General features: G+C 38.7%; 2 protein-coding genes and 1 pseudogene across 8 annotated transcripts; 2 read left to right on the top strand and 1 right to left on the bottom strand.

Moving 5' to 3' along the window:
- Positions 1-1,956: 1,956 nt before the first annotated feature.
- Positions 1,957-32,965, top strand: CHEK1 (checkpoint kinase 1). Of its 4 annotated transcripts, none has more exons than XM_010352990.2 (13): positions 2,624-3,504; positions 4,244-4,328; positions 5,098-5,321; positions 6,692-6,756; positions 6,851-6,920; positions 10,570-10,758; positions 12,935-13,039; positions 14,987-15,082; positions 20,950-21,058; positions 21,248-21,425; positions 21,668-21,799; positions 30,970-31,071; positions 32,446-32,965. In XM_010352990.2, exons 2-13 carry the CDS (start codon positions 4,264-4,266, stop codon positions 32,539-32,541), a joined length of 1,431 nt encoding a protein of 476 aa, XP_010351292.1. In that variant the 5' UTR covers positions 2,624-3,504; positions 4,244-4,263; the 3' UTR covers positions 32,542-32,965. The 4 variants fall into 4 exon arrangements, with proteins under 4 accessions (XP_010351291.1, XP_030774804.1, XP_010351292.1 ...); XM_030918943.1 differs by lacking the exon at positions 2,624-3,504 and adding an exon at positions 3,891-4,025; XM_010352989.2 differs by lacking the exon at positions 5,098-5,321 and having other exon boundaries at positions 1,957-3,504.
- On the top strand, positions 26,947-27,089 carry LOC115893811 (annotated as a pseudogene).
- Positions 32,966-53,388: 20,423 nt separating the features above from the next.
- On the bottom strand, positions 53,389-62,454 carry ACRV1 (acrosomal vesicle protein 1). Of its 4 annotated transcripts, none has more exons than XM_010352987.2 (6): positions 62,336-62,454; positions 59,818-59,886; positions 59,413-59,652; positions 59,328-59,369; positions 57,772-57,891; positions 53,389-53,771 (listed from the first exon to the last, which is right to left on the bottom strand). In XM_010352987.2, exons 1-6 carry the CDS (start codon positions 62,385-62,387, stop codon positions 53,647-53,649), a joined length of 648 nt encoding a protein of 215 aa, XP_010351289.1. In that variant the 5' UTR covers positions 62,388-62,454; the 3' UTR covers positions 53,389-53,646. The 4 variants fall into 4 exon arrangements, with proteins under 4 accessions (XP_010351289.1, XP_010351290.1, XP_010351287.1 ...); XM_010352988.2 differs by having other exon boundaries at positions 59,413-59,607; XM_010352985.2 differs by having other exon boundaries at positions 59,413-59,886.
- Positions 62,455-62,657: the final 203 nt, after the last annotated feature.

Raw genomic sequence — 62,657 nt, 5'->3', positions numbered from 1 at the left:
TCCCAGCACTTTGGGAGGCCGAGGCAGGCAGATCACTTAAGACCAGGAGTTCAGGACCAGTCTGGCAATGTGGCAAAACCCTGTCTATACTAAAACTACAAAAATTAACTGGGTATGGGGTACACACCTGTAATCCCAGCTACTGGGCATGAGAATTGCTTGAACCCAGGAGGCGGAGGTTGCAGTGAGCAGACATCATGCCACTGCACTCCAACCTGGGAGACAGCAAGACTCTGTCTCAAAAACAAAACAAAACAAAACAAAACAAAAAAAGTGGGACCCAAAAAGCTGACTGAAAAGTCTGTTTGTAGGGGTTGATGGGGATTAATAATGTGGGTTTCAGTCTACTGTGATCTGGCTGGGCTGTTACATTGGGAAATCCATGATACTGATATTTTAGATGTTTATCTTTTACACAGGTAAGATTCCCTTGAGAAGGCTTGCACATTCTCTTACTCAAGGATGTAAGCCAGGCAGTCAGCTTTCTGGGAGTAGAGTAGGGAAAGAAGTTTTAACAGGCTCAACCTTCAGTGGATAAAACTTAAACCCTCCGTTTTCAGTAAGGTGCCCAAGCTTTTAACTGTGCCCTAATGGTCTTCAGTTCACATACTATGCATTTACCCGCTTAAATCTCTTTTTTTTTTTTTTTTTTTTGAGACGGAGTCTGGCTCTGTTACCCAGGCTGGAGTGCAGTGGCCGGATCTCAGCTCACTGCAAGCTCTGCCTCTCGGGTTTACGCCATTCTCCTGCCTCAGCCTCCCGAGTAGCTGGGACTACAGGCGCCCACCACCTCGCCTGGCTAGTTTTTTGTATTTTTTAGTAGAGACGGGGTTTCACTGTATTAGCCAGGATGGTCTCGATCTCCTGACCTCGTGATCCGCCCGTCTCAGCCTCCCAAAGTGCTGGGATTACAGGCTTAAGCCACCGTGCCCAGCCTCCCGCTTAAATCTTATACGAGCTTTGGGGAGGGACAGTTCCTTGGTTACACAGAAAGGGAAGGGATACAGGGATCTATTTGCTTTTTATGTAGTCTTTAAACCTACCCCTTTTAGTCCCATTTTTACCTCCATTTTCAGTTACCTGGTGTCACCAGTTCAACTTGAGCTTTTTGAGAGTTCTGTGATGTTAATTCTGCTTTCCATTGCTAGCTTTGAGATTCATCTTCATTACCTTTCATCTAAAGGCTTTCTACTTTCCAAAATGTGACTCATACCCTGTTCTTATGGGTTCTTTTAAATATTGGTATCCTTTACTATTAAAATATTTTAGTAAGCTTTCAGAAGAGAATAGAGGCTATTTCCATGTATTCTGTCTTTCACTGGTATTCTGCTGGAGTCTGTGTATCCTATTTTTTTTCAGGCTAAAGACTCCATCAGCCACACAGAAAATTTGCAGGTCTTCCTCTTCTTCATACTCTTTGTTTTCAGCACACAGTGAGGAAACAAGAGAAAATGGGATAAATGATCTAAAAACTTGCTTTTATTTTTATACCAGGCCCTGTGGCTCACTTCTGTAATCCCAGCGACTTGGGATGCTGAGGTCGGAGGATCACTTGAGCCCAGGAGTTCCAGGCTGCAGTGAGCTAAGACTGCCCAGTTGCACTCCAGCCTGGGTGACAGAGCAACACACCCTGTCTCCAAAAACAACAAACTGTAAAAAGATTACATAAAGTCTAATCTGTGATGTCATGATTCAAAACTATACACATAAGCATTTTGAGAGCTTTTTCCTTGATTTTTGTTCCTGACTTTGCTTCTTTAAAAAAAATGTGTGTTTTTGTTGTTTGTTGAGAAGGAGTCTTGCTCTGTCACCCAGGCTGGAGTGCAGTGGTGCAATCTCGGCTCACTGCAGCCTCAGCCTCCTGGGTAGCTGGGATTACAGGCACTCACCATCACGCCCAGCTAATTTTTATATTTTTAGTAGAGACAGGGGTTTCACCATGTTGGTCAGACTGGTTTTGAACTACTGACCTCAGGTGATCCACCCGCCTCAGCTTCCCAAAGTGTTGGGATTACAGGCTTGAGCCACCGGGCCGGCCTTGAGTTACATTTTATACTTGTTTTACTTTGTTACTATTATCATAATAGCTAGTTATGCTTAGTATTTGTATGCGGCCGTCTTAAGGACTAAGAAAAAAATACATAAAATATATATTAAAATATATATATATATATATTTTTTTTTTTTCCTACGGAATCATGCTGTTGCCCAGGCTGGAGTGCAGTAGTGCTATCATAGCTCACTAATCTCTAACTCCTGGACTCAAATGATTGCTCTGCTCCTAGACAGAGGCCTACCTCCCAAGTAGCTAGGGCTACAGGGACACACCACCAAGCCCAACTAATTCCTAAAATTTATTTGTAGAGATGGGGTCTCCCTATGTTCCCCAGGCTGGTCCTGAACTCCTGGCTTCAAGCCATTCTGCCTTGCCTTCCCAAAGTGCTGGAATTACAGGCAGGAGCCACTGCGCCCGGCCAGTGCTGGAGAATGTAATGGAGATGATCCTGCCTATCCTTGAGTTCCAGTCTAGTTTACTGTCAGAGAATACTTATTTCAATTTTTCCTATTTTGTTCTCGAGTCTCTTTCCTCAGATTTACTTTTCTATTTAAATGACGTTCGCGGCTTTTAAATTTGCATTGTAAAATTTATTTTGGCTCTCCTCGCCTGTTTTTTGCACATTAAAAATGAAAACGTTTGTAGAACTAAGCTAAGCAGATGGTCTTCCTGCAAAAAGATTGGGCTGAACTAAAGCATTGCTTTGGAGGTGGTTCACAGAAAAAATGCAAAACTGGTTATCCCGACTTCAAGCTCCAAAATAAACTGCTTTCTTTCTCCGGGAAGTTTCCCCCGCCACACACACTTGACTGCGTGGCCAGTCCTTTCGATGCCTCTCGCTCCCAAAACGGAGTTCCTCTCATTTCTTCAGTCAGCTCTCAGCTGCTGCTGCTGCTGCTAGTTTCTCGGCTCCAGCACCACGGGCACAGCACTCTGAAGTTTACAAAGCACTCTGCAGCACTGACTGTGATCCTCACAGTGCTGTCCGGTGGCCTCACGCAGGTGGTAGTGCAGCTTTTCAGGCCCAGAGCGGCCAGGAGCTAAGCCCGCTGACCCGCCTGGAAGCGCAGCGCGGACGGTCGCGCGACCCTGCGGCATGGAGGCCTGGGCTTCACCCAGAGGCGCTCGAGCACCGCCCAGCCGAGCCTCACACCGCGTGCCACTTCATATTTGGGCCCAGAGCTCAATTCGCACCGATGCAGTCCGCCGTCCTTAAACCTATTCAGCCAGAATCTCTCCCCGACTGTAAAGCAACTCTGGGCGGGAGCAGCAACCTCTCGGCGTCAGTCTTCTGGAGCCGCCGACATTCAGAGAGGCAGGACCCGGGAACGCGCGCTGCCTTGCTTTACGGCACGGGTGCGCGAGTTTGCGGCAGCGTGACGCCAGCAAGTTTTGGCGGGAAAAGCGCTGCATTTGGATTCCTGCAGTGGTGGGCAAAGGACAGTCCGGTGAGTAGGGGCGGCCGGTAGAGTAGGAAAGGCTTCTAAAGAAGGAGTTCGGGGTCTAGATTAGTGAGGGAGGGCACGGTGGGAGAAAGTTAGCATTGACTAGCGCAGGGGATTGGAGAGACTCCCGCGGAGGGGCGCTTTTGGAGGGTGGAGGAATGGTACCAGGAGATTCCCGTTGTAGATGGGGGGCAGGAGGGACTAACACGCTGCTAGCTAAGAACCCCAAGGAAGGGTCCCAGCCCTTTCTTCCGCCTCTCGGGGCAGTTTGGCCCCGCCCCGGCCTCTGGGACGGGTGGGGGTGTGGATGGGGATGGGAACTGGAACTGAGCAATTGGGAGGAGGCGCTGCCGCAGGCGTCTTCTGCCCGGTTCCGCTCCCTCTATATCCTTCCTTTCTTCCCCAGAGCCCCACCTCTCCCCCCTCCTTCCCCAGTCGTTCATCGGAAAGCATTTGTCTCCCACCTCTTCACCACAACGATTAATTTCCTCTGAGGCCTGAGGAGGGCAGAACTTCAACTTTCGGTGTGCGTGGGAATGGCGATTGTGATTTACACGACAAAATGGCCAAGTGTAGAATAGTTGTTCGTGGTTGAAAGACTTGGATAAATGTGGATGAGATATAAGGGGAAGGCAAGAGCTGTTATTTTTCGTGGGGAATCCTGGGGAGAGGCGAGGCGCAGTGGTTTCACAGGTGATCTTACACTCGCTCTCGATCTTTTCTGGATACCTGCCTTTTACAGCCGAGGTGCCCGGCGGAGTCATGGCAGTGCCCTTTGTGGAAGACTGGGACTTGGTGCAGACCCTGGGAGAAGGTGCCTATGGAGAGTGAGTTCTTTTAACCTTGCCTTCGTTTTCTGAGTGCATATTCATTGTTTTGGAGTCTCATACTCTGGTGATTTAGAGAGTAGATGTTTGAGATCCAAGATTTTTGGCAACTGAAGTTACACAGTCTTTTGCTAGGATTAATATTTTTTTCCTTCCCTTTAAAAAAAAAAGTTTTCTTTGTAAAGAGCTGGAAAGGACACGAAGTGACTGTTTTCGTGCCCACACATTGCTTCTCAGGGTTTAAGCATCGTGATTAATGAGCAAATGAGCAGACTCTGGAGATTTCCTGGTTTCAGATCCTTGCTCTGTCACATACTGGTCATTGTTTAGTGATCTTAGGCAAGCTTCCTAATGTCATTGTGTACCTCTCCTTCACCACCGTTAGGGTGGCAATAATAGTATCTACCCCATAGGAGCTTAGGACAGTCAGTTACACAAGCACATATAATATGGGATTAATGCTCTTAAAAGTATGTGAGTAGAACATGTATATATGTGATGTGGCTTAGAATTACCTCAGTCTGTTTTATGAAGCGTTTATTAAATGACTTGTGTGACAGCATAATGACGTGTTTGGAGGGTTAGCTATTGTATTTCACATTTTAGAAAGGAGTAGTGTCTGTTGAGAACATAGCAGAAACTAATTCCTTGGTTTCTCCTTTGTGGAAAAAGTAATAAAGGTAAAATAGTTTTGGATGCGTCATGTTTAATCTTTGGAAGTTTTAGAAGAAATGGAATTCTGTAATGTTAAAACTTTTTTCCTTTTTAGAGTTCAACTTGCTGTGAATAGAGTAACTGAAGAAGCAGTCGCAGTGAAGATTGTAGATATGAAGCGTGCCGTAGACTGTCCAGAAAATATTAAGAAAGAGATCTGTATCAATAAAATGCTAAATCATGAAAATGTAGTAAAATTCTATGGTCACAGGAGAGAAGGCAATATCCAATATTTATTTCTGGAGTACTGTAGTGGAGGAGAGCTTTTTGACAGAATAGGTATGGAAGAAATTTAAGATAATTATTTTAAACAAGTTTTTAAATTTGTTTTTTAAATCTTGGGCATGCTATTTGGTCGTTGTCCTTTCAAAATTGCTCATGCAACAGTGAAATTGGAATAAATTATCTTTAAAAAATTTTTCCTACTGGTATTAATACATAAAAGCATATATAAAGTCAATGAAAGAAAACTTCTTTCCCAAGTTATATAAGTGATTTTGATTTAAGATTGGTGTCTAACAGACTTTAAGAGTGACAAAATGTAGTTTTATGGTACATCATAAATGCAGTGTATCCTAAATGCAATGTATTACCTACACAATTTTTTCTTTGTAGACATTCTAGTTATATGAAATCATTGTATACATTTACAGATCTAAAATAGCATGCTGTTTCCTCTTGGTTTACATGAAATAATTGAGAATTTTCTAGGATTGCTTTTTGTATATTAAGTAAATTCTATGTTTGCTGTTAATACTTAAACATTCTATGTAGACTCAAAGGACCGATATTTCAGAACACTGAGAAGTACATAAAATAAATCTTGATGTAAATTTATAATGTAAAGCTATTGTATTAACAGTTAAAAACTGATAAAGAGGTACTAGGATCTCCAGTGTGACTCAGGAGAGAGTTGAGGGTAAAAGAAATGGAGTTAATGAGAGAGATCAAAATGTAAAAAGATAACTGATAAAAGAATTTTCATAATGAAACTGTGTTTCATGAAGGACCTCACAGGCATTCGTGGTTTTGTACTGTAAGACTATATGAAGTTTAAATCTGAGCCAGGTGTGGTGGTACATGCCTGTAATCCTAGCTACTCAGGAGGCAGGAGAATTGCTTGAGCTCAAGAGTTCCAGGTTACAGTGAGTTATGATCTCACGCCAGGGCACTCCAGCCTGGGTGAAAGAGCAAGACCCTATCTCTAAAAAAAGTTAAATAATGAAAGAAGTATAATCTCTAAAATATTTAGTGAAATTGGCTTAGATTTGCCCAGACTTCCCCTTTGGCATTATATTTCAGGAATGAGAAAAATAATTAGCATAGCATTTAGAATAAATAGGGGAGAATTTGAAGGTTACTGAATCAGGGTTAGTATAAGAGGAACCAGGGGCTTTCAAAGCATGGCTTACATTCTTGAGGATATTGGTTTTTCTCTTTATAATTTTTCTGTAATACTACTTTTGCCATCTAACAGAGGTAAATGTGAGTTAAGCCCTTTTTGTGTTAGTGGACTCCTGAATCTTTTGTTGGGATTTGCTTCTGTTTGCCTAAGTACATTTGTAAATGTCTAAGCTTCAAATTAAGAAGCTATGTGGTTGCTACCTGATTATATTTAGTCAATAAACTTACTTTCATATTTGTTTTAGAGCCAGATATAGGCATGCCTGAACAAGATGCTCAGAGGTTCTTCTATCAACTCATGGCAGGAGTGGTAGGTATAGTTGTCCATGTCCCTTTTGCTTAAAATTAGTATGAATACATTACATTACCAAATTCTAGTGTGTTTCCCTCTGCATCCCTCTTAGGTTTATCTGCATGGTATTGGAATAACTCACAGGGATATTAAACCAGAAAATCTTCTGTTGGATGAAAGGGGTAAGTTTAGCATTTTATCACTGGTACCTAAGTTATTTTAATATAGCCATAGAAGGCAAAATCAAGTCTTTTGCATTACTGGAATTTCAAGACAAAATCTGAAAAATCAAGGAAATTTTGGAGACTTAGTATATTTGGAAATCACAAGTCTCATTATGTAATACAATTGCGGATCAGGTAGAGAAACCTGACCTAGGTGCAAGCCTAGCTCACTATATGTATAAGAATAATTTTTTTTTTTTTTTTTGGATACAGGATCTCACTCTGTCGCCCAGTCTGGAGTACACTGTATTATCAGGGCTTCCTGCAGCCTTGACCTCCTAGGCTCAAGTGATCCTACCACCTCAGCTTCCTGAGTAGCTAGGACCAGCTACAGGCAGGTGCCACCATGCCTGACTAATGTTTAATTTTTTGTAGAGATGGAGTTTTCTTTTGTTGCTCAGGCTAGTCTTGAACTCCTGGACTCAAGCAGTTTACTGGCCTTAACCTCCCAAAGTGTTGGGATTATAGACATGAGCCACCATGCCTGGCCAAGAATAGTTTAAAATAATTCTTTAATGCATTAATAAAGAGAAGTTCCTGTGGAATACCCTGGACCTTAGTCTTGTCCTGTTCACTCTTTTTTTATGTATGATTTGGATATAGATAAGAAATTTAGTTGTATTTTCTGGATGTCATCACATTGAGAAGGCTGGGTAGTGAAAGCTTTAGCTTATAGGGTCAGAATCAAAAAAGAAATGTCAGCTGTATGAGGCAGTTTTTGTCTGGTTTGATGTTTTATTCTTAGTATTAGAATAGTGCTTAACAAATGGTTGGCTTTCTTTTTTTTGAAACAGAGTCTTGCTCTGTTGCCCAGGCTGGAGTGCAGAGACATGATCTCGGCTCACTGTAACTGCTGCCTCCCCGGTTCAGGTGATTCTCATGACTTAGGCCCCTGAGTAGCTGGGATTACAAGCCTGAGCCACCACACCTGGCTAATTTTTATATTTTTAGTAGAGACGGGGTTTTGTCATGTTGGCCGGACTGGTCTCGAGCTCCTGGCCTCAAGTGATCCGCCTCCCTTGGCCTCCCAGAGTTCTGGGATTATAGGTGTGAGCCACCGCACCCAACCTATACATGCTATTTTCTTATGTGCATATGGATTTTACTTTTTATCCCTTTACATTGAGTTTCTATAACATAAAAATCTTTATTTAAAACTTTAAAAATTCAGATACACAAAAATTCTTATGTATAATATTATAATGAAATGTAAATAGATATGTATCAACCCACCTGGTTTAAAAAGACAACATTATTTGTATGTAAGGATGCTCACAGTGGCGATGTTTTTAATATAGCAGAAAACTAAATAACCCAAATGCCTATCAACAATAAATTATGAAATGGATGCCTTATATCTACAAGCAGTGACATGGATGAATTTCAGGTATATAATGATGTAGAGCAAAAAGAGGCAGTTGCAAAAGAATTCATATAGTCTGATTCTATTTATACACAGTTCAAAATATGTAAAACCTAGTATATTGTTTGAGGATGTAAACATGGAGAAAAAAACACGTAGAAAAGCAAGGATGTTGTAATAAAACCAAATTCAGAATGGTGGTTACCTCTAAGAAGGTAAGGGAGGGCATGTATTTAAGGAAGTATTTACAGATTTCGAAGGAAATAGAACATTGTTTTTCTAAAGTAAGTGGGTGTTTATTACACTATTATTCTTTATATCTTGTATTAATATACAAGATATAATTCTTTGTTTCTGTTTAATATTTAGGAGTCTTTTTAAAAAGGAAATAAAATGTTACCAGTATTTAATGCCCTCCTGTTTATTTCATCACAAATATATTGTTCCTTTCTTTTTCTAAGAGCTAAACATATTCCTAAATTTAAATTTTATTATGTGCAGTTCTCTAACATAGCTCAGTATTACGTTGCAGACATAACAAAACGAAGTCCAAAAAATATTTTAGTCATCCATTAGTATTTTAAGTGATTACTACTCATAAGTAATTTGGAACTCAATCTTGGTGGTTTGTCCAGATAGTGTCATATTTAACTATTAAAAAGATAACTGGGTGCAGTTGCTCATGCTGGTAATCCCAACACTTTGGGAGGCTGGCGTGGGAAGATTACTTGATCCTAGAAGTTTGAGACCAACCTGGACAACGTAGACCCTGTCTTTATGAAAAATTTCTTTAAAAATTAGGCATGGTGGTGTACACCTGGAGTCCTAGCTACTTGGGAGGCTGCAGCAGGAGGATTGATCACTTCAACCTAGGAGGGCAAGGCTGCAGTAAGCCATGATCACACCGCTACACACTGCTGTTCTAGCCTGAACAGCAGTGAGACCCTTTCTCAAAAAAAAAAAAGGATAGTCACAGTAGCTACCTCCTCAGTCAGATAGAGGTAAACATTTCATTGGTTTACATATTGTGTGAATGTACTTGATTTTTAAAGAATCAGTCCCCTATTTTGAGACATTTAGGTTGCTTCTGACTTAAAAAATAAAGTAGGACAGTGATGACTTTTATCAATTTGTGTAAAGGGCCAATATAAAAATTGGGTCATGCTATAATATTTTTTATGCCGTTAGCTTTTTTGTCCCACTTACACACTATTTTGTGTCAGTATGTATAGATATACCTTGTTGATTTTTTTCAAAACCTACCTCCACATTTCCCATTGTGCAAACGTATTGTAAGATTTAATCATTTATTGATGGACATTTATTTACAAATAATATTGCTATGGATATTATGTTTGTGAATTTGCGGGATTATTTCTATGGATATAGAAGTGGGAATTGCTAGTTCAAAGAGTGAATATTTCACATTTTAGTATGTTTTGCCAGATTGCCCTCTGATAATAGAAGGCCTTTTCTAACTCTTAAGACTGGGTTAGATTCCTTTGCTCTAAGATCTTGTAGTGCTCTATATTTTTATAACCTTCGTAACAGTCTTCTATTGTCAGTCTTCACTGATTTATCTGCTACCTGCATTGGCTGGCATAGTGTCTGTCACTAAGTTATAGTAGATATTCACTAAATATAAGTTAAGTCCTGCCTGCAGTTTTTGTGTGTTGAAGATGGGAAGTTAGGGTGTATGTTTGGTCTTCTGAATTTTTTTTTGTACAGAATTTTTCCTCTTTTTCTCAGACTCCGTACTTTGAAAAAGAAAATAATTATTGTGGTTTGTTAAATTTTGGTTTGTCTTCACATATTTTCTTCTGCCAGCTGGGTTTGTTTGCTGCTGAGAAAGTTGTGCCTAGCATATTACTGATGTTTCCTTCCTGCCTTCCACCCTGCCTGATGAAGGGCCTTGCTTTGCTTTCAGCTCAGGTTTAGAGTGCTCTTTTCCTGAAGGGCAGCACCTTCTGACTCCAACCTCTTGCTTTAATCTGGTCCAGACTGCTTTGCATGTTGGTTATACTTCTTTTAAGTTAATAGAAGAGATGAGGCCTCTTTCTACTTTTAGCATAGATGATGATATATATATATTTTTCATTTGGTCTATTTTGCTTATTTTAAGAGAAGTTCTACAAAACTTAAGTAACACCAGTGATTTTTTTTTTCAATAAAACTTAATTCTTGTAAGTATATCTGTTTGCAAAACATTTTTATTCAGTGCCGTCTTTTTTTCTTTTGGTATAGATAACCTCAAAATCTCAGACTTTGGCTTGGCAACAGTATTTCGGTATAATAATCGTGAGCGTTTGTTGAACAAGATGTGTGGTACTTTACCATACGTTGCTCCAGAACTTCTGAAGAGAAGAGAATTTCATGCAGAACCGGTTGATGTTTGGTCTTGTGGAATAGTACTTACTGCAATGCTCGCTGGAGGTAAGAGCTCTTTAATCATGGTAAAATTCCTATAAAAAGTCAGATTAGTTATACTGAAATTAATGAAATAAACCAAGGAATTCATATTTATATAATAGTTTTTGTTTTCTTTTTTAAGAGACAGGGTCTCATTCTGCTGTCCAAACCGGAGTACAGTGAGCTATTATAGCTCACTGCAGCCTCAGACTTCTAGGCTCAAGCAGTCCTCTGGCCTCACTCTTCCAAGTAGCTAGGACCAGTGGTGCTTGCCACAAGACATCTGGCTAAGTTTTAAAAATGTATTGTAGAGATGAGGTCTTGCTGTGTTGTCCAGGCTGGTGTTAAACACCTGGTCTCAAGCAAACCTTCTGTCTTGGCCTCCAAACTGTTAGGATTAAAGGCATGAGCCATGGCACCCAGCTTCTATAGTAGTATTTTAATAGTCTCTTGATCAGTTTAGGTTGCTGTAACAAAGTATCATAGACTGCATAGCTTATAAACAACAAATTTATTTCTCACAGTTCTGGAGGCTGAAAGTATGATATTAGGAGTGCCAACCTGGTCATGTTTCAGTGAGGGCCCTCTTCCTGATTTGCAGATGGCTGTATTCCTGTGCTCTCTCATGGTGGACAGCCAAGAGAGCAGAAGCAGGTCCTATTGCGTTTTTTTTGTTTTTGTTTTTGTTTTTTTTAAGACCAGAGTCTTGCTCTGTCACCCAGGCTGGAGTGCAGTGGTACGATCTCAGCTCACTGCAACCTCTACCTCCTAGGTTCTAGCAGTTCTCCTATCCCAGCCTCCTGAGTCACTGGGATTACCGGCACGCATCATCAACCCCAGCTGATTTTTGTATTTTGACTAGAGACAGGGTTTCACCGTGTTGGCCAGGCTGGTCTCAAACTCCTGATCTCAAGTGATCCACCCACCTCAGCCTCCCAAAGTGCTGTTTTTTGTTTTTTTGTTTTTTTAAAATGACCAGATGTTGTGAGACATTGTGTCTGTTTTTTGTTTTGTTTTGTTTTTTGTGTTTTTTGTTTTGAGACAGGGTCTCACTCTATTGCCCAGGCTGGAGTGCAGTGGCACAATTCAAGGCTCCCTGCAGCCTTGACCTCCCAGGCTCAAGCGATCCTCCCACCTCAGTTCCCCTCAGTATCTGGGACTACAGGCGTGCACCACCATGCCTGGCTTATTTTTTGTGTTTTTTTGTTTTAGACGGTCTTGCCATGGTACCCAGGCTGGTCTTGAACTCCTGGGCTCAAGTAATCTGCCTACCTTGGCCTTCCAAAGTGCTGGGATTACGTAATTAGTGCCCTATGAAGGCACAATATTGGCCGGGCACACGAGCCCTTATTAGACACTAATAAAGTCTTAATAAGAGCACTAATACCATTTTTTGAGGGGTCCCATCTACAGGACCTAATTACCTCTCAAAGGCCCCACCTCCAAATGCCATTGCATTGTGAGTTAGGATTTCAGCATGACTTTTGAGGGGGACACAAATATTTATTACATTGCAAATAGTAACTTACTTATAATCTCAAAGATTTTTTAAGATGAGACATGCATAGTTACGAAATTTCACAACACTTATCTCTCCTATGAATCACGTAACCATTTTTGAAAACAAGTCTAGGGCAAGAAGTGATTCATCTGTTTTTTTTTACTATTTTATTTTTTGAGACAAAGCCTTGCTCTGTCGCCCAGGCTGCAGTGCAGTGGTGTGATCTTGGCTCACTGCAGCCTTGATCTCTCAGGTTCAAGTGATCCTCTCACTTTAGCCTCCTCAGGAGCCAAGACTACAGATGCACACCACCACGACCAGCTAATTTTATTTATTTTTTGTAGAGATAGGGTGTCACTATGTTTCCCAGGCTGGTCTCAAACTCCTGGGCTCAAGCAATCCTTCTGCCTCAGCCTCCCAAAGTGCTGTGATTACAGGCCTGAGCTACCATGCCTGCTCTGATTCATCTATCTTTGAAGGGCCTCTAAAGTTTCTAAGTTGGGATTCTTTTTTTTTTTTTTTTTTTTTTTGAGACAGAGTGTTGCTCTGTCGCCCAGGCTGGAGTGCAGTGGCCAAGTTGGGATTCTTAGTTTGAAAACCACATTGAATTAATTCAAAGGAAACGTTTCGTGGATTTATATTACTATTTTTCCTTGAAATCTGAACATTAAAAAAAACTGAGACTTGCTTTGTTTTTAGAATTGCCATGGGACCAACCCAGTGACAGCTGTCAGGAATATTCTGACTGGAAAGAAAAAAAAACATACCTCAACCCTTGGAAAAAAATCGATTCTGCTCCTCTAGGTAACTGGATTATCTTGAGTGAAAGAGGACTCATTTCTTAAAGTCTTGTGCTATTTGAATTTTTTCTTATTTTTTTGTTTTAAACTTATAAATAATTCATGAATCTTGTAGATAAATTAGTAACTGTAAGTAAAAATTAAGGAAAAAATAACTCTTTAGTTCCAGAACTCTGCCATAGGTTTTTAAAAATATTTTGGGGAGAGTATATTCAGAGCAACTTGAATCTGTGCTCTTAGGTGGCTTTTTACTTAAAAAAAAAAAAAAAAAGTTTTCACATGTGCTATACTTTGTTACAAATACACTCATTTGTTGCTTAATTATAGGGATGCACTCTAACAATTGTTTCATTAGGTGAGTTCATCATTGTGTGAACATCGTAGAGTATGCTTACATAAATCTAGATAGTACAGCTTACTATAAATCTAGCTATATGGTATAGCCTATCGGTCCCAGGCTGCAAACCTCTATAGCAGTGTTACTCTATTGAGTGCTGTAAGGAATTGTAACATAATGGTATTTGTGTATCTAAATATAGGAAAAATATAGTAAAAATACAGTGTTATAATCTAATGGGACTGTCTGTTATACATGTGGTCCATTCTTGACTGAAACATCATTAATGTGGTCCATGAGTATGTAAAATGAATGTATGTATATTATTTATATGTGTTTTTATACAAAATGAGATCACACTATTATTTTGTAACTGTTTTTGGTTTTAATGTGCAGTGAACATTCTTCCATGACTATAATTGTAGGTCTACATCATTGTTTTAAAGGCTGTGATGATATTCTGCCATGTGCATATGCCTTATGATACTCTTTTAATCACTGTTGGAGATTTTTCTAAATTTTCACAGATACAAAAGAGATATAAGTATCTGTGTAACTTAATCATGACACATACCCTTAAATTGTTCATTGAAATCCCCAGAAGCAAAATTGCAGCATCAAAGATGTAGTTTTTATTATTATGGCTTATTTTGTCAAATTGCTTCCTGAAAGTTCGAACCATTTCATCACAGTCTCATCAATTTACATTAAAAAAAGAAAAACTAACAGGCCTTTAAATGATAGTCTTTTATTTTTATTTTAAATTTAATACTAATGAAGTTACACTTTACGTGTTAGTTTTGTATACACTTTACGTGTTAGTTTTTTGTCTATTTTGCTCATTTTTGTCAAGCATATTGTTTTTCTTACCAGTTCGAAGTTTTTTGTTTTTTTTTTTTTGTAACATATTGACCTTTGCACTTGTTACAAATACTTTTCACAATTTATCATTTATTTTCATTTTGTTTTGCTATATTGACATTCAAATCTATTATCTTGTCCTTTGTGGTCCCTGACTGTAATGTCTTTGGAAAGGTCTTTTACCTCTACTATTTAAAAGTTCCCTATTTTTTCATTTAATGGTTTTATGGCTTCATTTTTACATTTAAATCTTTGGTCCATTAGGAAATAATTTTGATGTAGGGAGATATATGAATTTTTTCTCAAGAAAATCAAGATACCTTAGGATGGTTAGATTACTGTCTCTTTAAAAGTTACTGGTAAGTAAATGTTCATTATAAAACTGAATAAGGAGGTCACGTGAGAACATGACATTGAAGTAATGAAATTCAGTATTGAAAATGGATAAGGGGGTTTCTGTATCTTTTTGTTAATCTTGTCACATGAGGAGAAACATTTCCACCTGGCTCTTGTTCTCAGTTGCAAACAATTGAGAATCAGATCAAGGGAAGTCTATTCCAAGATATAGACAGCAGCAGAGAAAAAACTGCATGAAATTAAAGCAATAATTTAGTAGCTTTAATTCTTTCTCTTCCCCAGAAATAATATTTAGACATAAGTAGGCCAAGAGAAAATGTGTTTCTTACCGCAAGCCATAGGCTTCTCGAATCTCCATGACTCTTCCATGAATGTTGTCTTAATGTTTGTTTTTAGCTCTGCTGCATAAAATCCTAGTTGAGAATCCATCAGCAAGAATTACCATTCCAGACATCAAAAAAGATAGATGGTACAACAAACCCCTCAAGAAAGGTAATATCCTTAAACTACATGTTTGTTTTTCTGTGGAAGAAAAGGTAGTTGCAAAGTCATTATCACAAGTCAACAACACATGATGGCTATGATCTCTGTCCTCATGGAGATTATAATGTCTAGTAGGAAAAAAATATAAAAATAATTTTGTTTATTAATAATTGTAAAAGGGAAAGTCAGGGTACTATAGCTAAGTGTTTGACCAAGTCTAAGGGACAGGGAAGACTTTTGTTCCTGAAGAAATTACATTAAATCTAAGATTTGAAGATTAAAGGGAAGCTAGCCAGGCAAAGTAAGTGGCAGATTTGATTCTGAACAGGGGAAGCAGTATTTGAAAACTCTTAGAGTTTTGAAAGTCTGATGCATTTGAGAAACTTGAAAGATCAGTGTGGCACGAGCCATGTCTGCTGTGTTCATCATTGTATTGTCAGTGCTTAGCACAGCATATGGTGCACCACAGGCACTCATTAAATATTTGTTGAGTGAATGAGTGAACAGGGAAGTGGGAGAGGAAGAGAGGTTTGAGATGAGGACAGAGAGGTCGCTAGTGGCCCGTTTGTGGAAGAAGACCTTGTAAGCCATGTTAAGGATTTGGGGCTTTAACTTAAGACCACTGGGGAGACCTTTGGGAGATTTTAAGCAAGAATATGACATAGTCATATCTTTGGTTTAAAAATATCTGTCTGACGACCTTCCCCCCCGCCCCCATTGTTTTTTATGAATAGGGAAAGATTCAGGGTACTGTAGGTTTTTCTGCTAGTTGTCTAGTTGTGGTAAGATGGTGGCTTGGAGTAGGTTAGGGCAGTGGTATTGGAGAAATGAGATGATCCCAAAGAAATTTAAGAACTAGTATTGATAGGACTGTTAGGCTGTGAATGGGAGGAGAGAGGACAATGACTAGAGATTATGAATGAGAAACATTCAGAGAGTTATTAAAGAAGAATTAATGTTTAACTCTGTCCTCATGGACAGAAAAGAGTTAATGTTTAAAAATTCACTCTTCTTTAATACCTCTCTGCATGTTTCTTTCTCGTTGTTCTAACTTAAAGTCCAATTCTCCCCTGAGGACACTGCTTCCTCTGAAGTGGTAGGTATTTTCTTTCCCATACCCTCATGTCCTTTGATCTGGATATGGCACAGGTGTCCTCCTTATTTTTCGTTGTCACTTTCTCCTATCTTCCTGTATGTCTCTCCCCTCTAACTTTTGAGCCCCCAATTAAAATTTCTGCCATACTATCATATTCTCCATTGATGTATATACCCTTGATGTAACTTTCATCATGATTCTTGGTGATTTAAATATTTATTTGGATCATCCTCCTAATATCCTGACTTCACTGTTACTTGACCTTCTCTCCTGTGGTGATGTTGTCTTTGAACGCTCTGCACTGATCACCAGTATAATTTTTCTGACTTCCTCCCTTAATATTCTGACTTAAACAGTCCTTTGACTCTATCTGGACTTGCAATTAATTAATTCTATCTCTTTAGTCTCTTACCTGCTCCCTCTCTAGGTCCTTGATTTCATCTTTACCTATCTTAAATCTTTAGGTTAGTCATTATAAATGACTGCTTTGCATTCATCATCTTCAATTTCCTTATCCCTTTCTCTCTTCATCATATTTAGTGGGTAAAACCCAGTAAGTAGTTTCTGGTTTAATCTAGTAGTTTTCTACGTACTCCACACTTGTACCTGCACAATGGATTGCAGCGGGAGAAAAATACCCAAAAATCTTTACTTTAAATTCAGGATTACTAATTTCAAGTGGGCCTTTAATGCTGCCTGGCATTTTTGGGGCTTCATTTCCCCACATCTTTCACTATCCTGTTCTAAATCATGTTTTTATAATACGTTTCTCCTTTTTTTTTTTTTTGAGACAGGGTCTTGCACTCACCCAAGCTAGAGTGCAGTGGCGCCATCTCGGCTCACTTCAACCTCTGCCTCTCAGGTTCAAGTGATTCTCATGCCTGAGCCACCCGGGTAGCTGGGATTACAGGCGCGAACCACCACACCTGGCTAATTTTTATAATTTTAGTAAGGGTTTTGCCATGCTGGCCAGGCTGGTCTCAAACTCAGCCTCAAGTGATCCCCCTGCTTTGGCCTCCCAAAGTGCTGGGTTTATAGGTGTGAGCCACTGAACCTGGTCCTTTAACTTTTATTATCTTCTTCCCCATCCTCATTCTCAGTTGTTCACTTTGCTTCCTGTGTTACTGGGAAATGAAAGCCACAAGAGAACGCAAGCTCCCACCACCATCTCCCTCACACTAACTGCCTCTATGTTCATGTATTCTCCTTTGTCCTGTATTGCTGTGGGTAAACTGCTCCAGATATAAGCCAGGTCTTTCTCTTACCTATTCAAGGACTTTGTCTAGCAATTTTTCTCTCTCTCCTACATTATTAATTTGGCCATCTCTACTGGATCTTTCTCATCAGCATACCTACATGCTTTTTCTCCCATTTTAAAATCAAATCAAATCATTATGGTAATAAAATTTCTCTTAACTCCACTTTTCCCTACCATTCCATCTTCTTCACAATTGAACGTTCCTAAAATTGCTTCTCATTTCTAACACCTCAAAACTAGTTTTCAGTTTCATCTGTTTCGTTGCCAAAAGTCACAGTGATTTTTGGAAGATGTTGCCAAGTTCAAAGTAATAGTCCACTGTGGTCAACTGAGGTCTGAAAAGATTAAATGGCAAGTTCCAGAAGTAAACAATTGATGGGTTTTATTTATTTATTTATTTATTTGAGACAGGATCTTGCTCTGTTGCCCAGATTGGAGTGCAGTGCTGTGGTCTCGGCTTACTGAAACCTCTACCTCCTGAGCTTAAATGGTCCTCCCATCTCAGCCTCCTGAGTAGCAGGGACTACAGGTGTGAGCCACTGTGCCCACCTACTTTTTGTATTTTTGGTAGAGACCTGGTCTCGCCATGATGCCCATACTGGTCTCAAACACCTGGGCTTAAGCATTCCACCCACCCCGGCCTCCCAAAGCACTGGGATTGTAGGCATGAGCCACGATGCCCTGCCGTAGATTTTAAATTGTGTGCTATTCTGAGTAGCATAAAATCTTGTGCTGTCCTACTTCATCTCACTTGGAATGTGAATCATTCCTTTTTCTAGTATATTCACGTTCCATGTGCTACCTGCTTGTAGCTGTTTTGGTTATTAGATCAAAAGAACATATATAGGGTTTGGTACCATTTGTACTTTCAGGCATCCACTTCAACATATCCCTCTGTGGATAAGTGGGGACTACTGTAGTCAGTTCTCAGACCTCTTGTTGTATCTCATCAGTATTTTATACAGCTGATCACGCCCTCCTTTAAACACTTTCTTCATTTGGCTTCCAGGCATTACACTGTTCTGATTTTCGTCCTCCTCACTGGTCACTCCTTTTCAGTCTCTTTTGATGGTTTTCTTTCATCTACTCAGCTTCCTACTATTGGAGTTCTCCAGGGCTGAATCTATGGATCTCCTGTGTTTTCTTCTCCACACTCACTCCATTGGTAATATTACTTGGTTTCATGGCTCTAAATAAAACTGTATGTTGATAGTCGTCACATGTATATCAACCTAGACCTTTCCTCTCAATTCCAAACTTACAGGTCTTAACTGCCTTCTGAAATTTCACTTGAATGTTAAGAGGCATCTCAAACTTGATGAATTCCAAACTGAGTTACTGATCTTTTCTTTTCAAATCCATTTCTTTTCAAAGTCTTTCCCTTGTTGGTTAATGGCAACTGCATTATTCTTGTTATGCAGATCAGAGACCTTGGAATCATCCTTCGTTTTTCTCATTCTCTTTACTTCACATCCAGTCCACCAGGTAATTCTGTTAACCTCTAAAATTCTAGAATCTGATTGCCTTTTTTCACGTCCACGGCAACCCTATCATTCCAAACTACTATGATATCTTTCCAGAGTGTTCTGATTTAAAAATAAATTAGAATATATCACCGTTCTACCCAAAACCTCCAAAGCTTTAGTTCTCACCCATGGTGTAAGCTAAAATCAGTTGATGACCTGTGAGTTCTTACACAGTTTTGTCCCTTACATTACTTCTCTGACCTCAATTCTGCTTTGCTCCCCTTTGGTCATAGCTGTATCAGTCTTCTCATTGTTCTCCAAGTGCTCCAGGCGTACTTCTACCTCACTGTTTTTGTAACGACTGTTCCCTATGCCTGGAAATGCTTTTTCCAACGGGACTTATTGGCATGTCTTATTCTCTCACTTTCTTTGGATATTGACTACAATGTCATCTTTCCAATAAGCCTTTCCTGGCCATGCTATTTAAAATGATATCCCCTTCCCTCTAACACATTTCTTAAATTTAAAAAATTTTCACTATCTTGTGGATATATGCAATCCAACACATTTCTTCATTTTATTTTCCTCCATTGTACTTACCACCATTTAGCTTATTTTTAACTTTATTTGAATTTATTTTATGTTATTTTGTCTCTCCTCAGTAGAATGTAAGATTTAAGAGGTCAAGGATTTTTTTCTATTTTGCTCACTGCTGAATACCTAATACCTAGAATAATGCCTGGCACAGAGTAGACCTAATAAAATATTTGAGTGGATGGATTAATAAATAAAAAGCAGGTTAAAAAAGAAACTTAAGCATTTAAAAAAAAAAAAGAAACTTAAGCCTGTTTAAGTGGTTTGGGTATAGATCCTGTAGAGAGGAAGAGGCTGACAGTCTAAGACAAAGAATAAGTAACAGGATCAAGATCCCTGAGGAGGTAGAAGGGTATAGGCTCCAAAGCACAAGTAGAGAGATGAACATTCGATAGGAGAAGGGAAGGGATGAAAGGATGTATAGTAACACAATTAACTTAGATTTGATAGGGATAAGTTGATGTAGTTTTTGTCTAATGGCTTTCTCTCCAAAATGGAAGGTAGTAGTATAGGTACTGGATGGTAGTCTTGGGAATTACAGAAAAGTGTAGTTTTGAAATGATCCTTGTGGAGAAAAGGAAAGGAAACTAGAGAAACAGATAGAATTATCTGGCAATATTGAGGTTTGGCTAGGGATTGTAACCATAAATTTACGGTGGTGTCATTTTCCATATAATATTCTTCTTTGTAAAGCTTTTCCAGGGAATCAAAGAATTTTGGCTAGAACAGATTCATAATGTTTATTGCTATTATCATAAATTATTTTTTATTTTAAAAAGTTCTAGTCCTTTAGCCAGGTCTGTCGTCTTCATAGAACATTGTTCTGTTACCCACAAAAGATGCCATTAAGATTGTGACCTGGGCCAGGCACGGTGGCTCACACCTGTAATCCCAGTACTTTGGGAGGCTGAGGCGGGTGGATCACGAGGTCAGGAGATGAAGACCATCCTGGCTAACACAGTGAAACCCCGTCTCTACTAAAAATACAAAAAAAAAAAAAAAAAAAAAAAAAAGCTGGGTGTGGTGGCGGGCGCCTGTAGTCCCAGCTACTCAGGAGGCCGAGGCAGGAGAATGGTGTGAACCTGGGAGATGGAGCTTGCAGTGAGCCGAGATCGCGCCATTGCACTCCAGCCTGGGCAACAGAGCGAGACTCCATCTCAAAAAAAAAAAAAAAAAAAAAAAGATTGTGGTCTGCGCCTACTCCACACTTTGAACATGCCTACAGGTCATACTTAGGTATTGTAAAATACCTAATTGGACAAATGAGTCTTAGTAATTTTATAACTTGGGCACATTTTTTATAAAATCATATAGGAAGGCTTTGTTTTATATCTTATAAAAATTTTGTGTTAAATAAATAGATTTAGACGTAGTTTTACTTCTTCAGGTTGCCAGTTGAGTTAATTTAAAAACATATTTGCATAGAAGACTTGAAAGCATTTGTATTTGTTTTCTTTTTTAGGGGCAAAAAGGCCCCGAGTCACTTCAGGTGGTGTGTCAGAGTCTCCCAGTGGATTCTCTAAGCACATTCAATCCAATTTGGACTTCTCTCCAGTAAACAGTGCTTCTAGGTAAGACTGATAAAGATTAAGTAGTTTTTGATTGTAGTATCCCCCATGAAGAATAATACACGTATGTGTTTTTTCCTAATATTCGACATTAATGAACATAATACTGTAAGCATGAGAACTTTTGTGTGATATAAGAAAGGCCTGATAGATTTAATTTTATGTATGTTTCCTTCTGTCTTAATGCCTTAGTGAAGAAAATGTGAAGTACTCCAGTTCTCAGCCAGAACCACGCACAGGTCTTTCCTTATGGGATACCAGTCCCTCATACATTGATAAATTGGTACAAGGGATCAGCTTTTCCCAGCCCACATGTCCTGATCATATGCTTCTGAATAGTCAGTTACTTGGAACCCCAGGATCCTCACAGGTGAGGGAATTTCATTTTTTTAATAAATAATGGCAGCTCTTTATTTTTTATTGTCTTAAAGTCCTTTTTTAATGTGTAAATCTTAGATATATAACTTTTAAATCACATGGTTTTTTTTGTCAAGGAAGAAAGAGAGGAGGGAGGCCTTCATGCAAAAGAATTTTAAGTCAGACTAAATAGCTATGATATTACTGTCTTTAGTCATAATGGATTTATTCAGTTGTCTTCTGTTTGACATGTAGAACCCCTGGCAGCGGTTGGTCAAAAGAATGACACGATTCTTTACCAAATTGGATGCAGACAAATCTTATCAATGCCTGAAAGAGACTTGTGAGAAGTTGGGCTATCAATGGAAGAAGAGTTGTATGAATCAGGTATGTTTCATTGATTTTCATTATACCTTTTCCTGAAGAAAAATTGAAATATTTGAGTAAAAGCTATCATTAGTATATTTTTTAAATACAGGCGGTGGCTCACACCTGTAATCCCAGCTCTTTGGGAGGCCGGGATGGGCAGATCACCTGAGGTCAGGAGTTTGAGACCAGCCTGGCCAACGTGGTGAAACCCTGTCTCTACTAAAAATACAAAAATTAGCCAGCATAGTGGTGCATGCCTGTAATCCCAGCTTCTCGGGAGACTGAAGCAGGTAAATTGCTTGAACCTGGAAGACGGAGGTTGCAGTGAGCCGAGATCCTGCCAGTGTACTCCCTCCTGGGTGACAGAGTGAGACTCTGTCTCAAAAAAACCAAACAAACATAAAAATACAAAGTAATTAGTTAATTTGAAAAAGAAACTAAGTGTTCTCTACCTTAATAAATAATATATTTTTTAAAGTTTTGTTTATTTTATTTTTTATTTTTAGCCACTGTGCCTGGCCTAAAATAATATTTCTTAAAAGACCTTTTAATTGTTATTAAAAATGTTAGGGAGCTGGAATCATTATTTTCTTAAAAACTGTATATACTTAAACTGTAGACAATAATGGTTGACTGCCTACCGTGAAAGATGAACACATTAGCAATCCCACACTTTCTTGCATCTCCCTTGATTGCACTCGTCAATTTTTATTGTTTATATTATTAGAACATAGTTATAACATTGGTATTCTAAACTGTCTTTAAGGCTTTTCAAAAAAATGTTAATGTCAATGAAAAACAAATAGGGAGCTGTTTTGTATTGAAGGAGACTAAAGAGGCCTGATAGCTAAGTGCAGTGCATGGTCTTTCACTAGATCATATATTTGAAAAAAAAAAAAAACTGTAACGGACATTATTGGAACAATTGGGGAAATTTGAATATGGACTGTATATTAGGTAATGTTTTTGTATCAGCATCAGATTTCTCAGGTGTGATAATACTGTGGTTTGTAGGAGAATGCCCTTGTTCCAAGGAGAAACATGTGGAAGCAAAGTTGAAGTGAAGTGATACCTTCTTTCAGCTTAAAATTTTAAAAAAATAAAGGGCAAACAATTACATAAAGGCAAATAAACACCCACATATCTAGTAGATAAGGCCAATGAAGAGTATATGGTTATTTATTGTATTCTTCTTTCAATTTTTCTGTAGATTTGAGTTTTCAAAATTAAAAGTTAGGGGAAACTGTTACCGTGTAGAAATCTGAGGTCAGCCTGATAGTCTTCTTACTCACATAGGGGATTCACTTTTTTCAGGTAGACTCAAAGATAAAATTTTCTTAACATAAGAATCATCACTTTAACCATTTTAAAATGTAAAATGCAGTGCTTTTTAGTATATTCACAAGATTGTGCAACCATCGCCCCTAATTCCAGAACGCTGCATCACCACAGGGGAAAAAAACACACACAAAACCGCTGTACCACCTAGCAGTCACTCCTTATTCCTTTCTTCCTCCATTCCCAGCAACTTCAAATCTACTTTCTGTCTTCAGGGATTGCCTTTTTGGACATTCTATACAAATGGAATCATATAACATGTAGTCCTTTGGGTCTGTCTGCTTTCATTTAGCATAATGTTTTCAAGGTTCATGGCATTTATCAGTACTTTATTCCTTTTTATGACTGAATAATATTCCATTGTGTGTATGTACTGCATTTTGTTTATCCATTCATCCATTGATGGACATTTGGGTTGTTTCTACTTTTTGGTCTTTATGAGTAATACTGCTGTGAATAATCTTGTACCAGTTTTTGTGTGACCATATGTTTTTAATTTCTTAAATATATATGGAGGAGTAGAATTGCTGGAGCAGATGGTAACTCTTCATTTAACTTTTTGAGAAACTGCGAAATGATTTTTCCAAAGCATCTGTACCATTTTACATTTCCATCAGTAATGTAAGAGGGTTCCAATTTCTCTACATCCTTGCCAACACTTATTGCCTCCCCTTTTTGCTATAGCTATCCTAGTATGTATGAAGTGTTATCTCATTTTGCTTTTGATTTTCCTTTCTCTAAAGACTAATGATCTTGAGCATGTTCTTACATGCTTATTGGCCATTTCTTTATAACAGTATCTGGATCTTTTGTCCATATTTTAACTGAATTGTTTTTAATGTTGAGTTGTTAGAGTTCTTTGTACATTCTGGACGCTAGAACCTTGTTGGATACCTGATTTGCAAATATCCCATTCTGTGGGAGAAAATTCTCCCATTCTTTTCATTTTCTTGTTAGTGTCGTTTGATGTACACAAGTTTTAGATTTTGATGAATTCCAGTGGATCTATAATTTCTTTTTTGTTACCTATGCTTTTAGTGCCAAATTTAAGAAACTGTTGCCTAATATAAAATTGTAAAGATTTATACTTTATGCTTTCTTTTAGGAGTCCCAGCCTCCTAAGTAGCTGGGACTACAGTCTTAAAGTTTAGCTCTTACATTTAGGTCTTTGTCCATTTTGAGTTAATATTTGTATATAGTATGAGGTAGGGTCCAAATGCAAATGTTTGTATGTGAATATTCAGTTTTTCCGGCACCATTTGTTGAAGACATCTTTTCCTATTAGATGGTCTTGGCACCTTTGCTGAAAACAAATCGGTCATAGATGTATGGGTTTATTTCTGGACTCTCAATTCTTTTTTTTTCTTTTCTTTTTCTTCCCCCATGGACTCAATTCTTTATTTCATGGATCTATACGTCTATGCTATGCCACTACCACACTATTTTGATTACTGTAGTTTTGTAGTGAGTTTTGACATTAGAAAGTATGAGTTGTCCAAGTTTGTTCTTTTTTTCAAGGTATTTTGGTTATTTGTGGCCCCTTGTTTTTCTGTCTTTTAGGATTATCTTATTTCTGCAAGAAAAAAATTTGGAATTTTAAAAGAGATTACATTGAATCTGTAGATTAACTCGGGGAGTATTTCCATTTTAGTACAGATTGAGTATTCCTTATTTGAGGTGCTTGGGACCAAAAGTTTTGTGGATTTTACATTTGTTTGGATTTTGGAATATTTGCATATACATATTGAGATAATTTACAGATGGGACTCAAGTTGAAACATGAATAATTTTATTTGTGGTTCATATATACCTTATACAGATAACCTGAAGGTAATTTTATACAATGTTTTAAATAATTTTGTGCATGAAACAAAGTTTGTACATTGAACTATCAGAAAGCAAACTTACCAGGTATGAAATTTTCAATTTGTGCCATCATGCCAGCACCCGAAAAGTTTTGGAGTTTGGAACATTTTGAATTTCAGATTTTGGATTAAGGATGCTAAACCTGTAATAGTAACTCTTCCAATCCAATAACATGGGACCTTTTTTTCCATTTTTTTATGGTCTTTAATTTCTTTCAAGAATATTTAGTAGTCAAGAATATTTAGTAGTTTTCAATGTTCAAGTCTTGCACTTCCTAGGTTAAATGTAATCCCGTTTATTCTTTTTTTTTTTAATCCTGATGCTGATGTGAATGGAATTTTTAAATTTTATTTTCAAATTGTTCATTGATAGTATATATGCAAATGAATTTTGTGTATTGATCTTGTATCCTGAAAATTTGCTGAATTCATTAACTCCAGTAGTTTTTTTGACCAATTCTTTAGGTGTTTTTATATATTAAGATTACATTATTTGGCCAGGCGTGATGGCTCATGCCTGTATTCCCAGCACTTTGAGAGGCCAATGCGGGTGGATCACGAGGTCAAGCATTTGAGACCAGCCTGGCCAACATAGTGAAAGCCCATCTCTACTAAAAATACAAAAAATTAGCTGGGCGTGGTGGCAGGTGCCGGTAATCCCAGCTACTCGGGAGGCTGAGGCAGGAGAATCACTTGAACCTGGGAGGCAGAGGTTGCAGTGAGCTGAGATCGTACCACTGCACTCCAGCCCGGACGATAATGTGAGACTCCATCTAAAAAAAAAAAAAAAAAAAAAATTACATTGTTTATCAATAGAGATACAGGAAATTGTTTTATTTATTTATTTTTTAAAAACCCAGATGCGTTTTACTTCTTTTTGTTTAGTTGTCTTGGCTAGGACTCCCAACATTATATTGAACAGAAATAGAGTGGACATCTTTGTCTTGTTCTTGATCTTAGGAGTAAGTTTTGAGTCTTTCAGCATTAAGTATGATGTTAGCTGTGGGGTTTTTGTTTTTATAATGAAAGAGTATTGGATTTTGTCAAATGTTTTCTCCATCTATTGAGATAATCATGTGGATTTTTTTCCCCTTTATTTATATAATATATTAATACCTTGACCTCTTGTGCGCAAGTGATCCTCTCACCTCAGCCTCTTAAGTAGCTGGTACTGCAGGTGTGCACTACCATAACCAGCTAACTTTTTAAAAATGTTTTTGTAGAGATGCAGTCTCTCTGTGTTAACCAGGCTGGATTTGACCTTCTGGGCTCAAGTGATCCTCCTGAGTAGTGGATACTATAGGTGTGCACCACCACGCCCAGCTAAATTGACAGTTTTCATCAGTCTGTTTATTTTGTCTAATGTTAGTATATCCATATCAGCTCACTAGCTATCTTGTGTATTTTCCTTTTTTAGATGGAGTCTCACTATGTTGCCTAGGCTAGAGTGTAGTGGCTACTTGCAATACGATCATAGTGCAATGCAGCCTCAAACTCCTGGGCTCAAGTGACCCTCCTGCCTTGGCCTCGCAAGTAGGTGGGACTGCAGGCATATACCACCATACCCAGCTACCAGCTCTCTTTTGGTTATTGTTTCCATGCTCTATTTTTTTTTTTTTTCCTTTTCCTTTTAGCCTATTTGTGTCTTTGAATCTGAAGTACCTTAGCCAGGTGTCATGGCTCACACTTATAATTACAGCACTTTAGGAGGCTGAGGCAGGCAGATCACTTGAGGCCAGGAGTTGAGACCAGCCTGACCAACATGGTGAAACCCCATCTCTACTGAAAATATTTAAAAAATTAGTAGGACGTTGTGGTGTGCGCCTGTAACCCCAGCTACTGGGGAGGCTTTAGGTGGGAGGATAGCCTGAGCCATGGGAGATTAAGGCTGCAGTGAGCCGTGATCTGATTGCACGACTGCTGTCCAGCCTGGGTGACAGAGCAAGACTGTCTCAAAAAAAAATCGCTTCTCAGCCTTTTGGCTAAGATCAAATGTAGTATCTGTTCTTATCGGTTTAAAGTGCCTTAATTTATCTTCCACTTTTTGGACAGGTAGTTTTGCTGGATATAGAATTCTTAATAACTTTTGTCTTTCAGCACTTTGATTATGCCACTACTGCCTTCAAGCCTTTGTGGTTTCTGATGAGAAATCAGCTGTTAATCTTACTGAGGATCCCTTTTATGTGAGACACTGCTGCTCTCTTGCTGCTTTTATGTTTCTCTGTTGACCACAGTTTGACTATGATGTATCTTGGCGTGAATTTCTTTGTTCATTCTATTTGGAGTTCATTGAGCTTGTCGGATATGTAAATTAATGTTTTTAATCACACTTGGGAAGTTTTTGGCCATTATTTCTTCAGATTTTTTTTTGGTACCTAACTCTCCTCTCCCTCTTGGACTCATTATGTGTATTGTTGGGATACTTGATGTACCACAGTTCTTAGACTCTGTCCACTTTTCTTTATTCTTTCTTTATGTTCCTCGGGGACAGTTTTGGTTGCTGTTTTTCCTTTATATAGGCCACACTTTGTTTCCTTACATACTTTGTAATTTTTTGTTGAAAACTGGACATATTGTGGCAATATGTGGCAACTCTAGAAGTCAGTTTACCCTCTTGCCAGTGTTTGTTACTGCTTGATGTAGTTGTTTTTTTAGTGATTTTTTTTCCTTTTTCTTTTTCTTTTTTTTTTTTTTTTTTTTTTTTTTGAGATGGAGCTTCACTCTTGTTGCCCAGGCTGGAGTGCAATGGTGTGATCTTGGCCCACTGCAACCTCCACCTCATGGGTTCAAGCAAGTCTCCTGCCTCAGCCTTCCAAGTAGCTGGGATTACAGGTGCCTACCACCATGCCCGGCTAATTGTTTGTATTTTTATTAGAGGCAGGGTTTCATCATGTTGGCCAGGCTGGTCTCGAACTCCTGACCTCAGGTGCCACCTGCCTCAGCCTCCAAAGTGCTGGGATTACAGGTGGGAGCCACCGCACCCAGCCCTAGTGATGTTTCTGATGTAATTTTTTAAAGTTGGTATTGTTTGTCATGCATGACTGTGCAGTTTCTGTCCCATTAGTTGTAGTGGTCAGCTAATGATTGGACAGAGATTTCCTTAAATTCTGTGTACCAAAAACAAAAAATCTGCAGAGGGGTTCTGTATTTGTGTTGGGGCACACCTGCAATACTCAACCAAGAAGTTTACAATGTTGCTTCAGCCTTCACTATCTGCTTGTGCAAAATGCAAAGTTAGGGCACATGTAGAGCTTAGGGGCCTTCTCAGCTCTTTCCTAAGCACGTGTACTGCCCTGGTCATGGGTGTGTCTTTTTAGATTCCCAGAAATATGTTGGACCTTTTCAGAGTCCTGCTCCTCAGAAACATCTCACTCCCTAACCTCTTCTTCCAAACTTCTTGGGTAGTCTGTTTGCCCCAGTTGCTATCATTGCTTCAGGCAACAGAGACTAAAGCGTTTTCACGTGAGTGTTTTCCACAAATGCTACCCAGGAGTAGCTTTAGCGCAAGGTGAGTTACAGTTACAAAGGCGAAATAAAGACAAACCTTTTTTTTCTTGAGATGGAGTCTCACTCTGTTTCCCAGTCTGGAGTGCAATGGTGCGATCTCAGCTCACTGCAACCTCTACCTCCCAGGTTTAAGCGATTCTCCTGCCTCAGCCTCCCAAGTAGCTGGGATTAAAGGCACCTGCTACCACACCCTGCTAATTTTTGTATTTTTAGTAGAGACAGGGTTTCACCATGTTGGTCAGGCTGTTCTGAACTCCTGACCTCAGGTGAGCCACCTGCCTCGGCCTCCCCAAGTGTTGGGATTACAGGCATGAGCCACTGCACCTGGCCAGGACAAGCCTTTTGATCAGGTCATTTTAGAGGGTCAGATCGGTTTAAGATAGTTTGTAAATGAGGTTTATTCTGCTCCCACCTGGACCTATACCTGAACTATGGACCATTATTTTCAAGGCTGCTACTGAATGAGGAGCAGGGGTTGGGAACAGGGTAAGTTAAGTACCAGAAAGCTCACTGTTCTTACTGAGTTCCCTTGTTTTGAATAAGTTGCTGCAAGCTTTTAGTTAGTTTACAATGTTCTGAAAAAGTTGATTCTGACAGGTTTTGGCAGGTTTTTAAAATTGCTTTTGTGGAGTAATGGACTTCTGGAGTTCTTTTCTCTGCCATTTTCACTGACATCACTCCTTGATTCACTCTCAGTTCTTTGAAGTGTTTTTTTTTTTTTTTTTTTTTGTCTTTGAAGTTTAAGAGCTTAATTCGGATGTGTTGAGTTGAATATCTTGTATTAATTTTCCCAGAACATAGTATGTTATTTCAGTGCTGCACAGTCATGGTATAGTTGTGTGTTTTCATAGTTTCTTGAAGTAAGAATTATTACAAATACTTTGGTAATTTGGGCTGTGTTTTTCAGGCAGATCTGCTGGTCTTGCTCAGGCGTATTCATCCAGCTGTAGTCGTTTGATGTCTTTCCTGTGGCTGGTGGTCTAAAACATCCTTACTCCCATGTTTGGAGTCTTGGCACTGGCTGTTAGCTGAGCCTTTCTTTCCGCATCATTCAGCTAGGCTGAGCGTCTTTACATGCCACAGGAACGTTCTAAAAGACTGCAAGTGGAAGTTGCAAGGCCTCTCAAGACCTCTGCCGTCTTCTAATTGCCGCTCTAGCTTTTCAGCCACAAGTCAGGCCTTTTTCTTTCTTACGTTTTAATAATCTTGTTTTTCCTCCCATTATATTTTCATCTTTGATTGTTTCTTCTTTCAGTGGTATTTTGGTACAATACAGTGAGTTTTGTTGCTATGAGTTCATATACACTCAGTCCCTAGGAGCTGCACCCCCGTTGATGGATTGAGTTGGGGATATACATACCCACTGGGAGAAGAGAGGCTCTGGAATGAGTGAGATTATCAGCATACTTAATATTACTCTTGTTATGGAGGTAGCCAGCAAGTTTTTTTTAATTGATACAATTGTACATATTCATGAGGTATATAATGATGTTTTGATTCATATAATGTATAGTGATCAGATCAGGATAACTAGCGTATTGATAATCTCAAACATTGGTCATTTCTTTGTGATGGGAATGTTCAGTATCCTTCTAGCTGTTTGAAACTCTATTATTGTTAAGGATAGTTATCCTACAGGGGTCTAGAACTTACTCCTATCTAGCTGTAATTTTGTATTATTTCATGAATCTCTATCTTTCCCTCCCCTCTCCCCTTCCTAGACTCTGGTATCCTCTGTTCTGCTTTCTACTTCTGTGAAATTAACTTTTTTTGTTTCCACATATAAGTGAGAACATGCGATGTTTAATTTTCTGTTCCTGGCTTATTTCGCTTAACATAATGTCCTCCAGTTCCACCCATGTTGCTGCAAATGACAGGCTTTCATTCCTTTATATGGCTGAGTAGTATTTCATTGCGTATGTATTTATCATATTATCCTCATTTGTTTGCTTGGCTTTTTGTTTTGTTTTTTTGAGACAGGGTCTCACTCTGTCACCCGTGCTGGAGCACAGTGGCGCAATCATAGCTCACTGCAGCTTCAACCTCCTGGGCTCAAGTGACCCTTCTGCCTCAGCCCCGCTGAGTAGCTGGTCCTACAGCCATGCACCACCATGCCTGCTAATTTTTTGGGAATTTTAGTAGAGATGAGGTATTGATATGTTGCCCAGCTTGGTCTTGAACTCCTGGGCTCAAGCGATCCTCCTGCTTTGACCTCCCAAAGTGCTGGATTATAGGTATGAACCACAGTGCCCGGCCTACTCTCATCTCTTGCTGTTGTGAATAATGCTGTAGGGATGCAAATGTCTCTTCCATATAATTTCCTTTCCTTTGGGTGACATCTCATTAGTGGGACTGCTGGAACATATAGGTAATTTTATTTGTAGTTTTTTGAGGAACTTCCATTGTCTTCTTCGTGGTGGGTTTGCTAGTTTATTATCTACTCACCCATGTGGCTTAACCTTATTTTTGTTGCCTTAGGTTACTGTATCAACAACTGATAGGAGAAATAATAAGCTCATTTTCAAAGTGAATTTGTTAGAAATGGATGATAAAATACTGGTTGACTTCCGACTTTCTAAGGTATTTTTATGTTTTATTGTATTTTTTTCTGTGGAAATATTTCTATGTGAATTTTTTTAATGGCAGTATGTTTGTATATATGTGACATTTGTAAATAGAAGGTTACTTGCTTTTTTCATTTAATATTATAGCATATGTTTTTGTTATCTGTTTTTCCCAAACATTGTTTTTTTCAAATGACGTTTTCCTTATTATAAAAGTTTTTGTTGGGCGTGGTAGCTCACGCCTGTAATCCTAGCATTTTGGGAGTCCGAGGCGGGCAGATCTCGAGGTCAGGAGTTTGAGACCAGCCTGCCCAACATAGTGAAACCCCATCTTTACAATAAAAACCAAAAAATTAGCTGGGCATGGTGGCGGGCTCCTGTACTCCCAGCTACTCAGGAGGCTGAGGTAGGAAAATCACTTGAACCCAGGAGGTGGAGGTTGCAGTGAGCCGAGATGGTGCTATTGCACTCCAGCCTGGGTGACAATGTGAGAGACTCTGTCTCAAAAAAAGTTTCTGCGTTTGTGAAAAATGTAGACAAGCAAAAAATGAGAAAATAAAAAGAATTCTAAATTTTCAGTGATCACCATTAATATTTTGAAGCATTTTAATATTTTTCTTAATTTGTCTTTTAATAAAAATTATGATTTGTTACAAATATTTCATTATAATTTAATGAACCTTTACCTGTTACAATAATTCTGTGATTGATATTTTATGCATAGATTTTTGTTCATATTTCTGATGATTTCTTTAGGAATTATTGATTCTAAGATTATAGTTTTACAGCCCTTGATATATAAAACCAAAATAACATTTTTCTCTGTTTTCTGAGAGATTGTGTGTGGCTCTAAAGAGGGTTGGAGGAGTAGCTGCTATGTTGGAGCATTTGCTGCAGTACTCTTTGTATTAGAGATTTGCTGCAATACTGTTTTTCAGATGCTTGCTATGGAATTAAATTAAGATCATAGTATAATGAAATTCTTCTCATAACTAAATCTGCTGGTTTTGTTCAATAGTGTTAGGACAACAAGACTTCAGTTTAGTTGTATAGCTTATCGTTAGTTTCCAAACCCTCATTGCCTATGGATTGTAATGACTTAGGTCCAGATATACCAACACCTGAAACAGATAGGATGCCACCTTTATCTGCTCTCTGAGCTCAGTGCAGTAGGAACAGTGATGGGCATGAAACCACATCAGAATTATTTGTGTAACAATTTTCTCTGCCAGGTTATTTGATCTTCATAAACAGGCCTAAAAGAAAATTGTAGCTAGACATATCTAAGGATGTTTGTCTCTTGTTGCCACTAAAAAGAGATTGATTTTAGGGCATAATTTTGTTTTTGTTTTTGTTTTGACATTATTTTTTAATATTATTTCTAATACAGGGTGATGGATTGGAGTTCAAGAGACATTTCCTGAAGATTAAAGGGAAGCTGATTGATGTTGTGAGCAGCCAGAAGGTTTGGCTTCCTGCCACATGATCGGGCCATTGGCTCTGGGGAATCCTGGTGAATATAGTGCTGCTATGTTGACATTATTCTTCCTAGAGAAGATTATCCTATGCTGCAAACTGCAAACAGTAGTTCCTGAGTGTTCACCTCCCTCTTTATCCAAACATCTTCCAATTTATTTTGTTTGTTCTGCATACAAATAATACCTATATCTTAATTGTAAGCACAATTTTGGGGAAAGGATGAATAGAATTCATTTGATTATTCATGGGTGTTTAGTATCTGAATTTGAAACTCATCTTGTGGAAACCAGGTTTCAGGGGACATGAGTTTTCCAGCTTTTGTACACACATATCCCATTTTTATCAAAACATTTTGTTTAGTCCAAAAAGTACACATTTCTTCCATGTTGATTTAATTATAAGATGAACCAATAAAGATATAATTCTTGTGACTTTTGGACAGATTTATCAGTCTGTGAAGCGAAGCCAGCTTCAAAACATATCCCCAACATTTGTACTTATATTTTCAAAAAGGCCTGGCCAGTTATATAAACCTGTTTTTAAATTATGATGATTAATTAAAATTGCAAGTAGGCATTATTTCCAGTGTAGTTAGTAAAATAAATACTCGGCCTTTCAAGGAGAAGTTGAGCATAAACTCTAGTGTTTAACTAACCTTACTCTAAAAATTCCTGTTGAACATCTTAAATATTTTTCTGTATTTTCTACTTTCATAGCCATATTTTAGCTAACCTTTTGAACTTACTAGTGACCAAGCTTTTAGGTGATAAAGAATAAAAGAGGGAAGGGAAGAGTAAGGAAGCTGTAAGAAAAATAGATCTGATTCTTTGTTCCTTTACCTATTAGACTTACAAAAACTTTGTTTTTCTAATAAAATCTGTATTAACTTTGGGGTATATTAGGTTGAAGCCTTGTTCCCTGCCTATAGTCCCAGCTACTTAGGAGGCTGAGAGAGGAGGATCACATGAGCCTAGAAATTTGAGACTGTAGTGAGCTATGATTGCACCACTGCACTCTAGCTTGGATGAATAAACATTGTTAAAATTGTAAAACGTTATAAACTTAATCAGTTATTTTAATCTGAAGCCAAGAACATGTAGAATGTTATGATTAGAGTTTATCACATATTGATGTATACTGGCAAATTGTGTTACTGGAGTACACCCATAGGAAGAATAAATTTGAACCTGTTTTATTTATTTGAACTATTTAGGATATGCCTAAGAATTGAGTCAGTATAAATTCTCAAATATGGGAGAAATTTTGTTCTTGAGAATTATCTGAGTCAGGATCTTTCACAAACAGTTCAAGTCACTGACTTGAACCTCTTCTGTGAGCTCTAGCCTTTTACTTACTTTACATTTCCACTTGAATGTCTAGTAGGCATCTCATGACCAAAAACAGTTTTTGATTCCTGTTCTCCAACCTGTTCCTCTCCTAGTTTTCTCCTTCTCAGAAATGTTACTTCAGCTCCTCAGTTCCTTAAACCAAAACCCTAGGTCATCCTTCATTTCTCCCCCCATTTTCTACATTCAGTCCAGCAGAATCTATTCAATTTAACAAATACATTCAAAATATGTCCCACTTCACACCTCTGCTAGTACCACTCCAGTTGAAGGCACTGTCATCTCTCTGTTTATATTACTTATCCCTCAGCAGTTTATATTCCAGAAAAGCAGAATGATCCTTTTAAAATGTAAATCAGATATCCCTTGTCCTGTTCTCAATTCACATGGCTTTTTATCACACTTAAAATAAAATTCAAAACTCGGTGTATAAGCTATACGGCTTTGTGTGATCTGTCTCAGTGTATAAGCTATATGGCTTTATGTGATCTGTCCCGGTGTATAAGCTATACAGCTTTATGTGATCTGTCTCCTGGCCCCTATTTTGGCTTCATGCGCCACTCCACTCCTTGTTCATTCTGCTCTAGCCACATTGGCTTTGCTCTTCTCACAAGAAGATAAGCACATTCCCTTCTTACGGTCTTTTCACTTGCAGTTCCCTGTATCTATAGTACTTTACTTCCACATATTTGTGTGGCTTGTGCTTCACTTTAGGTATGTGCTTAAATGTCACTTCCTCTGCAAAGTCTTTCCCTGACTTATCTAAAATAATAACCTCCTCTGTCTCTCCTTTTCCTTTAGTTTTTCGTCATAATACTTCTTACCTGACATTATAGGATATTTTTGTTTATTAAATTTCTGCTTCTCCCATTGGAATATGTAATATATAAGCTCCTAATATATAAACTCCTTGAGATCAGGGACCCTTTCCTTCCTATTCAGTTCTGCATACCCAGCACCTAGAAATGTGCCTGATAATATTACAGTATAGAATAAATAGCTGTTCAACAAAGAAATCAGCACTCAGTTGATCTGATCTATCCTCAGCATATATCTGGAAGCTGTCTATGTCTGTTTTCATTGTTGCCCACTCCTGTTTCATCTCCTTAATCTCCTCTCTGGATTTCTGTGATAAAAACTAGTCTTTACCCTTTCACTTTTGCCATTGCCAACTCCCTTCTTCTGAAGGAATCTTTTCTTTATATAACCCCTAAAATTTTTTTTAATATAAATTTTCCTGTGGCCCTCTTTTTCTTAAAAACTTAAAATAGCTTCTTATTGCATCTAGGCTAGAATCTAAACTTTCTGCTATGACTTAACCTGGCCCTCCATAATTCACCCTCTGTTCTTTTTGCACATAGGATTCTAGGCAGAGTTGCCTGCCTTCTGTCTGCTAAGGCACATTTCCCTCCAGGGCCTTGATGCTTAGTGGTCCCTGTGTGTGGAACCCATTTCAGTAGTTTGCATGGCTGGCTGAGCATTCAAATCTCAGCCCCAGTGTTTCTACCACTGAGTCATTGTCACTTTATTCTGTTTTCTTCCTAGAATTGATCACTGTCTGAAATTATTGCCTGCCTCCCCAACCAAAATGTAAGCTTAGATTTTGCCATTCCTTTTCATCCTTGTATAAAAACAGAACCTGGAATATAATAGGTACTAAAGAAATATTTGTTGACTGAATGATTGAATGTTGAATAAATGAATAAATTAATTGACCATCCCATGAGGAAGATGCCACAGAATATTGTAAGGGGAAGATGAATAGATGGATAGTAAACTGTTTGCATTGGGAATTTGTATAGAATGGCGGGAAAATTTCAAGTTTCAGATTTGGATTAGCTCTGACATTTATCTGAACACTGGCAATTGCCTCAGTAAAGAGACTGATAACAAGTACCTTTTAGAGTTAATCTTTAATGCTTTAATGTGTAGGAAGAGTATAGTGTCCTGTTTTACACAGAAAGGCATTCTGTAAATATAAGTTGCCTTAATTTTCCTGTAATGTTCATTATATTGTTGTGGGAAGGTATTTACTCCTATTATTAAAAATAAAAATGGGTAGAATTTGCTACCTGAAGATAACAGTTCAAATTTTGATAGAAAAATCAACCTATGCTTATGTGTGTGTGTGTGTATGTGTGTAGTGTGTACAGTGTGTGTGGTTGTTAAACATAATTATATAAAAGTACATAAAATATGAACAGTTTAATGTGCAGTTGTAAAGTTAACATTCACTTAACCACAACTCAATTGTAGAAAGTTCATTTATAGACCCTTAAAAACTTATGTATGCAGTCTCCCAGCCACAACTCACTTCCTTCTCCCAGAAATAATCACAAAATAGACTTTGGTGATAATCCTTTCCTTGGTGTCTTTTAGAGTTTTCTCAGCTATTTATGCAAATAATATCATTTAGTTTATGTATTTTAAACAGATATAGGTTTTATTAATGAACTTTATATGATTTTTGCTGTATTTTTCATGTGTTGATTTTTCTTTATAGCCATGCTTTTGTGCATGTTGAATTCATTAATTTTAATTTTTATATAGGATGGTATTTGTGAACATCCCACTAACTATTCTGCCGCTGATTGGATTGTGTACAGTTTGATGCTATTATAAAATTCTTCTAAGAACATTCTTGTACATGTTCATTTTGTTTCGCTAGGTCCTAGAGTCTAAGGTATATATCCAGAAGAGGAATAGCTGGGTATTAGGATAGAATAATGGCAAACTATTTTCTACAGTGATTGTACCAATTAGTGTTCCCATAGGAGAAAAGTGTACAGTTACTGGAAAAACAGTTTGGAATGATCTGAAGTATAAGAATGTTCATAGCAACAGAATGTGTTTCTAGTATTCCAAATGTTCACCTACAGTTGGTATGGTCATTATAAGTTGCTGTTTTTTGTTTTCATTGTGGTTTTTTTTTTTTTTCCTTTGGGACAGGGCCTCACTTTGTTGTCCAGGCTGGAGAGCAGTGGTACAAACATGACTCACTGCAGCCTTAGCCTCCCAGGCTCAAGCAGTCCTTCTGCCTCAGCCTCCCAAGTACCTGGGACTACAGGCACGTGCCACCACACCTGGCTAATTTTTGTATTTTTTGTAGAGACGGGGTCTCACCATGTTGCCCAGTCTGGTCTAGTTTTAACAAGTTGTTGCTGTGTAATGATATATGTGTGGTGTTAATTTGCTTATTCCTAAGTTTAAATGAGGTTGAGCATTTTATGACATGCCTGTTCTAGTCTTTTGCTTATTGTTCTAATTGCCTTTACTTTTTCTTAATTTCAGTTCTTCATATGTTCAGCATACTAGTACTTTGTTAATTTACATGTGTTGAATATATATACTATCCCATTCTGTGGCTTATTGTTCCATTCTTCATGGACATTTGTAATTTTAATGTCCTATTTAGACCTTTCCTCTGTCTAGTGTTCTATATTTTGTATTAAAGGAGTCATTCACTACTCCAACTCAGGAAGATTTTCTTGCATGTAATCATGAATCTTCCTAAAAGCTTTATGGCTTTTGCTTTTTTTGTTTGTTTTTTTTAAGACAGAGTCTTGTTGTGTCTCCAAAGCTGGAGTGCAGTGGCACAATCACAGCTCACTGCAGTCTCGGCCTCCCTGGGCCAAGTGATCCTTCCACCTCAGCCTTCTGAGCTGGGACTATAGCCATGCACCACCATGCCCAGCAGATTTTTTATTTTTTGAAGAGACCAGATTCCACTGTGTTGCCCAGGCTGGTTTCGAATGCCTGGGCTCAAGCGATCCTCCTGCCTTGGCCTTCCGGAGTGCTGGGATTACAGTTGTGAGCCACCATGCCTGCCTGGCCTATTTTTTGGCTTGTTTAGGTCTATAATTCATCTGAAATTGGCTTTTGTGTAGAATGTGAGGTAGAGATGAGGTTTCATTTTTTTCCTTCATATGGCTCTCCAGTTTAGCACTGGTTATTGAAAAGATCATTATTTTTTCACTGTTCTTCATTGATATCCAATCAAGTGTTCAAATGTTTTAATTATTTTTTATACTTTGTATTGAATCAGATCCAAATAAAGTTTAATAATAATAATCGATTGATGTCTTTTAAGTTGCTTTTAGTCTATAAGTTCCTTCTTTATTCCCTTCTTTTTTTTCTCTTGCAGTTTATTGGTTGAAGAATCCAGCTGGTTTACTCTGATTTTCCTAAATCTAGATTTGTGGGTTTGATTGCTTTGATAGTTTCAGGTCTTTCTTCTATCTTCTACATATCCCATAAATACATTCGAGATACTAGTCCTGTGTTAATTATATCTTGTATATAGGCATTTTATAAATTTCCTAAGTACTATTTTTCTTCATGCTACAAATTTTTATGTGTACTATTTTTGTTATCAGCTCAATTTTTTTCTGATATTGTTACGACTTTTTTCTGTATTTTTACATTGTAGTTCTCAGATCTTTATATGATTTATTTTTTGATCCAGAAATGATTTAGAATTATGTTTCTGATTTTCCAGGCCTGTTTTTATTTAAAAATTGTTTTTATTGAGATATTCACATACCTTAAAATTCACTTTTTAAAGTGTTGTACCCCCTTTAAAGTACACTTCTGTGGTTTTTAGTATGTTCACAAAGTTATGCAGCCATCACCACTCTCAAATTCTAAAACAATTTCATCACTTCAGAAAGAACCTCCCCTACTCATTAGCAGTCGCTCCCCACTTTTTCTTCCTCCAGTCTCTGGAAAATACTAACCTACTTTTTGTCTCTATGGATTTGCTTATTCCAGACATTTCATATAAATAGAATTGTATAATACATGTGTGGCTTCTTTCACTTAATGGTTTCAAGATTCTCCATGTTGTAGCATGTATCAGGACTCCTTATGGCTGAATAATTTTCATGTGTGTGTGTGTACTGTACATTCTGTTCATTATTTGGACCTTTGAGTTCTTTTCACTTCTTGGTTATTATGAATAAGGCTGCTGTGCACATTCTTTTACAACTTGGTGTGTGTCCACACATTGTCAGTTTTCTTGGGTATGTACCTAGGAGTAGAATTGCTTGATGGTGATAGTTTCTACAGTTGTTCGGTACAGGCTTCTATATATCTCCATGTAATCAACTGAGTTAATCATATTCAGATCTTATATATCCTTACTGCTTATTCAATGAATTACTAGAGAGGCATGTTCAAATTGACTATAATTTGGATTTGTGTATTTTTACTTGTGGTTCTCTTATTTTTTTTTTTAAGAGACAGGGTCTTGCTATATTGCCTAGGCTAGACTCAAACTCCCAGGCTCAAGCGATCATCCTGCCTCAGTGTCCCAACTAGCTGGGACTACAGGTGTATGTCACCATGCCTGGCTAGGTTCTGTTAATTTTGCTTTATACATTTTGGGACTATTTCCTTAGGTTATATACTGATGCATACTTGTCATATCTTCTTAGTGAATTAAACCAGTTATTTATTTAGAAGTAACTTCTTTATAGATATAATAATACTTTTGCCTTATTCTTTATCTGGTATTAATCTAGCCCCACTTGATTTCTTTTGGCTAATATTTATATGATTTCCATGAAGGATTTATTAACCAACAAAATAAAAAGTTTGTGTGGCATAACTTTTTTGAGATGGAGTTTCACTCTTGTTGACCAGACTGGAGTGCAATGGCGTGATCTTGACTCACCGCAACCTCCGCCTCCTGGGTTCAAGCGATTCTCCTGCTTCAGCCTCCCGAGTAACTGAGATTACAGGCATACGCCACTACGCCCGGCTAATTTTTGTATTTTTAGTAGAGATGGGGTTTCTCCTTGTTGGTCAGGCTGGTCTCAAACTCCTGACCTCAGGTGATCCACCCACCTCCGCCTCCAAAGTGCTGGTATTACAGGCGTGAGCCACCGCACCTGGCCTGGCATGACTTTTTGTCTTTTTACTTATACCTTTCTAAGTCATGTGTAAAATGTCCCTCTTAATTATTTCTAAAATCCAATCTGACAGTATTTGGTTTTCAATGGACCATTTATTCCATTTGCTTTCACTGTAATTACTGATATATTTGGATTTATTTCTATCATCTTACTTTGGTTCCACTGGATTTGCATTCTTTTCTACCATTTTCTTGCCTTCTTAAAAAGTTTTTTGTCTTGCTTAGTATTTTATTTTTGAGACAGGGCCTCACTCTGTCACCCAGGCTAGAGTGCAGTGGTGCCATCTCAGCTCACTGCCACCTCTGCCTCCCAGGTGCAAGTGATTCGTGTGCCTCAGCCTCCCCAGTAGGTGGGATTATAGGTGTGTGCCATTATGTCTGGCTAATTTTTGTATTTTTAGTAGAGACAGGGTTTCACCATGTTGTCCAGGTTGGTCTCAAACTCTTGGCCTCAAGTTATCTGCCCGCCTTGACCTCCTAAAGTGCCGGGATTACAGGCGTGAGCCACCACACCCAACCTTGCTTAATATTTTTTAAAAATCATTTTATTTATCCTCCTCTACTAGTTTGGAATCTATATGGTTTTTTTTTTTTTTTGAGGGTTACTCTAGATATTACAATACGCATACTAATTATAGTCTGAGGTCAGTCTCTTGTCCTCTTTCTGACAAAGATCTTTACACTTTTATAATTTATGTACGATTGTTGTCTATTTTGATAATATATATGTGTTTCTGTGTAAATATATGTACATACATATCTTTGAAGAGATAGTAGATTTGCGTATAGTTATGAGTTAATACTGAGACATCCTGTGCACCTTTTACTCAGTTTATATCCAATAAAATAATATAACCAGGATATTGGCATTGATAAGGTCAAGATAGGACATTTCCATCACCACCAGAATTCCTCATGATACCTTTTATAGCCACAGTCACTTTCCTCCCACTTCCTGGCAACTACTAATCTTTTCTCTGTTCCTGTAATTTTGTCATTATAAAAATGGTATCTTAGCCTGTTTAGGCTTCCAGAACAAAAACATTGTAAACTGTGTGGCTTATAAACAACAAACATCTATTTCTAACAATTCTGGAATCTGGGAAGTCCAAGTTCAAGGTGCCAGCAGATTCCATGTCTGGTGAGGGCCTCTTCTTCATAGATGTCACCTTTTTACCGTGTCCCCACATAGTGGAAGGGGCAAGGCAGCTCTCTAGGGCCTTTTTTTTAAGGGCACTAATTCCATTCAGGAAAGTCCTGCCCCATAACGTAATCACTTCCCAAAGTCCCCACCTCGCAATACTATCACATTGGGAATTAGGTTTCAGTATATTAATTTGTGGGGAGGGGAATATGAGCATTCAGACCACAGCAGTTACATAAATAAAATCACACGGTATTGTACCTTTTGGAACTGGCTTTTTTCACTCAACATAGTTCTCTGGAGATTCATCTAGGTTGTTAGCCTGTATCAAGTTCATTCCTTTTTATTGCTATGTGGTATCAATGGTATTTAACCATTCACTTGTTGAAGGACATCTTTGTTATATCTACTTTTTTGCTATTGTAACTAAAGCTGCTACAGATACCTACAGACTTTTGTGTGAATATAGTCTTTATTTCTCTGGAATAAATGTACTGGAGTGGCACTACTCAATTATATGGTATTCATGTGTTTAGTTTTTGAAAAAACTGCCACTCATTTCCAGAATGGCTGTACCATTTTATATTCTCACCACCAACATATAAGTACTGCAGTTTCTTCACATCCTCACCAGTGTTGTCACTATTTTTTATTTTAGCCATTCTGATAGGTATGTAGTAATATCTCATTGTGATTTGAATTTGCATTTCCCTAGTGGGTAATGATGTTGAACATCTTTTCATATACTCGTTTGCCATCTATGTATCTTTGGTGAACTATCTCTTCAGTGTTCTGATTAGATTTGTTTACACTGAGTTTTTAAAGTTACTTATGTAGTCTAGGTACTAGTCCTTTGTCAAATATGTCATTTGTAAATACAGTCTCCCATTCTGTTGCTTATCTTTTTATCCTATTAACAGGGTGCTTTATAGGGCAGAAGTTTTTAATTTCAATGAAATCCTATTTACCAATTTTTTCTTATATGGATCATGTTTCTGGTGTCTATCCTAGAATAAGCCTAGAGTCTGAAGATCTTTTCCAGCGTTTTTTGTTAAATTTTTACAGTTTAAGACTGAAGTGTTTCAAATTAATTTTCATATAGGTATGAACCTTAGATTGAATTCCCTTTTTTTGCCTCTGAATCTTAAGTTGCTCCACCATTTGTTGAAAAGGCTATCTTTCCTCCACTGAATTGCTTTTTTAAAATTTAATATTAGAGAACAGCTTTTATATTTATTTTTGTGTATTTATGTTTCTTGTTAATTTAAGTTCCTTGTAGATTCTGGATATTAGACCTTTGTTGAATGTGTGGTTTGCAAATATTTTCTTCCTTTCCATAGATTGTCTCTTTACTCTGTTGATAGTTTCTTTTGCCATGCAGAAGCTCTTTAGTTTAATTAGGTCTCATTTGTCAATTTTTGTTTCTGTTGCAATTGCTTTTCATGTCTTCATCATAAAATCTTTGCCAGGGCCTATGTCAAAATGGTATTTCCTGGGTTATCTTCCAGGGTTTTTATGGTTTTAGTTTTATATTTAAGTCTTTAATTCATCTTGACTTGATTTTTGTTTGTGGTACAAGAAAGGAGTCCAGCTTCAGTCTTCTGCATATGGGTAGTCAGTTATCGCAGCATCATTTATTGAGTCCTTTTTCCATTGCTTGTTTGAATCCACTTTCCATTTGACTCCTTTTCCCCTTGCTTGTTTTTGTCAACTTGGTCAAAGATCAGATGGTTGTAGGTGTGCAGCATTACTTCTGTGCTCTCTATTCTGTTCCACAAGTCTATGTGTCTGCTTTTGTACTTAGTGCTATGCTGTTTTGGTTACTGTAGTCTTGCAGTATAGTTTGAAGTGAGGTAGTATGATGCCTCCAGAATAATAGCCATTTTAATAGGAGAGATATCTCAGTGTGGTATTGACATGCATTTCCCTGCTGATTAGTCGTGTGGAACTTTTTTTTTTTTTTTTTTTTTTTTTTTTTGAGACAGAGTCTCACTCTGTTGCCCATACTAGAGTGCAGTGGAGCGATCTCAGCTCACTGCAGCCTCCACCTGGGTTCAAGCAATTCTCCTACCTCAGCCTCCCAAGTAGCTGGGATTACAGGTGCCTGCCACTATGCCTGGCTAATTTTTTGTATTTTTAGTAGAGACCAGGTTTTACCATGTTGGACAGGCTGGTCTCCAACTCCTCAAGTGATCCACCCATCTCAGCCTCCTAAAGTGCTGGGATTACAGGTGTGAGCCACCACGCCTGGCCGAACATTTTTTCATATACCTATTGGCCATTTGTATGTCTTTTGAGAAATGTTTGTTCAGTTCTTTAGCCCATTTTAAAATCAGATTTGTTTTATTTGCTACTGAGTTGTCTGAGTTCCATATGAATTCTGGTTATTAGTCCCTTGTCAGATGGATACTTTGCAAATATTTTCTCCCATTCTGTTGGTTGTCTCTTCATTCTGATTTTTTTTTTTTTTTTTTGCTGTGCAGAAATGTTTTAGCTTGATATAATTCTATGTTTATTTTTGCTTTTGTTGCCTGTACTTGTGATGTCTTCCACAGAAAAACCTTTGAAACCCAGACCCCTGTCTTCTTAGTGTTTTCCAAATGTTTTCTTCTGGTAGTTTTATAGCTGTAGGTCCTACATTTAGACCTTTAATCCATTTTCAGTTGTTTTTGTGTGTGTGTGTATGGTGAAAGATACGGATCTCGTTTCGTTCTTTTGCCTATGGATATCCAGTTTTTCTAGAATCATTGATTGAAGAGACTGTCCCCAGCGTAGGTTCTTGGCATCTTTGTTGAAAATGAGTTAGCTATAAAAATGTGGATTTATTTCTGGGTTCTCTCTTCTGTTTCATTGGTCTACTCATGTATTTGTATTCCGGTATCGGTCTGTTGGTTACTATAGCTTTGTAGTATAATTTGAAGTCAGGTGGTATGATATCTCCAGCTTTATTCTTTGTTGTTGTTTTAGTTTCTGTCCTTGATATTGATGTTGATATGTCATGTTTATTGATTTGCATATGTTGAACTGTCCTTACATCCCTGGGATGAATTCTACCTGATCATGGGGAAGATCTTTTTAATGCATTTTTTTATTCTGTTTTATAGTATTTTGTTGACGATTTTTGCATCTATATTTATCAGGGATATTGGCCTGTAATTTTCTTTTAATGTTACATCTTTGCCTGATTTTGGTATTATGGTAGTGCTGGCCTGGTAAAATCAGTTTGAAAGTATTCCCTCCTCTTGGCTTTTTTGAGTAGTTTGAGTAGAATTGATATTAGTTGTTCTTTAAATGTTTGATAGAATTCAACAGTGAATCCATCAGGTCCTGAGCTTTTCTTTGTTTTTTTTTGTTGTTGTTGTTGTTGTTTTTTATTATTATTATACTTTAAGTTCTAGGGTCATGTGCACAACGTGCAGGTTTGTTACATATGTATACATGTGCCATGTTGGTGTGCTGCACCCATTAACTCGTCATTTACATTAGGTATATCTCCTAATGCTATCCCTCCCCACTCTCCCCACCCCACGACAGGCCCTGGTGTGTGATATTCCCCACCCTGTGTCCAAGTGTTCCACTTGTTCAGTTCCCACCTATGAGTGAGAACATGCTTAAGTGTCAGACCTAAAACCATAAAAACCCTAGAAGAAAACTTAGGCAATACTATTCAGGACATAGCCATGGGCAAGGACTTCATGTCTAAAACACCAAAAGCAATGGCAACAAAAGTCAAAATTGAGAAATGGGATCTAATTAAACTAACGAGCTTCTGCACAGCAAAAGAAACTACCATCAGAGTGAACAGGCAACCTACAGAATGGGAGAAAATTTTTGCAATCTACCCATCTGACAAAGGGCTAACATCCAGAATCTACAAATAACTTAAACAAATTTACAAGAAAAAAGTCAAACAACCCCATCAAAAAGTGGGCAAAGGATATGAACAGACACTTGTCAAAAGAAGAAAAAGAAGACATTTATGCAGCCAACAGACACATGAAAAAATGCTCATCATCACTGGCCATCAGAGAAATGCAAATCAAAACCACAGTGAGATACCATCTCACACCAGTTAGAATGGCGATCGTTAAAAAGTCAGGAAACAACAGGTGCTGGAGAGGATGTGGAGAAATAGGAACACTTTTACACTGTTGGTGGGACTGTAAACTAGTTCAACCATTGTGGAAGACAGTGTGGCGATTCCTCAAGGATCTAGAACTAGAAATACCATTTGACCTAGCCATCCCATTACTGGAAATATACCCAAAGGATTATAAATCATGCTGCTATAAAGACACATGCACACGTATGTTTACTGGGGCACTATTCACAATAGCAAAGACTTGGAACCAACCCAAATGTCCATCAATGATAGACTGAATTAAGAAAATGTGGCACATATACACCATGGAATACTATGCAGCCATAAAAAAAAGATGAGTTCATGTCCTTTGTAGGGACATGGATGAAACTGGAAACCATCATTCTCAGCAAACTATCGCAAGGACAGAAAACTGAGCTTTTCTTTGATGGAAGACTTTTTATTACTGCTTCGATCTTGCTACTCATTATTGATATGTTCAGGTTTTCCGTTTCTTCATGGTTCAATCTTGATAGGTTGTTTGTATCCAGGAATTTATTTATGTCTTCTAGCTTTTCCAGTTTTTTGGCATATAGTTGTTCATGATGACTATAATGATGACTAATGATCTTTTGTGTTTCTGTGGTACTGGTTGTCATTTTTCCTTTTTCATCTCTGATTTTATTTATTTGGGTCTTCATTCCTGTTTGTTTGTTTTTGTTTTTGTTCTTTTTTTTTTATTTCTTGCATCTGTTGATCTTTTCCAAAACACAACTTTTTGTTTTATGCACTTTTGTCTAAATTTATTTATTTATTTATTTCTACATTGATTTTTATTTCTTTGCTTCTCTTAACTTTGGATTTGATTTTTTTTTAATTTGTTTCTTTGTTTTAGTTCCTTGAGGTGCATTTTTAGTTTTTTTTCTATTTTTTTATGTAAGCATTTATTGCTAGAAATTTCCGTTTTAGCATGACTTTTGCTGGATCCCATAGGTTTTGATGTAGTGTTTCCATTTTCATTTAAGAAATTTTTAATTTTCTAATTTTTTTTTTTAACTTGCTGGTCTTTCAGAAGCACACTGTTTAATTTTCATGTATTTGTACAACTTCCAAAGTTCCTCTTGTTATTGATTTCTAGTTTTATTCCAGTGTGGTTGGGCAGTATACTTGATATGATTTTGACTTTTTTGAATTTGTTGAGACTTGTTTTGTGGCCTCTCATATGGTCTGACTTGAAATGTGTTCCATGTGTGATGACAAGAACATGTATTCTGCAGTAGTTGGAGGAAATGTTCTATAAATGTCTGTTAGATCTGTTTGGTCTACAGTGTAATTTACCTCTGATGTTTCTTTGATGATCTGGATGATCTGTTCACTGCCAAAGTGGGTCTTTGACGGCCCCTAATATTACTGTACTGCAGTTGGTCTCTTCCTTTAGATCTAGTAATATTTGCTTTATATATTTAGGTGCTATGGTGCTGGGTACATGTATATTTACTATTTTTATTTCTCTTGCTATATTGACCTCTTCAACAATCTGTAAGGATGTTCTTTATTTCCTTTTACAGTTTTCACTTAAAGTCTATTTGATATAAATACAGGTACTCCTGCTGTTGTTTGCTTTCTGTTTACTTGGCATATAGTTTTCCAACCCTTTGCTTTCAGTTTATATGTATCTTCATAGTTAAAGTGAGTTTCTTGGGGGCAGGATGTAGTTGAATCTTGATTTCTTTTTTCAATCCATTCAGCCAACTTTTTTGTTGTTGTTTTGGTTTTGTTTGTTTTTTTTTTAAAGAAAAATTTATCTTTGTTATAGATTAAAGGATACACATGCCGGTTTATTACATGGGATAATTTCACGATGCTGAGACTTAGGGTCCCAGTGATCCTCTCACCAAGCCAGTAAGCATAGTACCCAACAGATCTTCAGCCCTTTCCCTTCTCTCTCTCTCTCCTAGCTATTGATCCTCACTGTCTATTGTTCTTATCTTTACATTCATGTATACTCCATATTTAGCTTCCACTTACAAATGAGAACATGTTGTATTTGGTTTTCTCTTCTTGCATTAGGTCACTTAAGATAAAGGCCTCCTGCTCCATCCATGTTGCTGCAAAGGTCATTATTTCATTCTTTTTCATGACTGCATATTATTCCTTTGTGGATGTATACCATATTTTCTTTATCCAGTCCACTATTGGTGGGCACTTAAGTTGAGTCCATGTCTTTGCTATTGTGAATAGTGCTGCACTGAGCATATAGGTGCGTGTGTCCTTTTGGTAGAATATTTTATTTTGGGTATATACCTAGTAGTGGGATTTCTGAGTTGAATAATTCTGTTTTAAATTTTTTGCACAATCGCCAAACTGCTTTCCACGGTGGCTGAACTAGTTTGCATTCCCAGCTACAGTGTTCCCTTTTCTCTGCAGCCTCACTAACATCTGTTGTTTTTGACCATGCTGTTTTGATTACTGTAACCTTATAGTATGGCTTGAAGTCAGGCAGTGTGATGCCTCTGGCTTTGTTCTTTTTGCTTAGTATTGCTTCGGTTATTCAGGCTCTGTTTTGGTTCCAAATGAATTCAGAATAAATTTTTCTAATTCTGTGGAAAATGATATGAGTATTTTGGTAGGGATAGTGTTGTCTTCGTAAATCACTTTGGTATTATGGCCATTTAAACTGTATTGATCTTTCCAATCCATGAGCATGGAACATTTTTCGATTTATTTGTGTTGTTTCTGATTTTTTTCAGTAGGAGAACTTGTATCGTTTACCTTCTTGGTTAGATGAATTCTTAGGTATTTCATATTTTTTATGACTATTGTAAATGAGATTGTGCTCTTGACTTGGTTCTCAGCTGGAACACTGTTGTTTTATAAAAATGCTAGTGATTGTTGTACATTTATTTAGTCAATTCCAGGAGCCTTGTGTCAGATTCTTTAGGGTTTTTTATGTATGGACTCATATTGTCAGTAAAGAGAGATAGTTTGACTTCTTTCCCTATTTGAATGACTTTCATTTCTTTTTCTTGTCTCATTGCTCTGGCTAGGACTTCCAGTGCTAAGTTTTTTGTTTTTGAGACAGAGTCTCACTCTGTCACACAGACTGGAGGACAGTGGCATGATCTCAGTTCACTGCAACCTCTGCCTCCTAGGTTCAAGCAATTCTTGTGTCTCAGCCTCCCAAGTAGCTGGAATTACAGGTGCGTGCCACCATGCCCGGCTAATTTTTGTATTTTTGGAATAGATGGGGTTTCACCATGTCGGCCCGGCTGGTCTCAATCTCCTGACCTCAAGTGATCCGCCCACATCAGCCTCCCAAAAAGTGCTCGGATTACAGGCATGAGCCACCACACCCGGCTGATTTTTAAGTTACTATTTTCATTGTAAGGATTAGTCCAAATAATGTATCCCATCATTAAGTCTCAGTTAAGTCTCATCATTACGTCTCAGTTGTTAGTATCTAATTAATTCAATATGTATTTCCTTAGAATGAAAAGACCTTCCCACAGACAACCTAGTTTAGTTAACAGAAATCAGGGTATTTAACATTGATATAACACTATTGTCTAGTTGTCTAGTTCAAGGTCCATATTCAAATTTTGTCAGTTCTAATAATGTCTTATAAAAAACGTTTTTCCTTGCGCTTGTGTTCAAACCCAGATCATGCATGGTTTTCATGTCCCCTTTGTCTCCTTTCATTTGGAATAGATCCTCGATGCTTATATTTCTTGACCTTGATGCTTTAGAAAAATACAGACCAGCTATTTTGTATAATTTCCCTAAATTTTGTTTTATCTCGTGTTCTCACATTATTGGGTTCAAGTTATGCATTTTCGCAAGACCACTGTAGTGATGATGTATACTCAATTATTGATGTTTGGATTTTTGCCTTTTGTTTGTTTGTTTAACATTTTTATTTGACCCAGCTAATTGTTGGGTTTTTTTTTTTTAATTTCATTTTAATTTCATTTTTTAAATTAATTATTTATTTATTTTTGAGACAAGGTCTGTTATCTCAAAAATAGACCTTGTCTGTTGTCCAGGATATAGTGCAGTAGCACAATCATAGCTCACTGCAGCCTCAAATCCCTGGGCTCAAAGAATTCTCTTGCCTTAGTCTCTGGATAACTGGGACTATAGGTGCACGTCACCATGCTCAGATAATTTTTTAAAAAATAGTTTTTAGAGGCCGGGCGCGGTGGCTCAAGCCTGTAATCCCAGCACTTTGGGAGGCCGAGACGGGCGGATCACGAGGTCAGGAGATCAAGACCATCCTGGCTAACACGGTGAAACTCCGTCTCTACTAAAAAAATACAAAAAACTAGCCAGGCGAGGTGGCGGGCGCCTGTAGTCCCAGCTACTCGGGAGGCCGAGGCAGGAGAATGGCGTAAACCCGGGAGGCGGAGCTTGCAGTGAGCTGAGATCCGGCCACTGCATTCCAGCCCGGGCGACAGAGTGAGACTCCGTCTCAAAAAAAAAAAAAAATAGTTTTTAGAGAGAGGTTCTTGCTATGTTGCCCAGGCTGGTCTTGAACTTAGGGGCTTAAGCAATCCTCCTATGTCAGCCTCCCAAAGTTCTGATATTACAGGCATAAGCCACCGTCCCCAGCCTTCATTTTATTTATTAGCTTTTTAGCTGTACCTTTCCATATTTTTAAAAATTCTTTTCTCCAAGGATTATCATATCACAGTATAAAGTTAATACTGTACTACTTCACTTCAAAAAAAAATAAGAACCTTTCAAAAGTATAGGTCCACTTTTCTCCTCATCCTTTGTTATTATTGTCATATATATCTACTTACATTAAAAAAGGTTTGCTTTCAGCTAGCATGGCTTTTAAAATTCAGAAAAATAATATGTATGTCTTAAATTTACCCACATATTTACTATATCTGGGACTGTTCATTTATCTCTGTGGGTCACGGTTTCCACGTGGTATTGTTTCTCTTTAGCCTGAAGTTCTTTTAGCTTGTGTACCTCTACTGGTTGTGAATTCTCTTAGCTTTGGTTTATATGAAAATGTGTTACCTTCGCTTTCAAAGGGTTATTATCTTGGAGATAACATTCTGCTGACAGTATTTTCCCGTCATTACTTTGAAATATCTTCTCTTGTTTTCTGCTCTCCATTGTTTCTGATGAGAAATCAGTCAACATTTGTATCTGTGTTCTACTATATGTAATGTATCTTTTCTTTAGACCAGTTTTGAATTTTTTTCTTTGTCTTTGAATTTCAATAATTTGCTTATTGTGTGCCTAGGTGTATTTCTTTTTTTTCTTTTCTTTTTTTTTTTTTTTGAGATGAAGTCTCACTCTGTCGCCCAGGCTGGAGTGCAATGGCACGGTCTCGGCTCACTGCAACCTCCACTTCCTGGGTTTAAGTGATTCTCCTGCCTCAGCCTCCTGAGTACCTGGGTTACAGGTGCCCACCACTACGCCTGGCTAATTTTTGTATTTTTTTAATAGAGATGGGATTTCACCATGTTGACCAGGCTAGTCTCGAAGTGCTTACCTCGTGATCCACCCACCTCAGCCTCCCAAAGTGCTGGGATTACAGGCATGAGCCACTGCGCCCGGCCATGCCTAGGTATATTTCTTTGTATTTATCCTGGCTTGGGTTTATTAAGCTTCTTAGATTTATAAGTTTATGTTTTTCACCCAATTTGGCAAAATTTAGTTATTATTTATTTAAATGCCTTTTTCTGTCTCATCTCTTTCTTATTCTTGACTACAATATCTTACATATTATTTATGTTCCACAATTCATTGAAGCTTTATTTTCTTTAATTCTTTTCCTGTGTTCTTCAGATTCGATAATTACTATTGATCTGTCTTCAAATTTGGTGATTAACATGGTCTCCAATATGCTATTAAACCATGTGGGGATTTTTCTCAATTATTGCACTTCTTAGTACAATAAATACAATAATTTCCATTGGTTCATTTTTATAGTTTCAGTATCTATGTTAAGATTCATTGCCTGTTTATTCATATGACACTATTTTCCTTTACATTCTTGAATATATCTGTAATAGCTGTTTATTGCCTTTGTTCACTTTATTCCAATACCTGTGATTCATTTGGGGGTTAAGGTCTATAGACTGCTTTTTTTCTTGGCTATGGGTCACAATTCCCTGCTTTTTCTATGTATAACAATTTTTTATTACATAGCAGACATAGTAAATGAGGAATTGTAGAGATTCTGGACTCTAGTATGTTCCTCTGAAGAGTACTGACTTTTGTTCCATTAGGTCTGTCTTCTTCATTGTGGACAGAAGCTAAAATCTCTACCCTGTTTTTTCAGCTTTCAGATTTTTTTTTTTTTTTTTTTTTGAGGCGGAGTCTCGCTCTGTCGCCCAGGCTGGAGTGCAGTGGCATGATCTCAGCTCACTGCAAGCTCCACCTCCCGGGTTCATGCCATTCTCCTGCCTTAGCCTCCCAAGTAGCTAGGACTACAGGTGTCTGCCACCTCGCCCAGCTAATTTTTTTTTTTTTTAATATATTTTTAGTAGAGACAGGGTTTCACCATGTTAGCCAGGATGGTCTTGATCTCCTGACTTCGTGATCCGCCTGCCTCAGCCTCCCAAAGTGCTGGGATTACAGGCTTGAGCCACCACGCCTGGCCCTGATGTTATTGTTTTTGAGCCTCTTGGAGTCAGTGATCAGACAAGAATTTGGTCAGAGGTTATCCTCAAATTTAGAGGCTTCTTTGTGGCTGTCTTCTTTTCAGGAGTACCCCCTAATTTTGCAGCTGCTCTGCTAGCCCCAACCTATGTACTCTGAAACCTCAAACCAGTAGCTTTTTGCCAGCCTGTGATGCATGGATTGAGAAGTAACCTTAAGCATAAGCTCACGAATCTTCTCTTTTTAGTGGTTTGGAGGAGCTTTCAAATAATTTTTTTATGTTTTGTCCAGAACATGTAATTATTATCTGTGAGAGGGTTACTTCAAATTATTCCACTATAAATGGAAGCCAGAATTTTCCTACCCTTAATTTTTTTTTTAAGATGAGTCTCACTGTGTTGCCCAGGCTGTGTTTGAACTCCTGGGCTCAAGTGATTATCCCACCTCAGCCTCCCAAGTAGGTAGGCCTATAGACATAAGCCATCATACTCTGCTAATTTTTTGACTTTCTATAGAGATGGGGTCTTGCTGTGTTGCCCAAGCTGGTCTCAAATGATTTTCCTGCCTCACCCTCCCAAAGCACTGGGATTACAGATGTGAGCCATCATGCCTGGCTCCTTAAATTTTAACGTTTGAACTTATATTTTTCCCTTATCACCTATACCTAATAGACTATTCTCCCTTCAAAAAAAGAGTAATTAGTGTTGACAATGTTGGCAGGCTTTCATTTCCCTTCTGGCCAAGTTGAAAATTCATTTGGGATTTTAGGTCCTGGTTTGGGGATTTTATTTTTCTATACTGTTTTATCTAGGGATATGAGTATAAGTTCAAAATAATTTTCATTCAGAAGTTTGAAGATGTTCCATTTTCTTCCAGTTTACTATTATTGCCAGTGAAGAGCTTGTTACCAGTATAATTTTGGGAAGGGGTCATGATGTGTATATATGTTAAAATTTTAAATTTTATATACGGTAAAATTGACTTGACTTCTTGTTGTACTGTTCTAAGAGTTCTTAGAACCATTCTGGCTACTTTCATTGTGGTGGAGACAGCTCAGATTTAGGTCATGCAGATTTGGTTGTGGAATCTGCCTATAACTCTCTCTAGCTCTGTAACCTTGGTAAATTTGGAACAACATGGAGTATGAATAAAGGAAACATCTCTGTGTCACATTTCCTTATTTGTAAAAAAGGATGATGCCATCTTTCCTGTCTACCCCTTTGGGCTCTTTCCTGAGGATCAGATGAGACCAGGTATGGGAAAACACCTTGAAGAACATATATGAGTGAGGGGACTGTTTAGTATTTCCATTTGCCTTCCTGTCCTGAATAGATGATTCAGTAACATTGTGTGTGAAAAAAATGATTTAAGCATTATGAACTGCTGCAATATATAGCAAATAAGGAATCATTGTACTATTATTATGTTAGTAGTGGACTACTGAAGACTGGAAACTCTCAAGAGCCAAAGAAGTGTTGAGTTTTTGTATGCCATAATAAATGGAAGCGTGTGTAGGGATGGAAAAGTAGGGGTGTCAGAAGTACCTGCAACGTTGTTTACACCCTGTAAAACATTAATACCTCCTTTGCATTCCTCTTTGTTGTCTCTGTCCTTGGAGACTCCTTTACTTTCATAAATATAGAATGCTTACAAAATGCACCCACTTCAGTGTCAGCATGGAAGGAAGCTGCCTGTTGACCCTACTACTAGATTAATGGAGAAAAAAAAGCATATCTTGAGCCTGTGTACTTTAACCATGTGAAATTTATTGAAAAAAAAAATCAGGAATATTGAGAGATAGAGTTGGAGCAGGGAAGACAGGACAGAGAAGAATGGATAAAAGCATGAACAGAGGAAGAAAGAAAGGATGTTTGAGCATCCTAATGCTCAGGCAGAGGCAGACGTGGTCAGTTGTTGACTGGGGAAGGAACTAAATATAAAATGAGCCAAATAGAATGATAGAGACTTTTTACTGCCTGAGTCAAAACAAGCAAAGGCCCAGGCTTCTAGATCTTATTGCAGAAAGATTGATTCCGACAGCATATAATTTGCATCCTGGTTCCATGGGAGAAGAGGTTCATAGATGGGCACATGTTCTCACACCCTTGAACCATGAATTGGAGTTTTCCACCTGAAAGGAACAGAGACAGACTAGTGAGCAGAAAACTTTGTCCTCTTTGTCCTGCAACCTTAGCCTTTATCTGTGATGCTCAGTGTCTCCATGCAGGATGGCCAAGACCTCCACTTGTACATTATCCCTGCTCTTTCTCTTCTCTTTGCTTCCTCTGGGACCTTGCCCCCCATCAGTTGCCCACTCCTTTCTTATCAGTCTCTTTCTATGGACTCCTGTTTTGGTTTACAAGGATGCAAATTTAAAAGATGTTCTCTTAATCGTGCTACTCTCCTAGCACTATCCTTCCTTTCACTACAGCCTTCCCAGAGTCCGCTTATTCCTTCACCTTGGCCCCTCACACCCTGAATCATGACCCTACTATGCTGAAACTTCTCTCTCAAAGGTCATAGAAATCTATTCATCAAATTCTGCAGCCTTTCCTCAGGACTTTTTTTAACCTCTTCGCTTGCATATCATAGTGTGGACTACACCCTGTTTCTTTTTTTTTTTTTTAGACAGTCTCGTTCTGTCGCCCAGGCTGGAGTGCAGTCGTGCAATCTTGGCTCACTGCAACCTCCGCCTCCCGGGTTCAAGCGATTCTTCTGCCTCAGCCTCCTGAGTAGCTGGGACTACAGGTGCACCACCACACCTGACTAATTTTTGTATTTTTAGTAGAGACAGGGTTTCACCATGTTAGTCAGGCTGATCTCGAACTGCTGACCTTGTGATCCACCTGCCTTGGCCTCCCAAAGTGCTGGGATTACAGGCGTGAGCCACTATACCTGGCCTGAAATTATACCCCTTCTTGATACTCTCTGCTCCTGACGAGGTCTTCCCCACTGCTCATCTACTCCTCTGGATCCAATTATTTCTGCTCTCCCAAGTTGAATTCTTACATTACCAACTAACTGATGATCACCTCCATGCCAATATGTTAAGGGCATCTAAAACTTACTGCGCCCAAAATGAAACTCATGACCTTCCTCCCCAAACCTGCTTCTTCTTGTGAGTTTCCTTTATATACTTCCTGTACCACTCCTTCAAAACCTCTGTCATCTCTGATTCTTCCCTTTGCTTTTTCCATCCAATTTGTTGTGAAGTTCTGTCAGTTCTACTTGTAATCTAGGTTGTTTCTGTCACTCAGTTTCCATTTATCAAACATTTGGCCGGGCGTGGTGGCTCATGCCTGTAATCCCAGCACTTTGGGAGGCCAAGGTGGGTGGATCACTTGAGGCCAGGAGTTCAAGACCAGCCTGGCCAACATGGTGAAACGCTGTCTCTACTAAAAATGCAGAAATTCGCCGGCCTTGGTGGCAGGCGCCTGTGATCCCAGCTACTCAGGAGGGTGAGGCAGGAGAATCGCTTGAGCCTTGTGGGCAGAAGTTGCAGCGAGCTGAGATCACGCCACTGCACTCCAGGCTGAGCAGACAGCAAGACTCCATCTCAAAAAAAAAAAAAAAAAAAAAAAAAAAAAAAAAATTAAGGGACCTAGTAAGGAGCTATGCTAGACTCTGGAGAATGCAAAGATTAATAACATCATTTGATGTCAAGAGCTGAGAGAGATAAAAATAGCCAATTATGACATGAAATGGAAAAACCATGTTATGCTATGCTGGCAAATAAGTGATTAATTTTGGTATTTTAATTAAGGGGGGCATATTATCAAGGAAATTCTTAGGAAGGAAGTGATATTGAACTAAGCTATGAAGAACTGGTAGCATTTTGATTAGTATAGAAGGGAAAAAGGATAATTTCAGACTAAAGCATAATTGGAGAAAAAACATGAAAACATGAAACTGTTCAGGAAATGGTGACTTGCGTAGCTGGAGTAAGTGTAGAGTGTAAACAGGGATGCAGAATGAGTGAAAAGACATGGGAGAGATGTTAATACGTCTTTCCATCAGTCACTCCGATTACCTTTTACTGAAATATTACAATAGCCCTTTAACAGGTTCTCTTGTGTCCACTGTAACTTGCTTCTTAGATAATCTTCCTGAAGAAACGCTTTGACCAACCTGGATGGGCTATTGGCTCTGCCTAGTCCTAGTAACATGTCTAGGCAAGCTGTTTCTCTTTTCTAAATTTGTTCCCTTTCTGTTAACAGAAATAAAAAATTCCTACTTTGTGAGGATTAAATGAGAAAGTGTATTTTAAAATGTATATCATACTGTCTGGGAGCAATAAATAAAGGAGAACTATTAAATTCAAACTCTTTTTAACTGACACTGAAGTCTTGTATCAACTGGCTCCAGTCAACCTTTCCAAGTTTATCTTCTATGTCTCTGCTCACCATCCTCGAAAAATTCTTTGTTCTTTTTCCTATTTATATCCTGCACTTTTCTGACTTTTGCTTTCATAATTCCCTGTCTCTGGAATACCCATCAACCATTGCTGTATGACTAAATCCGTATCTCTTTGATCTTGACTGCACATCGGAATTGTCTAGGAGCCTTTTAAAAAATACTGATGTCTGGATTCTATCCCCAGAGATTCTGGTTTAATTGCTTTGGTGCAGCTTGAGTATTAGGATTTTTTTTTTTGTTTTTGAGGCGGAGTCTCGCTCTGTCGCCCAGGCTGGAGTGCAGTGGCCGGATCTCAGCTCACTGCAAGCTCCGCCTCCCGGGTTCCCGCCATTCTCCTGCCTCAGCCTCCCGAGTAGCTGGGACTACAGGTGCCCGCCACCTCGCCCGGCTAGTTTTTTTTTTTTTTTGTATTTTTTAGTAGAGACGGGGTTTCACCGTGTTCAGATCCGCCCATCTCGGCCTCCCAAAGTGCTGGGATTACAGGCTTGAGCCACTGCGCCCGGCCGAGTATTAGGATTTTTTTAAAAGCTGCTCAGGTGATTGTAATATGCAAACAAGATTGAGGACTACTGGCCCAAATCGTAAATGTTCCCTCAAAGCCTTTTCTGAATACCACCTTCTTCCCATACTTCTCTGCACCTCTAATCTTTCCTTTCCCTGAACTGTCTGCACTTTATATGTGCCTTTCTTAAGACACCATTTTCTCCCTTGTGATATTATTTCTTATTTCTTACATTATAACATAATCATCTATTTGTACACAGTCTATATTTGAGTCATCTTTCTGTAGGGGCTCATGGTACGTGTCATTAATGTTTTCCGAGTGATGGTGGATGAATGCATGCGTGTAGAAATGGGGAAATGACATTTCTAGTGAGGGAGAAGAAAAACTACAAGGGGAGTCAGGCAGTGTGGTTCCTGGGATGGACATAACCAAGATCCCTTATTTTAGGGATGAGGAACTGAGAATACGGGTAGAGAGGTGTGGGAATATACTCGGACAGGTCTCGTAACCTGTGAACACAGACTTGTAGACAGTTATTTGTTTATCCATTCAGTATTTACTAAATGCCTACCATATACGTTACATTGTGCTACGTCCCAGGAATACATAGCTGTAGCTTACAGTCAGTGTCTCAATGGCTCATGGGGCAATCGACACATTGATTTAATAGGAAGAGACAGCTAGTCTCCCTGCCTTCTCTTAGGTCTAATGGGAAGGGCATGTATCTCTTCATCTCAACCTGGGATTCTATTCTTTATTTTCTTTCTTTCTTTAGTTTTTTTTAGTTGGAGTTTCACTCTTGTCTCCCAGGCTGGAGTGCAATGGCATGATCTCGGCTCACTGCAACCTCCGCCTCCTGGGTTCAAGCAATTCTCCTGCCTCAGCCTCCCAAGTAGCTGGGATTACAGGTGCCCACCACCACGCCTGGCTAGTTTTTGTATTTTTAGTAGGATGGAGTTTTACCATGTTGGCTGGTCTGGAACTCCTGACCTCAAGTGATCCTCCTGCCTTGGCCCCCCAAAGTGCTGGGATTATAGGCATGAGCCACCTCGCCCGGCAAGGGATTCTGTTCTTAGTCCTTGAAAAAATAAAGTTCTGAATCTTCAGGTTCCTTGATTCTTTCCTGGGCCCCTGTCACTCCAACTGCCCCCTATCAGAAGTAAGTTGATGTGTTCTTAGGCAGAGATTGCCTCATGAAGTTCCAATATACCTTCGAAGATCTTCTTTAACATGCACTGCTGGGAATTCTGAGTGATGCAGGTTCCCTCTCCACGAAGACATCTTCCTTGATCATTCATATAAGCACATGTGTAGCAATTTAATATTGTGCCTGAAAATTTAAGATAAGCCTGATGACATTTCCTTGTGGTCCAGATGTGTAGCCGTGATTCACATCTGGGAGGGGTAATGGGCAATAGGTGGCATGGATACTACACATTTATTTCTTAGTTCTTGTTGGGGATCTGAGGGCCCTGTGTCTGATAGACCTGTGCCAGAGGAAATTCTGTCATTCTTACTTCTTCATCTCTGACCCTCATTGCTGATGAATCCCAAATGTCTCTCTCTAATATTTTTACCTCAGTCCATATCCGGATTGACTTCCTGGGCATTTATCGTTAGATGCCCTCTGTCATGTGACACCATAGGAGTAAAACCTATGTGTGATTTTCATCTCCCTTTTGTACTCGCCACCATACTCTCACCCACAAGGCACAAACACCTGGAGTCGTATTTGGCCGATTAATACGCTATGTTAGAATGCTGTAACGTTGGAGTCGTATTCGGCCGATTAATACGCTATGTTAGAATGCTGTAACGTTGGAGTCGTATTCGGCCGATTAATACGCTATGTTAGAATGCTGTAACGTTGCAAACCCGTGAAAAGTCTGTGTCCTTCTCCATTTTCAAATCGACCTTATCGAAAGTCACTAACAGCACTCTCTTTGAAATACGTCCCATGTTGCCTCTTTTACTATCTCTACTGCTAATCCCCCAGTTTGGGAAGCATAAAGAAGGGGAAAGATGATGGGCTTTGCACAGTCCTAAGTTTGAATCCAAGGTTTGCCACTTTCTAGCCATGTGACATTGGACGTATTACATTCGCCTCACTTCTTTCATCTGAAAATTTAGAATAATGATATGTATACAATAGAGTGAAATGTGAACTATGTCTGGTAATAACTTGAGGCATCAAACTTTGGGTCTTGTTTTCTTTCCCAGAAAAGAACCCTTTTAATTAAGAGCAACAGACTAGCAGTTGTCCTAGGATCTCATTTCTGGATCTAACAGAAAATAGCTTTACATTCCAAATTCAAACAAAAAGAACCACCAGCTGCACACATCTCTTTACCGAATTTGTAAAGTTATAGCATTCGAACATGGTTTAAGAGGCAGGGTTAACATAAAGCTAATGAAGGTTAGTCTTCAGAATTCTGCGCTTTCATGAGCCCCTTCCAGGGAAATCGGAAGGGCTGTGTATTCATAATTTCTTGTGGAGAGTGAAGTTGGAGGGGTACTGGCATTTTGTATTTGTTTTATTTTTCTTATAGAGGGCCCTCCATATCGTTTAGCTTTCAGGCTCCCACAAAACTTAGATCCTGCCTCTGGGTATGATTGTGAAGAAACCTAGAGAGTCTTCGAGAGAGCTATTTGTGAAGTGTTATCAATTCTTTCTTCTGCACTCCTTCCCTAAAATTGGGTTTTCTTGATGTGTTCCCCATTTCCCACCTGAAGTCAATGACTGGCGCCCATCCAAACGTGGCTCACCTGTAGATATGCTTGAAATTGGTGCACCTGAAGGCTGTTCCCCTGAAGGCTTTTCACTCAAAGCATGCTCACCCAAAGACTGTACCTGAAGCGTGCTCACCTGAAGGCTGTTCCCCCGAAGGCTGTTCACCCGAGGCGTGCTCGGCAGAAGGCTGTTCACCGGAGGCATGTTCACCCAAAAGCTGTTCATCCGAAGGCTGTTCACCTGATGCATGCTCACCCAAAGGCTGTTCACCGGAGAGGTGTTCACCGGAAGGCTGTTCTCCTAGAGGCTGCTCACCTACGGTGTGCTCACCTTCCGCATGTCCAGTTGCAGCAGGCTCACCTGAAGCATGCTCGCTCTCGGCATGTTCTCCAGGAGTGTGCTCGGCCACAGTGTGCTCTCTTGAACCGTGCTCACTGGAACCAGGCTCACTTAAAGTGTTCAGGCCTGAAGAAGCCTCATAGAGAGCCTCAGCATCAAAAGGGTTTTCAAGTGAAAAGGACTCACCTGAAAGCTGCTGAACTGAAGTCTGATGATCTATGGAGCCAGAAGACTCGTCAGACTGACCTGATGTTCCTGGGATGGAGAAGGAACAGAAGAGAGATGGTGAAGCTGAGAGAGAGACTGGGATAAAGACTATCTTCCTATGGAGTTAGGCTAATGTTATGAGACTCCTAGGTTTCCTGTGGGCCTAGATCAGGCACCTGAAGACTGCAGATGTTGGCAGAAATCAACTAAGTACCCCAAAAGGCCATGGAGGACAGAAGTGTTTAGTGAAACACAAAGGCCACCTCTGGGATTGAAGGGAGAATCTTAAGTTCCCCAACATTAAGAACTATGTAGGAGAATCCACTCATCCCTGTACCAAAAGCTCCTGAAGGAAAATGAAGGTGCCTCCGTGACAAAGTCAGCATCAGGAAGTCAAGGTAACATCACTGATGGAATCAGAAGTTCACCACCAACCCTCTCTCTCATTCCTCTACGGGTGAAAGACAAGAGTGGAGATAGAAGAGGGAGAGAGAAAGCAAGTAGTTTTCAATACCTGAGTATCTGTAACCTAAATTAAGGGTGGAGGAGTTAACCTTTGGACAGGGTAAACTTTAGAAGATGACAAGTATGAGCCCACAAAAATTATCAGAAGGGATTAAGTCACCTGTATTCGGTAATGTCAAGTTTTTTCTCACACTCAATCCCCAAGCCATGTGGGTTGGGGATTCAGAGAGCAAAGTTGCTATAAGCTATTAAGATAAAAAAAGTCTAGGCATATTTTATATATATATATATATATAGACACACATATGTATGAATTGTATCCTTGTGACATACCATTTACATTCACTTTATGGAGTTGTCCTGAGTACTTAATAAGATAAATTAATTGTGATGCACAATTGCCTAGTAATTGATTAATTTTATTTTTCTTTTATTCCCACCTCACACTGAGAATTACAGAACTCTTAGATGGTTATTTTTTTCTGGCCAGTCTCTTCTACCTTTAATCCGTCTCTCTCTTTTTTTTTTTTTTTTTTTTTCGTTTCAAAGATAAGAGTCTCGCTCTGTTGCCCAGGCTGGAATACAGTGGCACGATTTCAGCTCACTGCAACCTCTGCCTCCCAGGTTCAAGTGATTCTCCTGCCTCAGCCTCCCAAGTAGCTTGGATTACAAGTGCACGCCACCATGCCTGGCTAATTTTTGTATTTTTAGTAGAGACGGGGTCTCGCCATGTTGGCCAGGCTGGTCTCAAACTCCTGACCTCAAGTGATCCGCCCGCCTCAGCTTCCTAAAGTGCTGGGATCACAGGCATGAGCCACCATGTCTGGCCAATCATCTCATCATTGACTGTCAGATAAATATTCCTTAAGTGTATTTTAAGTGAACAGAAGCAGCAAACAGGTAATTTGATTATCATTCTTTAATTAAACTGAGCCACCTAGAGGAGGACAAGTAGACTACAACAACCAAGTTATTTAATTCTAGCCAAAAGCTGAGAGGAATTACTGGATCTTTGAGGCTGAGGTAGTCTAAAACCCCAGAGTACTCAAACTCTAAGAATCTTGTGATAGATACATTTTTCTTGGCACAGTGCAGTACTTATAATCAATGACATTCTAAATGACTAGGGTGAGAATATGTTGATAAAGGAAAGTTAAGATTTAGTAAAGCTTTTAGGAGGTTTTTATTTTTTAAACTTATCACATAAATGCTGTCTACTTGACTGATTTTTCAATAATTAACAAAAGTTTTGATAAAGCGTTTCTGATATAGAAAGGAGCATGAAAAATCATGCTAATTTCTTGATCTTATAGTTTATGTCTTGTGTCACCATGTGACTGGCACATACTATCACCTGGTAGCTGTGTATCTACGTTTCTGAGTCAGTTTTTGAAGGTCTAACAACGCAAAAAGCAAAACCTCTGACACTCATCATTATAGAAAATACATTGTTATTTCACTAAAAGCTCAGAGCTCATGGCCTCTTTCTTCTGTAGGAGGCAGGAGGAAACATAGCACACCATGAATGGGGGATCCCGAAAGAAGAGGTGATACAGAAAACTGGATTGATAGAACACAGCCATGAAGAAGAGGCTTATGAAGTGTCTGGCCTATAGCTCTGTCATGTTCTGAGATTGTTTTCTGAACACATCACATCTTCCCATCTCTGTCTTTCCTTGGCACATTAACCACACAGGATCCCTCACATTTAATTGGTGGGACAGACTTTCATTGGGCTTCTCCAGAACCCCTAAGCCTATTCTTTCATCTCATGCAGCATCAGGTATAAATGTTGAGTGTCTAAAATAAGTAGAAACAAGACTGTGCCAGGCCAGTGGGATACTCTTAACTGTAAAGCTGTGACTAGAGAAATCAACTGGTTCAGGCGCTCTCAGAGTTGGACTTGTTTAGCTGCTCTTGATTCTGACTCAGATTGGTTTGGGTGACTGAGAGACTGGTCTTCCTTCAAGGCCTGAAATGTCTTAAGAGAGACCCCTTTTGTATTTACCTGAAGCCTAGATCGAACACTCACCTCTGGCAGATCCAAGCAGATAAAGACTCATTAGTAAGAGAAACATGTTCATCTGGGTTTAGGAAAAGAGGGGATCCTAGTGTGGGCCACAGCTTCTTCACAGAGCTATGAAGCAAACTGCGAGCAAAAGCTCCCAGTGCTGAAGCAGAGCTTCTGGGAATTCTAGAACCTCAGAAGTAGCCCATGTTTCTTCACAATGGGTTGGGCTCTGAGATTCTTGTGTAGCCTGTTCAGGCAAGTTGGCCCTTAGCAACCCATTGGTTATTTCACTAGTGAAGACCAATGAGTATTTTCTGTGTGCAGGGTGGTGTGTTGGGGCTAT

The sequence above is a fragment of the Rhinopithecus roxellana genome, chromosome 15 (assembly GCF_007565055.1).
Source record: "Rhinopithecus roxellana isolate Shanxi Qingling chromosome 15, ASM756505v1, whole genome shotgun sequence".
Lineage (NCBI taxonomy): Eukaryota > Metazoa > Chordata > Mammalia > Primates > Cercopithecidae > Rhinopithecus > Rhinopithecus roxellana.
The sequence above is the reverse complement of the archived record's forward strand: the minus strand, read 5'-3'. Positions and strand labels throughout refer to the sequence as shown.

Excerpts from the sequence above, each read along its gene's own strand:
- CHEK1 (XM_010352989.2), top strand. The coding sequence starts at position 3,253 with ATGCAGTCCGCCGTCCTTAAACCTATTCAGCCAGAATCTCTCCCCGAC. Across the intron at positions 4,329-6,691 it reads GGAGAAGGTGCCTATGGAGA|AGCCAGATATAGGCATGCCT; the intron begins GTGAGTTCTTTT and ends TATTTGTTTTAG. Across the intron at positions 31,072-32,445 it reads TTGACTTCCGACTTTCTAAG|GGTGATGGATTGGAGTTCAA; the intron begins GTATTTTTATGT and ends TTTCTAATACAG.
- ACRV1 (XM_010352985.2), bottom strand. The coding sequence starts at position 62,387 with ATGAACATGTTTCTCTTACTAATGAGTCTTTATCTGCTTGGATCTGCC. Across the intron at positions 57,892-59,327 it reads AATTTCAAGCATATCTACAG|GCACAATATTAAATTGCTAC; the intron begins GTGAGCCACGTT and ends TTAAATTTTCAG. Across the intron at positions 53,772-57,771 it reads GTTAAAGAAGATCTTCGAAG|GTGGAAAACTCCAATTCATG; the intron begins GTATATTGGAAC and ends TGTTCCTTTCAG.